Source organism: Stegostoma tigrinum, chromosome 32 (genome assembly GCF_030684315.1).
Source record: "Stegostoma tigrinum isolate sSteTig4 chromosome 32, sSteTig4.hap1, whole genome shotgun sequence".
NCBI classification, from domain to species: domain Eukaryota; kingdom Metazoa; phylum Chordata; class Chondrichthyes; order Orectolobiformes; family Stegostomatidae; genus Stegostoma; species Stegostoma tigrinum.
The window spans coordinates 17,624,275-17,696,363 of record NC_081385.1 but is presented as its reverse complement, the minus strand read 5'-3'; the positions used below and the strand labels follow the sequence as shown (position 1 = coordinate 17,696,363).

Genomic DNA, 72,089 nt, shown 5'->3' with positions numbered 1-72,089 from the left:
CCTGTTTTTTCAATTGGCAGTCTCTAATCTGACCTATCCCAAACATCTGGTGTTAAAAACTGCACCTGGGGCATACCCAATCAGAAGTGGGGTGTGGGATTAAATAAATTGTGATTCCCATTTTGAGGATGAAAATCTAGGCTTTACACTTAATAACTGTGGTGAGTTTGGATAACTGCACAGGCAATGTTTCATGAAAGGTTTTTTTTAATGAGTGTTTTCATTTGAAATTTGGTTGCGACAATTTATTATCTTCATTGATGTGCAACCACTGGGAATTGGGTAATTTTCCTCAATGGAAAATCCAAAGTCTACAATGCCATTAATTGTCAATATGAACCACCCTCAAGTTGACCAGCTTTTCTTTTAACTGTTACTGACTGGAGTTTCATCCATATAATCCCAATTAATTACTGAAAATTGTTGATTGATCAAACCGAGTGATATTATTGCCAGACTATTAATGCAGAAACTCAGTTAATGTTCTGTGATTCGAGGTTCAAATCCTGCCATGGCACTTGGTGGAGTTTGAATTGGAAAAAAATATCTGGAATTAATAACTTACTGATGACCATGAAGCCAATGTTGATTGTCAGAAAAACCTGTCTGGTTCACTGATATCCTTCAGGGAGGGAAACCTGCCGTCCATACCTTGTTGGGCCCGCATGTGACACCGAAGCTACTGCACTGTAATTGGCTCTCAACTGTTCTCTGGGCAATGAGTGCTGGTCTAGCTCAAGGTACCAACATCCTGTGAATGAATAAAACAAAGCACTGAGGTACCAGGAACCAAAGAATATTTCCCCGACACTGAAGGTTCTTGTACATCATAGAACCTTTACAGTGTGCAAGCCGGTTATTCAGCCCAACAAGTCCACACTGTATCTCTGAAAAGCATCTCACTCTGACCCACACCCCCTACCCTATAACGCCACATTTCCCATGGTTAATCCATCTTGCCTGCACATCCCTGAACACTATGGGGAATTTAGCATGGCCATTTCACCTAACCTGCACATCTTTGGACTGTGGGAGGAAACTCATGCACACTCAGGGAGAACATGCAAACTCCACACAGGCAGTCGCCCAGGGGTGGGATTGAACCTAGGTCTCTGGTACTGAGAGGCCGCAGTGCTAACCATTGATCCTCAGTGCCAGCCATCAGGATGATGGCAATCAGAAATATCCCCTGCAGTCCTGGTTATATTATTTACGCTAATTAGGCTGGAAGGAAAGAATAAATCCAATGGAACTCACAGGATTACAAGAGTTGAAAAGTATAAGCCAGTGATCTGAAGCTGCCTCAGATGCTGGCTTGGATGGGGTTCCCAGGGATGGGATTCTAGGAGGTTCATGTGTTAAGGAAGGAGCAGGGAGGTGATGGCTGCTTCACACTGAGAAATACAATGGATCCAGAATGAACACTTCTACCCCAGCCCGACCTGAAATCGAAAGCTGAAGAAAGTTACAACATTAACCTGTTGAAGCTTCTTCTCAGCTCAGCACTTCTTCCTGCTATTTTCACCAGATAGGGAAACCACAATGGAACCTTAATTAGACCCCTGGTTAAAATAGCAGTCGAGATCCATTAACACTCTCTCGTCAGCAAATTTAAAGGAGGTTGTTCATTAGGCTAGAGTTGTGGAAATGATGAGGGACGTCAGTGGTGCAGCCTCCAGACAATTTTAATTGTCCACCCACCCACTGGGTCATGTTAAAACCTCCCCATCGACAATGGTAAAAATAAAATTACAGCCAAAAGGGAAAAATCCCCTGTTGAATAGAGATTATGAAATAAAATGGAAAAACAGAAGAGTATGAATACACTAGTAATATTGGTGAAATAAAAATGTACCTGATAATTCAAGAAACATTAAACAATATTTTAAATGTTCACAGTTGTTTTAAATTTACAAGGTTTTAATAAAAAATTGACTCATGACAATTCAAGGGGTAATAAGGCAAAATGATGTATGTTTTGCATAAAATATACTACTCATTTTTAATAAAGGATCTCATTGCCCTACTATATTGTATTAAAACTCCTGACATCCCTCCCCAGCCTCAGAGACAATATAGCACTGAGTGAAGTTTGTTCCACTCATTACATATTCCAGTCCTGATTGTTTTTCTATATCTCTCAATTTTGTACCACAGCAATTATTCCCATTATTCAAATTTATAGTTGTCTAGTTAGTCCTTAAGGAAGAATGCCATTAAATAAAAGGAAACCATTGCTAAAGGTCAAGTGATAATAAGAACTGCAGATGCTGGAGAATCCGAGATAACAAGGTGTGGAGCTGGATGAACACAGCAGGCCAAGCAGCATCAGAGGAGCAGGAAGGTTGACGTTTCGGGCCTAGACCCTTCTTCAGAAATGGGGGAGGGGAAGAGGTTTCTGAAAAAAACAGAGCGAGAGAGAGGGAGGCGGATCGAAGATGGATAGAAGAGAAGATAGGTGGAGAGGAGACAGACAAGTTAGAGGCGGGGATGGAGTCAGTAAAGCTGAGTGTAGGTGGGGAGGTAGGGAGGAGATAGGTCAGTCCAGGGAAGATGGACAAGTCAAGGGTGCAGGATGAGGTTAGCAGATAGGAAATGGGGGTGCAGCTTGAGGTGGGAGGAGGGCGTAGAAGAGAGGAAGAACAGATTAGGGAGGCGGGGATGAGCTGGGCTGGTTTTGGGATACGGTCGGGGGAGGGGAGATTTTGAAGCTTGTGAAATCCACATTGATACCATTGGGCTGCTGGGTTCCCAAACGGAATATGAGTTGCTATTCCTGTAACCTTCAGGTGGCATCATTGTGGCACTGCAGGAGGCCCAGGATGGACATGTCGTCTGAGGAGTGGGAGAGGGAGTTGAAATGGTTCGCGACAGGGAGGTGCAGTCGTTTGTTGCGAACTGAGCGGAGGTGTTCTGCAAAGCGGCTCCTAAGACTCCGCTTGGTTTCCCTGATGTAGAAGAGGCCACAATGGGTACAGTGGATGGAGTATACCACATTGGCAGATGTGCAGGTGAACATCTGCTTGATGCAGAAAGTCTTCTTGGGGCCTAGGACGGGCGTGAGGGAGGAGGTGAAGGGGCAGGTGTAGCACTTCCTGCAGTTGCAGGGAAAAATGCCGGGTGTGGTGGGGCTGGAGGGGAATGTGGAGTGGACAAGGGAGTCACAGAGAGAGTAATCCCTCCAAAATGCAGACAAGGGTGGGGAGGGAAAAATGTTTTTGGTGGTGTTGTATCCAACGTCCGGATACAACACATCATCCTCCGACTTGCAGATGGCGGAAACGTCGGAGGATGATGTGTTGTATCCGGACGTTGGTGGGGTGCTATGTGAGTACGAGGGGGATTCTGTTTTGGTTGTTATTGTGGGTAGGGGGTATGAGGGATGAGTTGCAGGAAATGTGGGAGACACGGTCGAGGGCGTTCTCGACCACTGCGGCGGGGAAGCTGCCGCCCTTAAAGAACGAGGACTTCTGGGATGTCCGGGAGTGGAATGCCTCATCCTGGAGCAGATGTGGCGGAGGTGAAAGTATTGGGAATAGGGGATGGCATTTTTGCAGGAAGCTGGGTGGGAGGAGGTGTATTCTGGGTAGCTGTGGGAGTTGGTGGACTTCAAATAGATATCGGTTTTTAGGTGATTGCCCAGGATGAAGACAGAGAGGTTCACGAAGGTGAGGGAGGTGTTAGAGATCGTCCAGGTGAACTTAAGGTTGATGTGGAAGGTGTTGGTGAAGTGGATAAACTGTTCGAGCTCCTTGTGGGAGCATGAGGCGGCGCCAATACAGTCATCAATGTAGCGGAGGAAGAGGTGGGGTTAGGGCCAGTGTAGGTACGGAAGAGGCATTGTTCCACATAATCTACAAAGAAGCAGGCATAGTTTGGGGTCATGCGGGAGCCCATGGCCACCCCTGTTGTCTGTAGATTTCACAAGCTTCAAAATCTCCTCTCCCCGACCGTATCCCAAAACCAGCCCAGCTCGTCTCCACCTCCCCAACTTGTCCATCCTCCCACCTATCCCCTCCTCCCACCTCAAGCCACACCCCCATTTCCTACCTACTAACCTCATCCCACCCCCTTGACCTGTCCGTCCATCCTGGACTGACCTATCTCCTCCCTACCTCCTCACCTACACTCAGCTTTACTGGCTCCATCCCCGCCCCTTTAACTTGACTGTCTCCTCTCCACCTATCTTCTCCTCTAACCAATTTGATCCACCGCCCCCTCTCTCCCTATTTATTTCAGAACCATCTTCCCCTCCCCCTCCCTCATTTCTGATGAAGGGTCTAGGCCTGAAACGTCAGCTTTTGTTCTCCTAAGATGCTGTTTGGCCTGCTGTGTTCATCCAGCTCCACACTTTGTTACCTTGGATTCTCCAGCATCTGCAGTTCCCATTATACCTGTGGTTTTATTGGTTTGTTTTGTAAATTGCTTGGGGTTCATTCTGACAGCCTGCTGGAAGAAAGAAGACCCCAGCTTATCCTTTGCCTTTCTGTGAAAACTATTGGCCAAAGTCTTTTTTTCCTCCAAATCATTGCAGAGAGACATTATTTTTCTTTACCACATGTGTGCATATATTTGGTTACTTACAGGGGTAAATATTTATCAGACCATAAGTCATGGGAGCAGAACCAGGTCTTTCAGAGTAAAGTTGTAGATATGAAACAGGAGGTCTGAGTAGAAAGAATTCAGATGCAAAAGGATTTCCTGTATCTACAGTGGGATAAACACCAATTGGTCATCCTTAGTCACTGGTCTTCCTCTCTGGCAGCTGCTAATGCTGCTTTATGTTGTTTCATCTTCTCCTCCCATTCCTAATGCAGCATTTACTCTCTTTAAAAGAACTTTTCAAAGGATTTCCAAAGAAATGTTGTGTGATTTGACATCGATTTTCTGAGTTGTGGAGACTTCAATGAAGTTACAAAAAAGTGGGTGTGGCACTGATCCAGGGATCCCATCTCATTTTCCAAGGGATCCCATTTTTTGTGGATGTAGAGGAATAGAGGCGGGCCGTGACACCCGCAAGTGAGAATCCTAAACTCAGCAGTTCCATTTGAACTGAGTGCTAAGTTTTGAACGTACTCAATTTTCTCGATACAAAAAAAGCATGAGGGTAGTCATAATTGTTTTTAAAGGGTAGATAGGGTCTGCAGAACTGTTAAGCTGTCAATTTATTGAAACATCAAAACGTTTAAAAACAATCGCATACCTGCGTCAATAAATGCAGAGCTGGAAAATCATAGCAGGTCAGACAGCATCCAAGGAACAGGGAAGTCAATGTTTCAGGCTGAAATCCTTTGTCAGGACTATCTGTGACTCGGATAGTTGAAAAGTAATCTTTCTAAAAGTTTCAATAACTGTTTATTGCCGTAACCTTAAGTACTATCTTGATTCCTTTAATCCTTTTAAACTGCTTTCCATAACCTATTACTAGTGCAGCAGGGGAGGTTCTAATTACACAGTTTGATAGGCAGATGACAAAATTATTAAAGGATTAGTTAAATTTGTTGTTAGGTTATGAATACGAGTCTAGTAGTGTTGTTAAGGGTTTCAGGACTTGAGTAAATTTCAGTGTTTTGAATGGGCTTTCTTGGAGGAGAATTTTTTTTATTTTGTGAACACTGTAATAGTTACTCAGAACTTTATTTTATCACCGCTTTCATGTCTGTGGTATATATTGGCATTAAGGGTTTGAGGACAAAAGAGCAGTGAGTGGGGAATCATGAAATATCATCAGTTGTCATAAAATTAGCCTTGGGCTATAATGCTAGCATAGCATAGGTTTTCATGAGGGATATGGAGAGCAGTTGTGGCGGACTAGTTGTTTTTCATTCACAGGATAAGGGCATAACTGGCTGAACTAGCATTTATTAGCCATCCCCAATTGCCCAGACAACAGTTAAGAGTGAAACACATTGCTGTGGGTCTGGAGTCCCACATAGACCAGACCAGTTCAGGGGTGACAGATTTTCTTCTCTAAAGGACATTAATGAACCAGATAGTTTTTCACTCCCCTTCACTAGCAATGATTTCATGGTCATCGTTAGACTCTTAATTCCAGACTTTCATTGAATTCAAATACCATCACCATTTCTTGTGGTGGGATTTGAACCTGGGTCTCCAGAATGTTACCTGGGTCTCTGGGTTAACAGTCCAGCGATAATACCATTAGGCCATCATCTCCCCCTAGTGGGTATGGAATGGCATGTAAGAGCATGGATAGTTGGTAAATTGTGAGAAAATGTTTGGGGTAAATACTATAGGGCCTAATGTGTCACTGAATCCCACATTACCAAGGCGGTTCAGTTAGCTGCCTCACCTCACCACGTAGAGTCATAGAGGCACACAGCACAGAAATAAGAGATAGCAAAGTGTAGAGCTGGATGAACACAAGCACCTTTCTGATAAAGGGTCTAGGCCCGAAACGTCAGCTTTTGTGGTCCTAGGATGCTGCTTGGCCTGCTGTGTTCATCCAGCTCCACACTTTGTTATCTCAGATTCTCCAGCATCTGCAGTTCCCATTATCTCACATACAGCTCAGAAACATACCTTTCAGTAAAACTCATCCATGTTGAGCAAGTTTTCCAAAGTAAATTAGGCCCCTTGCCTGCATTTGGCCCACATCTATTGAAACTTGTCCTATTCATGTACCTTTCCAAACGTCTTTTAAATGTTGCAACTATAGCTGCACTTACCACTTCCTCTGGCAGTTCATTCTGCACATGAATCTCCCTCTGTATGAAAAAGTTGCCCTTCAGATCCCTTTAGATCTTTCTCCTCTCACCTTAAAAGTAGACCCCGTAGTTTTAAACTCTCCCACCCTAGGGAAAAGACCTTTGTTATTCACTTTATCTATATCCCTCATGATTTTATAAACCTCTATAAGGTCACTGCTCAAGTTCATATGCTCCTGTGAAGAAGTCCCAGCCTATCCAACCTATTCTTATAGCTCAAACCCTCCACCCCGACAATATCCTGGTACATCTTTTCTGAGCCCTCCCCATTTTAATAATATACTTCTGATAGCAGGACGACCAGATCTATACACAGTACTCCAAAAATGGCCGCTCCAACATCCTGCACAGCATCAACATGATGTCCCAACTTCTGTACTCAAAGGTCTGAGCAATGAAGGCAAATGAGCTAAACACCTTCCTAACCACCCTGTCTACCTGTGATGCAACTTTCAAAGATCTATGTATCTGATCCCCTAAATCTCTCTGTTTGACAACGCCACACAGGACCCTGTCATTAACTGCCATTGTTTGTTTTACCAAAATGCAATAGCTCACATTTATCCAAAATTAAACTGCATTTGCCACTCCTCAATCCTTTGGCCTAATTGATCAAGATCTCTTTGTAATCTTAGATAACCTTCTTCGCTGTCAACTATACCATCAATTTTAGTGCCATCCTCAACCTTACTCATCATGCCTCCAGTCTCCTCATCCAAATCATTTATGTAAATGACAAACAGAAGTGGACCCAGCACCTATCCCTATGGAACGCTGCTGGTCGCAGGCCTCCAGTCCAAAACACAGCCCTCCACTGCCACCCTCTGTCTCCTATGTCAAGCCAATTTTGTAACCAATTGACAAGATCTCCCTAAATCCCATATGATCTAACAATAATAAATCGCCTACCATGCAGAACCGTCAAGGTCTTTACTAAAAAAATGCTCATTAGAGAACATCAATTGCTCTGCCCTCATCGACCTTTTTTTTCAAAGATCTCAAAAAGTCAGATAAGTTTGTGGGACACGATTTCCCACACACAAAACCAATCTGACTATCCCCAATCAGTCTTTGCCTCTCTCTAATCAGTCTTTGCCTCTCTAAATTCTATCTCTCAGCATCCCCTCCAACAACTTATCCACCACTGATGTCAAACTCACAGGCCCATGGTTTCTTCTTACAGCCTTTTTTTAAAAAGGTGCAATGTTAGCCACCCTTCAGTCTTCTGGGGCCACACATGTGGCTGTGTTTGATACAAACATTTCTGCTCAGGATGCTGCAATTTCTTCTTAAATGTCCCACAACATCCTGGGATACACTTGATTAGGTCCCAGAGATTTATGTAACTTTATATTTTTTTAAGGCCTCCAGCATTTCATCTTCTGTAATGTGGACAGTAGTCAAGGCATTGTTATTTATTTTCCCACGTTCCTTTACCTCAGTTTCTTTATTCACAGCAAAAACTGCTGCAAAATATTCAATAAGTATTTCTCCTATGTCCTGTGCTTCCACGTATAGAAGGTCTCATTGATCTTTAAGGGATCCTTTTCTCTCCCTAGTTGCAATTGTGCTCTTAATGCACTTGTAGAGTCTCTTTGGATTGTCTTTAACTTTATCTGCCAAGGCGATCTCACATCCCCTTTTTGTCCCCCCTGATTTCCCTATTAAGGATGCATCTACACTCCTGATACTGTTCAAGAGATTCACTTGATCCCAATTGTCTGTGCCGAATTTATGACTCTTCCTTATTCTTGTCCAGAGCCTCAATATCTGTGTTATCCATTGTTCCCTACTCTAACCAGCCTTACCCTTCACTCCAACAGGAACATAATGCCTCTGAGCTCTTGGTATCTCACTTTTGAAAGTGGCCCACTTGCCAGTCTACCAGTTTAACAGTTACAAGTTCTTCTAGATCAATAGGCCTGTCTTAATCTAACTATGAATGCTGGGAATAAAAAGCCTACCATTTTGGGCACTTTTTCCCGTGAAGGATACTGCAGGCCAGAAAATTCCCTGGCCCCAGCTAAGTGACTCAAAATCAAAAATCTAGTGTCCCTAAAAGTCTCTCCATGTTCTTCAGTGGTTCTCTCACAACTCCAGCGGGGAATAATCATGAAAGAGTTAACATCACTTGAAGCATTGCTCAGAATCAGAAACTTTGTATTTATTCCCAAGTGTGCCAGTCACTGTTCAAAGAGGATCCTAACTGATGCATGAGCTATTAAAAGACAGTGGATTCTCTTGAATATGTACATTATGCATTTTAGCAGCAGTCCACTCTTTGTCACCTTTTGCAACCAAAGTTTCAAATCCTTTGTCAACATGGATTCTTTGAAGTAATACAGACAAAATCAATAGAATGGATATTACATGCGATGTTTGTTTTCATTGGGGTGTATATATAATTTCTTGGGTGGCTGGCCCATCACTTTCTTGCCAAACCTGAGACAACTCCCATAATAGAAGGTCGATGACGTCTAAACCAACTGCAACAAAATCAGAAATTGCTGGAAAAGATTCAACAGGTCTGCTAGCATCTGTGGAGAGAAAGCAGAGTTAATGTTTCTGGTCCACTGCAACAGAAGCAATTGTAGCTAGGGAAATGTTGGTATATATGCCCAAGATGGAGTAGAAGAAGTGGGAGGCAGTACGTATAGATAGAGATGGAGCTCAGAAAGATAGAACAACAGTTCTGAAGACAGGTCACTCGACCTGAAATTTTAACTCTGATTTCTCTCCACAGATGCTGCCAGACCTATTGAGATTTTACAGCAATTTCTGTCTTGGTTTCTTATTTACAGCATCCACAGTTCTTTCGGTTTTTATGAGACAGAAAAACAGTTGGACAGACATAGGAGCTTATTTGAAGCTCAATTGGCTTCGATTACAACTGAAGATGATGGAGTAGGCAGACAGGCAAGAGCAGGATACCTAATTAAAAAAACAACATATTTAAAATGGCAGGAAGGACGAGAACGCTACCTTCTGGGATAGAGCAGGCTTGGCAGGGGAATGCTGTTTGCTCATCAAAGATAGTACCCACTTCCTTCCTACTTGCCCATATTTTAAAACCAGCCTCACAAAGCCCTGCTCCTGAGAATAGCAGTAGACGATGCAAAGCCCCTACTTACCATACTCCATAATCAATTGGGCATCTTATATCAGCCTGCCTGCAGTCCCAGGACCACCCATGATGGAGTTTTGGACTGCTGAAGCTGCCAGCCTATCAAACTGTTCCTCCCACTGAGGCTTGATAGCTTCACCATCTATCAATTTAGTTATCGTATCCATCTAGCGCATCATTGCTTGCCGCCAACCTCTCTTCAAGGGGGTGTGAATCATCTGGTCCGTTGATCAGCTGCTCAGTGTCTAATATGCTTGATGCAAACATCTCCCTTGTACTAAGCATCTCATCCTTTGTGCGACTTATTAAGATTGTCAATATTAGTAGTTTAAATTACTGAATGACACATGTTACAATTCATATCATAATTTTTCTGACAAGAAACTAATATGTTCTTAAATTGCCTGGAGTCTGTGCTCCAGCTTTGTGCTTATTATGACCACAAACATTTAAATTTTTTTCTCTTTATTGGGGGGCGCTGCACCTGAATGACTGAAAAGGAGTTTGGATGGTTAGCTCATCGGAATGGTGATGTGGAGGGTGTTGTCTAATGCTGACAGATGAAAATTTACGATATTGATGAGGTGAAAAGTTTAAGGGGAACTAAGGAATGACTTTTTCATGCAAAGAGTGGTGAGTATATGGAATGAGCTACCAGAGGAAGGGGTGGAGGCTCTTAAAATTACAACATTTAAAAGGCATCTGGATGGGTACATGAATAGGAAGGGTTTAGAAAGACTAGTTTAATTTAGAATATGTGGTTGGCATGGATGAATTGGACCAAAGGGTCTGTCTCCATGTCGTATGACTCTATGACTTTATTTGCTTTAAACAAAACAGACTTCCATAGGTTCCCACTAAGAAATCCTTCAATTTTTCTTTTACTTTTCACAATTGCCAATCCTCCTCCATCACAAATCTCAGCTCTCCCTACTCAATCAGACCCTAAGTTAGCCTCAAGGGCAGTTTGAGTAAACGACTAAACCTGGCTCCTGCGGTAAAGGAGGATTCAGCAGTGGTGAGGGCTGGGTGACCACTTGCAATAAAGCATCGACTGCTACTCATTGCTAGCTTTTGCTTCAACAGGATTCTGTCCACTACCACACATCATGATCGTCTCCGCCAAAGGCTTCTCGTGCAGATTTATAAAAATTCCATTCCATTCCTTTCTCAGCTTCAGATATGCCCATTGTAAAAGGTTTAGAGCTAAATAATAAGTGATTAGAGGTAAGTGCACAACTGTGACACCTACCATGAGTATGTTTTAAAGATGGATTCTTGGTAAGCAAGGGGAGAAAGGGTTTTCGGAATAGATAGGAATGTGGCATTAAGGTTAAAATCAGAGTGATCATGATTTTATTAAGTTGCGAAGTAGGTTCAGGGGGTCAAATTGTCAACTCTTGATCCTTGTTGTATGTTTGGAACCATAATATGTAAGTCAGATGTGCTGTCTGTCCATTAACTGTCTTACATCTCAAAGTATTTCTAACTGCTTTCACTAATCAAAAGCATGCACAAAGTAGACTTACCTTTCACCAGCTTTATTTCAAAGTTTTCCTTTGCATTAAGTTAAAATAACAAATACAATGTCGTCTGATTGCCTGCTTAAATGCTCACCCAAAGTGAATGTCACAAAATCTGTCCTTGAATAAAGTGTTAAAACGTTATATTCCTTTGAATACTAACAACTAAACTATTAGAACTAAAACTAAAAATTAGATTATGTGGAAAATTGTGAACAATTTAAAATATTTAATTAAGTACCAATAACAACATTATCTTCACATGATTTTAAAACCATACAATAATCAAGCTGTCACTTCCTCGGTAGTATATTGATCATTAGTAGATTTGTAAACATTACCACATATATACAGCTGTTGACAAGTTGCAAGAATTCTTGTGGATAATGTACTTGATTGTCTAAAAAGGGAACCTAAATCACAACTCGGCCCTGTTGCATCATTTCAACGATCGCACTGTTATGTATAATTGTTGCCTGATAGGTTAATGTAAAGCAAAGAGAACTAGCACTACAATTTGATCATTAGTTATTTGTGAAATTACTAATTACTTAGTTTTAAACTTTATTTATTCCTTGATGTGACATGGGCATTGTTGATAAGTTCAGCTATGATCACTCATCATTGATGACCTCAAAAAAGTAAGAGATATAAATGATATGGTTTTGAATATAGGAGGAATAGTTATTAAGTTTGCATGTGACACCAAACACGGTGGTGTAATTGACAGGAATAAAGGTTATCTCAGAGTACAAGAAGACCTTGATCAAGTGGGCCGATGGACTGAGGAGTGGCAGTTGGAAATTAATTGAGATAAATGTGGAGTGTTGCATTTTGATAAGCGAAATCAGTGCAGGACCTATATACTTAATAGTAGTGCCCTGGGAAATGTTGTTGAAAAAGAGACCTGGGGGTGCAGGTTCATAGTTCCTTGAAGGTGGGATCACAGGTAGGCAGGGTGGTGAAGAAGGAGTTTGGTATATTTACCTTTATTGGTCAGTGCATTGTGTATAGGAATTGGGAGGTCATGTTGCGGCTTTAGAGGACATTGGTAGAGAGAGATAATGGGAACTGCAGATGCTGGAGAATCCGAGATAACAAAGTGTGGAGCTGGATGAACACAGCAGGCCAAGCAGCATCTTAGGAGCACAAAAGCTGACGTTTCGGGCCTAGACCCTTCATCAGAATGCCTAACCTGAAGAAGTTACCCTCCTCCCTCCGGACAAATCTCAGCGGATCTCTCTCCCTATTTGTTTCAGAATCGTCTCCCCCTCCACCTTTCCTGATGAAGGGTCTAGGCCCGAAACGTCAGCTTTTGCGCTTCTAAGATGCTACTTGGCCTGCTGTGTTCGTCCAGCTCCACACTTTGTTATCTCGGATTCTCTAGCATCTGCAGTTCCCATTATCTCTGATACAATTTTAACCTCACTGTGAAGCCTCTTCCAGGGATGCCTAACCTGAAGAAGTTACCCTCCTCCCTCCGGACAAACCTCAGGGGATCTCTCTCTTCGATCTGCCTCCCCCTCTCTCCCTATTTATTTCAGAACCCTCTCCCCCTTTTCTGATGAAGTGTCTAGGCCCGAAACATCAGCTTTTGTGCTCCTAAGATGCTGCTTGGCCTGCTGTGTTCATCCAGCTCCACATTTTGTTATCTAGGACATTGGGAGACAACTTTTGGAATACTGCATTCAATTCCGGTCTCCATGCTATAGGAAAGATATTGTTAAACTTGAGAAGGTTTAGAAAAGAATCACAAGGATGTTGCCAGGGTTGGAGGGTTTGAACCACAGGGAGAGACTGAATAGGCAGGGGCAATTTCCCTGGACCATCAAAGCTTTATGCGAGAACTTATAGAGGTTTATAAAGCCATGAGAGGCATGGATAAGTTGAATTGCCAAAGCCTTTTACCCAGTCCAAAGCTAGGGGCGAGAGGGGAAAAGTTTAAAAGGGACTTAAGGAGCAACTTTTTATGTAGAGGATGGTGCATGTCTGGAATGAGCTGCTGGAGGCAGTGGTGAAGGCGGGTACAATTACAACATTGAAATGGCCTCAGGTGGATTTATGAATAGGGAGGGTTTAGAGACATAAGGGCCAAATGCCAGTAAATGGGATTAGATTAATTTAGAACATCTGGTCAGTATGGATGAGTTGGACTGAAGGGTTTGTTTCCATGCTGTACATCTCTATGACTCTATCTTCTTGAGCCATTGCAGTTTGTGAGATGTCGGAACACCAACAGTGCTGTCTAGGAGTGAGTTCCATGGTTTTGACCTAGCAATAGTAAGAGACTGATAATAGAATCATAATTAGGATGGTGTATGAGACGATTTTGCAAATGATATTGTTTCCACTGACCTGCTGCACCTCTTCTTCTTGGAGGTAAATGTGCAATTCATAAAGTTCTGGAGAGTTGCAATGTAGCTTGAAGATGGTACACAGCATAGCAAGAGTGAACTGATGGTGGATAGAGTGATTGCATTTTTCTACTAAACTACAAATTAAGTGACAAGAATTTCTCAACCAGGTTATATTGCCATTATATATTTTATGAAGTTACATATAACAGATGCTCAATCATTTTCTAGTCAAACCAAATCAAGTACATATGAAATGCAATGAAAAATCTGGAGTTCCTGGGCATATTTTTTATAATGAAGAATAATTTTGTGTACACAGCAACAATTTTTCTTTCCTATCACCCTTTTTAAACAGGGGATAGCAAAGTTAAGTATCTGTAAAATGCTTTACATATGTGCTTTCTCTGGAAGGTGATGAACAGCAACATAAATGATTACTGCTCCAATGAAAACGATTCCGAACGCAGATGCTGTTATATTTAATCTTTTGGCAGTTCTAGAGGCACCTCTGGCTTCTTCCACGTTTCCACGATCAAGAGCTCCATTAGCCTGAAAGCACAGTTAAACAAATTTTAATGACAGATGATACGTCATTTAAATGCATATCTTCTATGTGCCTGTGCCAAGATTTAATTACCTTCACGATCATAAGTAAATCAGTAAATGTGATGTTAATTCATTATTCCGATTAGACTGTACATTGTGGGCCAAATGAATGTTGATTCATATGTTACTTTGTTCAATTTTTACCTAATCTTCCCTACAGGTCATGATGATGCTGTGGCATTTCTTTGAGTGCTAATAGGCTTCTATAGTTTGTTGTAAAGACTTTTCTTCCAAGTTAACTTAATTGAGTGATTGCAGACATGTTATTTTGAGACACAACACAACAGAGGCTGTGCACTATGCGTGAATACAACTTTCCAGTAAGACTCATGATTGGGAAAATTAGGTGTGAAATTGTTGCCCCCTTGATCCCGATCCCATAACTGAGTCCAAGATTTCCAAAATCAATTGCAAAGGTAGAGTGGCATGTTGGCTTGGTAGTTAGCACTGCTGTCTTACAGTGCCAAAGGGCTGGGTTCAATTCCAGCCTTGGGTGACTCTGAGCATGGCATTTGCACATTCTCGCCATGTCTGGTCTGGTTTCCAATCACAGTTCAAAGGTATAAATGGTTAGGTGGATTAACCATGTTAAATTGCAGTGTTAAAGAGTGTGCAGGCTAGGTGGATTAGCCATGGGAAATGCAGGATTGTGGGATCGGGAGGTAGGATGCTCTTTGAATGACCTGCTTCCTCACTGTAGGGTTTCTACGGCCCCCACCATTTTTGTGCTGAGATCAGCTAATTCATCACAAGCAAGGAATTTGTCAGTATCAGGCTAGATAGGATGGCTACAAATATATCGGTGGTGCTGATGACAGTTTCTTTTTAAAGAAAGAGAAATGAATGTTTGGATTTACAAATGTTTGAACAATATATCAACTCAGAATAGACCATGTAAACCCTCAAGTCTGTAACTGAGGTGCTCAGTTCAGTTTCGCTGTTATGATGACATAATGATTGTATGTGAACTTCCTTCTTTATTCAGGGGAGTTATTCATTATGTTTCTAAAAATATTAAAATTGTAGCAATTCATTAGTCGATTAATTTCAGGTGCGTCAAAGTCTTGTAATTAATAATGTGAGAGCCACTGAGATACGTTTAGCAATTCCAAGTTTAACATGGAGAAGAAACCCAATGACTTGAGGTTTCTGTTTGGGGAACTTTAAGAGAAGTGCATTTTTCTCCAAATTTCTACTCAAACTCCTTTCCGCATTGCCAAAATCAAAATCTGCCGTGATTCAATACAGTTGTTGTGGAAGTTCATATTAAATGTGCTCTTAAAATATTCTACCATGTTCATAAAGGTTGGATTTTTTTTATTAATTGGGTTGAAAATAGGTAGTCACAAAAACAGTATTTTCTTTAAAATGTCTGCTGCTTCTAAGTAACATGATTTTAAATAATTGAAGAAGCTACATGGAACTATTTGTTAGTTCTACTATTTTACAGTATTCAATTTCTTCGTAAAATGATTTAAAAAATCCATTTATCTCCTTAATATTGGGGAAATAAACATTTTAAGAACCTCCTTGAGCACCCACAAAATGGCAAAAGTAGTAAAACCCTGGTGATTAATTTAGCCTCGGGAAGTGAACCGTGTCTGAGTGGTTCCTACTCCCGACTTGGAGCTTCCCGAATTATTTTCTAATTTAACCCTATTTTAACACTTGAGTGATAACAAGACCCCAGTTGCCAACAACTTGACCTTTTTGAATCTTGTCTTGGCTTCAATGCTCTTACTGGACAGTGTCTTAGCTAACCCATCTAGCTTGCACAACCCTGGGCACTATGGGCAATTTACCATGCTCAATCCATCTAACTTGCACTTTTCTGGACTGTGGGAGGAAACCAGAGCATCCAGACGAAACCCATGCAGACACGGGAGAATGTGCAACTTCTACTCAGAGTGACCAAAAGCCGGAACCAAACTAAGGTCCCTGGCTAGAAGGTCCATGTGATGCAGAAGGATGCTATTAGAAGTCATTGTTAAGGTCAATTTATGGGTTGAACATTTACATAAAGAACAGAATGAAGGATGCCTTTGGATGCCTCAGGTCGGTTGAGAATAAAAAGAGGATATTCCATTCTCTGGTTTAAAATATAAGCTGCGCACAAAAAATAGCGCTGAATTAATGGGATTTTATTGATGTTGCTTTGTCTCTACTTGAATAGAGTAGAAATGTCCTTAGCCTTGGCACCAGGTAGGTAACAAAACCTTTGGAACTCTCTATCTTTGCTCAGAAAACAGGACTTATTGCCATAACTATGCCATCACCTATTACTACTAAATTTCTCTCTTCTGTGCCCACTTGAGTGGTGCTCTGTACCGCTGTGCTTTAATCAGTTTGCTCTTTCTCCCTGCAGTCTTCCTACAGCAGGTGTAAGAACTTTGTGCTTCTTGGATAAGGACATTGGCTGAGGCTCCTCTAATTGATCCCAATGCCTGCCTCCTTCGCAGTTACATCTTTCTTTTCAGGCCACAGACAAAAAGGAATGTACTGCTGTGCAGGAAGAAGGCTAATGATCATCGGCACTCTCTGCTACCTCACACTCAAATGGCCACCACCTACTCTAACTCTGCCATTGCACACACCTTTCACCGAAGCTCAGGGATTAATCCCTCACTATTGAAGGTGTCCTTTCTAATCCAATGGCTCTCAGCCAAATCATCCCTCCAAACTACTTACTCTTTCTGCAGTTCTGGAATTCTGAAGAAGAGCCATGCTGGACTTGCATCATTAACTCTGCTTCCCTCTCCACAGATTCTGCCACACTTGCTGAACTTCTCAAGTGCTTCTGCTGTGTAAGCTGCTGGCACATGCTGGAGATCGGTCACTGACAATAGTACAGGCTTCCCAATATAACTTCCACCCCCATTTGATTCATAGATTGACTGTTCCGTTCTCCCCATTATCCTAAGCTGCTTGATTCTCACTCTTTGCTCAAAAGTATTGCAAGCCATTGTGGCTAGCATCCATTCACTGTGCACTAAAGATGATTTACGCTAAAAAAAACAATGTTAAATATACGGTGACTGGCAGCCTTCAGCAAGTGAGGGAGCCAACAAAGCAAGTGCACATAAATCATGCATTTTCCTGGAAAGCAGACCTGACCTTTTATGCACTTCTTCTTGAAGCTGGGTTGCATTTGAGAACAGAACTGGTATTTTTTGAGCTATGATGGGCATCAGTGCATTGCTTTTTTAATTCAAAAACCTCAATTTATCACTTCCTGGTTGTCGCTAAGGAGGAGGTACCAGGGTCATAGTAATGTTCCTGGTTAGCCATTCAGAGCTCAGGCTAGTGGTTTGGGGAGCGAGGTGGAATTTAAAGTCAGTTCAGAAATTTAGAATATAAACCTATTCTCAGTCAGTGTGCCCATGACGGCTATCCATGCTTGTGAAAAAAAAAATCCAACTGAATCACTAATGACTTGTAGGAAAGGAAATCCTTATCTTGTCTGTCTCACACAAGATTCCAACCCACAGCAAAGTGGATGACTCTTAACTGTCTTCTGAAATGGCTTAGCAAACAACTCAGTTCAAGCAGCAATTAGGGATGAACAAAAATCACTGATCTTGCATCAGTCTCTGGTTTTCAGAGCCAGTTTGGTGTTCATAAAATCCACCTCACCCACAGATTGCAATGATGCTGAACATACATGCAGCAGGGCAAGCTGTGATAATGTTTGGATTCTGACATCACTGAAAATACTGAAGAAGACAGTATGTTACTGTCTGCTGCCCTGTTCACAACACCTAGCTCATCCTTATCTTTCTATCTGATGTAATGACAAGCAGCAGAAGGTGTGACCATTCCCCCTTGCTTTCCAATGCATGGACTTGCCTTCACCATAACCATTAACTCTACTAATCTATAAATACTTCCAACAGTGGACATATTCTGTCATTGGCCTGTTGTGGGGTGCACTTTCAAAGCAAACACATAAATTTGATATGCACTCCAACCGTTGCTATAATGGAATCATAAAACAGTTGCAGTACAGAAGAAAGTCATTAACTCTGTTAGGCCAGTGCCAGAACTCTGCAAGAGAAACATAATTAGCCCCACTCCCCTCACTTTAAATCCAGGATGTTTTATAACTTTTTCTTTTACAGAAATTTTTCTTATTAAAGTCAATAGACGCTTTATGAAGACAACTTGTAATTTTGGAACATCTCTCCAATTAAAATGCTGTGGTATAAGTAAAAATGAATTCATAAAGTTTAAATATGCTTAGGTTTTAGTCTTTTTAAATTCACAATAATAGCACAAATTTTATAAAGTTTATGCACTGAGCAACTAACCTTACGGGAATAAACCACTGCAGCTAGTCCAAATGGAAGACAACAGAAGATTGTACTGAAAATGGACCAGCCTAAGTAGGTTGCCACTGCTTCATTTGAGTGTTTTTGAGAGTTCTTCATCACCTGGGGCCAGTCGAATTGTGTGGTGTTCTTAGTACTTTTCTCGATGCACTAAGTAAGTTCTATAGTAATGCTGTTTTGGCAACTAATTCTTCAGTAAATATTCAAATGATTCCACTTCCTATTATTGTGGGTGGTCCCTGAAATAACAATACAAACAAATAAGATTTGCGATTGTTTGGTCCCCCAAAGGAAAGGTCACAACTTGTAACATTCAAAGCACAGGTATCTCATTCTCATACTGATTGAATTATATTTGTGTTGTAAAGACCAGTAAAGCATGCTTTTCTCATAGTCATAGAGTCATACAGTGCAGAAACAGACATTTTAGTTTAACCAGTCTATGTCGACTGTGTTTCCAAACCAAAGTAGTCCCACTTGCATGCGTTTGGTCCATTTTCCTCCCAACCTTTCATATTCATGTACTTATCCAATTTTTTTTTAAACATTGTATACTCATACTGGCCACTTTCCCTAATAGCTCATTCCATGTACGAATCACTTCCTGCATAAAAACGCTGCCCCTCATGACCCTTTTTAACCTCTGTTCTCTCACCTCAAAATATGCCCCCTAGTTTTGAACTCATCCATCCTAGGGAAAAGACCCTTGTTATTTACCTTATCTAAGCACCTCATGATATTATGAGCCTCAATAAGGCCATCCCTCCTCTGCCTATGCTCCAGTGTAAAAACTCCGAGCCTATTCAGTCTATCTTTATAGCTCAAACTATTGATAATTAATTCCTAAATTACATCTCCAAGATTTAGTAGCATCAATAACTTGAGATCCATATAGATTAATGGGAAATTCATCTAAATTTATGCGGCCTCGAAATTACAATGCATTTTTGTGCCCCAGGAGATAAAACCTGAAGCTAAGCCAAACGTTGACTTTTATTTCGAATATATTGATTATTAAATATATGACCCTGCGCTCTTATTAATACTGCCTTGAAAAAAGTGATGCTGAAGTAGTTTGTATTAATGATGCTCATGGTACGACTTTGCTTGAGTCAGCCATGTATAGCTCTTGAGGGTGGCTAAGGGGTAATATGGGAAAATTGGAAGCCTGGTCAAGCGGGAACCATTTCCAATCATGCCTGTCACTGGAGCGTAGATGGTACAATTCAGGAAGCTGGTCAGCTACCGACCTTTAGAGCCCTTGAAATGATGCATGTGTTGGGAGGCCTATAAGGAGGGGAGAGCCAAGTCTGAAAAGAAGTACTTCCACATCAAGCAGATGTTCATTTGCACATCTGCCAATGTAGTATACTGCATCCTCTGTACCCATTGTGGCTTCCTCTACATCAGGGAAACAAGTGGAGGCTTGGGACCGCTTTGCAGAACACCTATGCTCGGTTCGCAATAAACAACTGCACCTCCCAGTCGCGAACCATTTCAACTCCCCTTCCCATTCCTTAGACAATATGTCCATCCTGGGCCTCCTGTAGTGCCACAACAATGCCACCCAAATGTTGCAGGAACAGCAACTCATATTCCGCTTGGGAACCCTGCAGTTCAATGGCATCAATGTGGATTTCACAAGCTTTAAAATCTCCCCTCCCCTGACTGTATTCCAAAGCCAGCCCAGCTCGTCCCCGCCTCCCTAACCTGTTCTTCCTCTCTCCTACCCCCTCCTCCCACCTCAAGCTGCACCCCCACCTCCTACCTACTAACCTCATCCTGCCCCCTTGACCTGTCTGACCTATCCCCTCCCCACCTACACTCACCTCTACTGGCTCCATCCCTGCCTCTTTAACTTGTCTGCCTTCTTTCCATCTATCTTCTCTTCTATCCATCTTTGATCCGCCACCCCCTCTCCCTATTTATTTTAGAACCCTCTCAGCCTCCCCCTTTTCTGGTGAAGGGTCTAGGCCTGAAACATCAGCTTTTGTGCTCCTAAGATGCTGCTTGGCCTGCTGTGTTAATTAGCAAAAAATGAATCTCTTTCTGAAAAACAGACTGTAAGGACATAAAGACTTTCGCCTTCCCTGGATATTATTTTGAACCATCCTAATTATTGTTTTACTTGTCAAAATCTGTGGTAATTTGTTTCTGTAATTTACATTACTCCTTTTTTTTAGACCCCACCTCCATAATAGATTGGTCTAAATCATTTTATCAGAGAATGGGTGTTCAATGTTCTAAGATTAAGATCCTGTCTAGAGCCAAGTACATTACTTTTTGGACTTGGTGGGCGTTGTTTGCATCTTTTTGCATAATGACTCCATGACAAAAGAAATCAGAGGGTTATTGTGCTGTTGTACTTCAGTGAAATGAGGCTCATGGGTAAACAGTGGCACAAACTAGATAGAAAATACATTATTTGTCATTTTTAATATGAAATTTCACTTTCAAAAATGAGTATTAACAAGAACTGTGAGAAAGCTAACCTTTGCCTGTCAGTTTTATTATCCTCAGCAGCATTTCCGAGAAACAGAGACAAGAACCAAGTTCAGGCATTGGAGCGATATCTCCCTTCATTCTGACACTTTGTATTAAATCTTTCATGTGCATTTTTTCTTTCTATTTCCTGACCTTTTTCATTTCCCACAATTGTGGTTTTAAGTGCTTTCAAATTACCTCAAGAAAGGCCTTGTCCAGATATTTTCAGGAGGTTCAGAGAACTCATATCAGAGGAAGCTAACCTATCTGCTTGGAATAGCAACTAGGGAGAAACAGAATTTGCACATTCTAAATTTTTGCTGGCTATTTTCTAATAAGCTATTGATCCAAAATTAATTCTCAAAACCTCAAAATATCTTCCATTATTCTATCAGCTACCGATTTTAGTAAAAAGACTAAACAATTGGTGGGGTTATGTTAAACTCCCACATATACAGCTATTCGATTAATTGGTTTCTAAATATTTAATACCATTTATGTAGTTTCCATTATAATTGCCAATATAAAGGTTTAATCATAATGATATCAATTGTTTTACTTTGGGTAGAATAGATTGATTTGAATATTAAATCCAACCCAAATTCCCTTCATCACTACAATTGTTTTACTTAATGACATCAATATTAAACTACATTAACTAATTATTTCCCTCTGTCCAGACAAATTTCTTTCTCAGCAAATGGAGTTCTTAACAAGAAATGTCAGCTGATTTGTTGAAGCAATGGAGGAAGTGATTTTGTGTTTATAATTTTCAAAGGAAATTTGGTATGTGGATTGATTATACTTTTAAGCCTTAGTTGTATTATAATGTAGTCTTCCCGTTCTTGCTGATATTTAGATTAAACCCATCCTAAATAGAAGTTGAAACATTTCCATTTCTAGACTTCGAGTGTGAACCTGTCCAATTATATCATAATTTGCCTTTGATTAGACTTTCACAGTTTTCTGTCAAGTCCTGAATGAACAAAGTTTTTTTGTTGGTTACTTTCACTAAGGCAGCAGCAGCCACATCCCATGAGTGAATTTTAAAAAATACTTGTAATCAATTCTAAGCTATAAGAACTGCATAGAACAAAAGAGGAATTTTGTTTTGTTACTATAGGCCTTAACAATTTCTTTCCATTAAATTTAATCATCAAAGGAAAACATAACCCTTCTAATCTCTGATTTTTATTAATTTCAAACTATTTGCTGTCTCTCTTTATTACAAAACAATTCCTAATAATCTGGCTTTGTTTCTCACTGTTATGCTGATTTCTATTTTATACTCATCAATCTGCCCACCTTCATCATGCCTTTACAGATGTGTTCCTTCAACTGCTTAAACTGTCACTTGCTTGCCTCCTTTATTCCTCACATTCTAGAATTTGGCAATTTCGAACTTCAGTGCTCTATTCCATTAACTATTTATGTCAGCAACTGAGCTTTTGCACTATGTTATGTCATCTCAATGCAAATTAACTGTCAGTGTGAACAGTTCTCCAACTTAGTTATCTTCCTAGCTGTCAGTACAAACTGGCATTAGAGGTTTAAACTCACCAGCCTACCTGACATGAGTTGATGGCATACATTTCAGTGGGGAATTTCTTTCCCAGTTATATTAATCTCTAGTTAACTGCATAATAACATAGTCCTAGTAAAAGGTGTCAACGGTGGCGCAGTGGGTATTGTAATGATACAATGGCTTTAAGAGGTGTGGTCCTGAATGAACAATACATTTTATTTCATGCCTGCTAGTTTATTAATCAAATTGCATCCAGAACACAACCTTTAACATAAGAAAAATTTAGGGTCCAGACTATCTTGTTAATGTTTTGAGGGGGTTTGGTCTGGTTGATAATGATATCACCCTTACACAGTAAGTGGACATTTCCCCTCCTCTCCTCTCCCTGGTGTAGCATGAGTAATATGTGGAAGTTGGGAAATACCACAAAAATTAAAAATTCAGCATTTCAACAATGAGAAAATTTGTTTTTTCTCAATTTTTCTCTCAATCCTTAAAAATGGCAACTTCAGAAACTCACCATTTAACAATGACTACTGTACCTTACTGCCAAGCACTTATATCTCATTTAAGCCTCAACTTGCTTTACTTAGATGACATTTCCAACTTTACTTTTCCATTTTGTAAGAAATGCAATTTCCTACCTGCAAATCTGAGTGGGTGGCTGGAGGCTGCAGATCACAATGCTAATACCAATCATTATGCAACTGATTATCCACACTAACATTTTAGCATGCTCCATGGACAAAATGCTTCTGGATCTTTCAGTCATGCAAGTCAGCATCAGCAAAACACCAGCTTCACCATGTCATCGATCTTGTTCTTGGACAAGCTGACATCTACAGCCCTTTATCACTTTACTTTGGAGCTCACTGTCATTTATGACTTGCATGCATTTACCAGGTTGCTTTGCAGACACACACACACACACACAAAAACCTCCACAGGATGTGGATGTGTCCTATGATTCCTAACTGACCTTCTCAGTGCTCATTCACTTTACTCGGAGACTGCCAGTCCCTCTATACTTCACATTCCTCTCTTAGTGCACACTCTTTGACATTAGCACTGACTTTTCAGTTGTCAATCTCTATATGAGTCATATTGCTTTCTTCATGCACAGAGGCTTTGGTGTTCAGTTGCAGAATGCCAACCTCTGTGATTTGCATTGAGGGCCGCCACCTTGTCATGGTTAGGATCATTAAAAACTCAGGAGGATGAATACATCGCTGTGTGGCATTGTGCCATGTCAACATTGCACACACAGCATGTGCCAGCAGTTTATTTGCCATTCTGGGTCTATCTACAGCACATGGACTGCAGCGGTTCAAGACGGCAGCTGACCATCACCTTCTCAAGGTGACGAAGCAAACTATAAATGCTGGTCAAACCAGTGACACCCACATCTTATGAGTGAATATCTTTTTTTCAATAAGTTGACCGTTGATCAAACAAATTGCCATGTGTACAAGTCAAAGGTGGGGGTTAGGGCACGGTGTTTAGTGAAGTGAAGAACAGAATTAGGGAGTATTGCCACAATCAGAAAAAGGGCTCATCTGATTCCAAACCGGGGATTGCAAATGGTCAGTCAGGCTCTTGGTTCTCACAGTGTCCAGAGATCCCTGCCCTTGCAGCCCCAGAAATTGGGCTGCGGTCAATGCTACAACCCAATTGCAATTAGTGTCGGGAATACAGGTACATCAGTTGAGGGGCTGGTCCATGGTCAGTCAAGGCTGTCTTACTAAGGCTGGTTGGAAGGTGAACCATGGTCAGTCTGACTTGAATTGAATTAGCTTTATTGTGACATGCACTGAAATGAGTACAGTGAAAAGTTTACAGGCGCTGCATTATAGTGTGATCTTTGGTACACTTACTTAAAATGAAATTCTTAGGAAACAAAAAAAGACAAAATTATAGAAATAAATAGTCCAGTATTATTGGCAATAGGAGTAAACTTGAAAAATAAGAAATTAAAAGTTGACAAAAATCAGTCTTTCTGACCCAGTCCGTGTTGGCACCTAGCCTCAAGAGACACCTCCACCATCTTCCTGCTCCCTGAACTGGATCCCACAACAGAATTGCCCCAATTTAGTGCCATCTGTTCACCACTGAACCTACACTTGCTCCAGAACTAAGAGTCTGCTACCAGGCCAGGCCGCTGCCAGGCCGCGAGTCCCACTTTGGCTGCAGATGTTGACTTGCTGGCGCCACCATCTGGAAGAGTTGGCGGCTGCTGTTGCTGCTATCCCCAATAGCTGGAGGAGCTTAGCTGGCACTTGCACTGGCCCCGAACACCGGGAGAATGGTCTCATTGCCACTGGCCTCCTATTACCAGGAGAACATTCTCACTGCCACTGCCACCGCCTCTGTTTGCCGGGGGAAGCCACGCCAGCCATTCTGCATGCAGCTTGCTCTTGATGCCTTGCCATGCTACTGGCCAACCCGCCACAGAAAAGAAAAGAAAGACCAAGAGAAAAGGAAAACAAAGTGAAAGAAAAGAGCAGAAGCAAAAGTAAAACAAAGAAGGAAAGCAGATGGGAGCGAATGGGCCTTGGGCATGAGCCCACATGGAGCCCTGTTACTCTGCTACCATCTTTCACTGTCTGCAGTCTGCAAATTTGGTCAATAATGGTTCAGTGACTTATAATAGGGCAGTCCATGGAGATATGTGGAAATCTGGGACTGAGCTTCATTATATTGGGGTGCTAACAGTGATAGAGGGCAATTGGAGATAGTGTGATGCACCCACATAGTGAACAAAGGGAATTGGAGCTCTGGATGTGGATTTCAAACATGTCACAGTAATTCAGGCCTGGATATGCAGAGAGCACAATGCCAACAAGGAGGTGGGAATTTCCAGAACTATAGGTTTGGTAAGTCAATTGAACATTTTAATGGTTATATAAAGGGGCTTATTGAAATGGGAGAGCCTAAGTGGTCAAAAGGACGAAAGAGACAGAAACACAAAACAGTTTATAAAAGATCAGAATAAGTTCATGCTTCACAAGGGGTGTCTACAAAATCACTCTCACTGAAGTGAAGTTGGAACCTTGCAATTTGAATTGCAAGTTAACTACACAACAGCTAAACAACATGGCTATCAACACATGCAAAATGGACAGAATAAATTGCTGTTTATTTTCTTTGGCGGTTGGACTACAACTTATGGAATTTGAGGTCGTGGTCTATATTGGAGACATCACAGGCTCTTGCATCCTGTGAGGTCCACTGAAACAATAAAGCCACCAATCCAGCTTCAAGTTGAATACCAATGGCAATTCTTTCATTGTCCAAGAGAATTATGTCCTCAGAAAATTTTAACCATTATATTTTGTACACTGATTGCCTTCTTATCATGTCAGCTACGCAACATAAATGAGAATAAAACACTTATAAGTGGCATTTGAGAGAGATAATAGGAACTGCAGATGCTGGAGAATCCGAGATAACAAGGTGTAGAGCTGGATGAACACAGCTGGCCAAGCAGCATCAGAGGAGCAGGAAGGCTGATGTTTTGGGCCTTCTGATGAAGGGTCTAGGCCTGAAACATCAGCCTTCCTGCTCCTATGATGCTGCTTGGCCTGCTGTGTTCATCCCACTCTATACCTTGTTCCCTCTAAGCGGTGATTGAAATGCCCATCTCACATTCTGAAGCTACCACTGGAGGACTACACTTTGCAGCTGCTACATTCTGACCCTGAACTGTAAGTATGCAAGGACAAGATCTGTAATGTGGAAGAAAGTCTTTTCTTAGGATTTGTGTGCTATGTCATGGCCTACTGGCAGAAATCTAATCCCAATGTAGTGTAAAAACATTGCTTGAACAATTTGAGAAGGGCACATAACTCAGAATCTTTAGGGAGGCATAACACTGACCTCTTTGGGAAGCCTCCATACTACAATGTGTGAGGGAATAACATGCAATATCGTTAAGATGGATGGGAGGGCCCATGGCCTCCTTTGATAAAATTGTATGATATTTCAGACATTCCCATAGATTATCTACTCATGTCATCTTACATGGAGTTGCATTGTCTGGCCTCCTTGAGGCCTTGGTCCAACTGCAAAGACAGTACAGAAAGGAACATCAATATCTACTTAATTTACAAGTTCATACGAACAGCAACATCCTGCTATTGAAACACAGTCTTCAGAAGGAGAACCAGCCCAGATGAAGATCCACCAAGGAGGAGGAGGAGGTTGAAGAGACTGTGCATCTACAGGCCTCACTCACTTTTCAAATGTCAGGGCATTGATTGAGGATGTCATGGACCATTATCACTGAATTTTGATACTTTGCTATTGCAGGACTGGGTGACCATCACATCTAATGGCTGTCAAGGTCACAGCTGCTTTGAACTTCTTTGCCAACCTTTCATTTCAAGGAGTAACTGGGAACTTACACGCCATCTCTCAACCCTCAACCCAGAAGTGCATCCAGGATGTGACTGATGCCATTTTTGTCAGAGCACAATTCACTGTATCCTTCCCCCATGAAGAAGCGAGTGAAGTACCCTGGGCTGAGGGATTCTCCATTATTGTTGGCTTCCCCAGGTGTAGGCCATTATCAAATGTATCCATGTTGCTTTGCGTGTACCCTATCACCAACCTGCAGGATTTACGTGACTATTAATGCCAAATTCTGGCAGTCTGTGCTTGACATCTCGGTAGCAGTGATGTCTCTTACACTAGAGATCTGGTAGGTCTTTACATCTCTCCAAAGTCCTCAGGACAATCAAGACTAACTGCTAGGAGGCCAAGGCTACTCTCCAATCATAGCTTTTGGCACTTTCATGAAGTAGGTAGGCAATAACTTCATGATATTAGCATTGGACCTTTAATCCAAAGATCCAGGAAAAGCTTCTTGGATCGGTGTTTGAATTCCACCATAACATTTGATGGATTTTGAATTCAGTTAAAAAAAATCTGGAATGAAAAATTTAATGATGGCCATGAAAATGTTGTCAATTGTCAAAAAAACCCCTGTCTGGTTCACTAATGTCCTTTAGGGAAACAAAGTTTACACTTTTCATCCTTACTCATTTTTATCCTGCCTGTAACTTCAGACCTACAGCAACGTGGTTATCTCTTAACTGTCCTCTGGGCAATCAGAGATGGACATTTAAATGCTATTCTGGCCATTCACACCCACATTCCACAAATGAACTTCTTAAAAAATTCAGAAATGGTGCAGAATACTACGCTGTTCATGCTTCAACCAGGTCATTGTGAGACTGAACATGAACCTCCTTAAGATGAGATTTTGATGCCTGGGCCACTCTGGTGAAGTCAGAAGTCACACAACACCAGATGCAGTAAGCGAAGGAGCTGCACTCTGAAATTGTGATTTCAAATAAACCTGTCAGACTACAACCTTGTGTCATGTGAATTCTGACTTTGTTCTCCCCAGTCCAATACCAGCACTTCCACATCACTTTGGTGAAGCCTTGCAAAATAATCCAGAAAGGGTGTAACTGTACCAGTGTGGCATGCAGTGCCCTTTGCAACTGGACTTAACAATGCTGGAGAACTGGGGAATACCAACAACCCTCCTGAGGATGAGAATCAGGACATTGGCCAGGAAGTCCACCCAAGAGATCATGACTGAAAAATGTATTATCAATCTCAAGTTGCTGAAGAGAACCTAATGGATGCCTTCTTCCAGGATGAAAAAGCTGAGTTTGAATTTTGTTTAACTGTTTTGCGTTCTGTTAGTGATTTGGCAAGTAGCCTTTCCTTAGTGAAAGGGACGACTGGTCCATCATTAAAAACCGAAAGAACTGTGGATGCTGTAAATTAGGAACAAAAACAAAGTTGCTGGAAAAACTCAGCAGGTCTGGCCTCATCTGTGAAGGAATAAGCAGAGTTAATGTTTTGGGTCCAGTGACCCTTCCTCAATGGTCCATTGTTATTTTTGCAGTCCTTAAACTCTTGTGTTGCTGAATCAATGTCTCGTTATCCATGTGACTGTGTACTTGATATCTTTTGGTGATTCCTTGAAAGTCTTTGAAAGTGCTTCAAGAATCTACACATTATCTGTCCTACTAACTTTTAGGTAAAACATAGCCGCCAGTAAGACAATGCATTAACATCATAAAGCGTGAGGTTAGACAGTTCTTCAGGCTTCTGTAAGGATGTCATATCATTGTGTCAGAGTAATGTGCCACTGAACATAGAACATAAAACAATACAGCACAGAACAGGCCCTTTGGCTCTCGATGTTGCACCGGCCTGTGAACTAATCTAAGGCCCTCCCCCTGCACCATCCCATCATTAAGTCTCTCATGACAGCCAGCAGGCTGAGAGGGGTTCTCACACACTCCTTTTGTTCCTTCTTTCACTGGTAACCCTTCACGATTTCAGCATGTTTGTAGAATGTTAAGTTACTCTGAAGTGCTTGATCTTCTTCAAGTATTGTGTTGAACCTGCAAGAGGCAATATTTATGCTTTTTTTTTCAGCGTAACAATGCACTATGAGGGAAGGTGGATGTGTGAGCTGTCCATTTTACACATCCCAGCCCTGAACAGTAGTGATCCTCTTTGGAAAACTAACTGTTGGAATGACCTTGTGTCTGCAGAGTTGTGTAGCATCATCTCTAATTCCATACTCTCACTCACAAAATGGATGTAAATGTGGAATAACATGTGCAGGTCGGACCCTGGCACCATCCCTGCACATGGCACTTAGCCTTCGTGTTGTTCATATTGAAGTGTAGTGCCTTGGCTACACCCTCAATGTGGTGTTCAAGGATCACTGATATCTGAAGATATCGACAGTGAAGGAGTGAGGTGGGAAATGCTTGCCAATTACTTTCATCCTTGGGAGATTTGAAGACACTGCTCAGTTCTCATTTGGATAAAAAACTTAATCAGGTCTGACTATGAAAATTATAGGAGATATTTTAACAGAGCAAATGAACGTATATTACAAAAACGAAAGGGCATTTACAATAATGCTTCAACTGTGCCATCTGTTTGCCCTCAGTGCGTTTTTCTGTTTCTCTGCCTCCAAAAGCATCTAACATTGTCTAACATCTTCAAGTGGGCTGGAGGGACCTTGTTCTGTACCTGGCCCTATTGGTTAGGAAGACTAAGGTAGTTATTGGGTTTAAAGGTGGAAGGCTTGCTCAGGATATTCTGCCCAGATGCAAGTTCACACTCCTAGGCTTTAACTCCTGCAGGCTTTAGGAGTCTCAGAACGAAAAGTTGGAGGAGTTGGGCATCTCTGGATTATCCTGAGAAGAAGTTTCTGGGGCTCCTGTTTGAAGCTTCATTTCCCTTTGGATACCTGCTGGCATCCATCCCTTCTCTCTGAGCAGAAGGGGCACTTGGGATGAGGTTGGGGTCTGTCATTCATTCTCACCCTGTTATTGATGCTGAGAATTTTGGATAGAGTTACGGAATGCTGGACTGTGCACATGTCTGGCAAAAACAATGTGCGCTGGGCACAGGTTTCCATGGCAGTTGCCAACCTGTCTGTGGAAACAAGCAGAGATAAGCATGCCAGAGCCAGTACGGGACTGGTAGTGTTGACAGGCATCTGTCTTTGATCCAGCTTAATGAGCACCTCTGACAAACCTGCCTGATGTTCCTGTACCTGACTGTGTATTTTGACAAAGTTAGATTTATAGCCAAGAGGATTGACTTCTGCCTGGAGAGCAGGTGACTGGTCTCCAGCTGTCCTCAGTGTTTCAAAGACTTGGAACATTTCTTTCTCAGCCTTCTGCAGAGACGCGGCAATGATGTGTTCACAAGATTGTGTTCCTAAGTCTGATTTGGATAAGTACCCATCGAGGTGGAAATCTCAGTTGCATCATCCCCAAAGGATTAATTAAATGTGACTTGTGTAGAAAACAAACATTTTTGTGGCTTTCTGAGACTAAGCAAAAGCAATATTTGCAGATGCAGAAATTAAAATAAAAACAGAAAATGTTTGAAATACTCAGCAGTTCTGGCAGAATCTATGGGAAAAGAGTTAAAGTTTCAGGTCTGTTGGCCTCCAGATGCCTTTTAAATGTTGTAATTATACCAAACTACACCACTTCCTCTGGTAGTTCATTCCATACACGAACTATCCTCATCGTGAAAGGGTTGGCCCTTAGGTCCCTTCTAAATCTTTCTCCTCTCACCTTAAATGTATGGCCTCTAGTTTTGGACTCTCCTATCCTGGGAAAAGACCTCGGCTATTCACCTATCCATGCCCCTCATGATTTTATAAACCTCTATAAGGTCACCCCTCAGCCTCTGACACTCCAGGGAAAATACTCCCAGTCTATTCTACCTCTCCCCATAGCTCAAGCCCTCCAACCCTGGCAACATCTTTGTAAGTCTTCCATGATGATGTTTTGTACTGAAATCAGAGCTGAGAAAAATAATAAAAGGGATCAGGACGCCTGGAACTTGAGTAAACAGGGCCAGGACCTCTATGGCGTCTTAATGAAACAGAAGCAAGATTTTGGAAATTAACAACAAATGATTGAAAAGGGAGTGAAATTTTAGGGATGTGAAATCATCACCAAATCAGGTACAGGAAGAAAAATGAAGAGAAGGAGAGAAAAAAACAGGAAAAGATCCAGAAAGGGACATTAAAGCAAAGATTAAAAATATAACAATCAAAATGTTAAAGAATGAGGCTCTATGTGTCAACCACTTAATCATTAATCACAGAGAAGGTATTTGGCATAATTCACAGTCATCCCACTGTTCAACGGAAATGTAATTGTACAAAACATAAACATGTTTGCACCCATTATGTAAATATAGGTGGCAAGTCTGAAGATTTGAATATAAAGAAGCAAATTTAGTTTGTCTGTGAAGTTCTTGCATGGTCATGCATGTATGTAGCAGTGCTCCTGAGAAAGGTAGAATATAGTAAAACTAGATTACTTTAGAGTAAGGAGTTATGGTTGTTCCAAACCAGAAGTGTTGCGAAAGTAACCAGAAGGGGTTACTTGAAGATGAGTACATTTGATCTCAGGTGTATGACAGGTCTCAGAAGACACTACCAGTATCTTTCATGTCAAAGTTAAAATCGCAATTACCTTAATTCAGTTACTGTGATATGAGTCGATTTCAAGGATTGGTGTTGGATTTTCTTGGAATTGGTAAAGGATGTTCTGGCATTAATGAGGTTATACTTTTATTTTGGCTTAAAATATTTTTGAATAAGTGTCATTAATAAAAACATTGGCTTATTCTATTTATCTTCAATTCTTTTGAATTTTGAAAGGACAGGAATGTAGGAAATGGTGGAAGAATGCCTGTGCTAATTATGAATGACATTAGAACAATGGAGAAGGATGGCATAAATTTAGCAAACCATGCAACGGAAGTAGTCTGGCTACAGACGAGGAACGATAAAGACAAGAGGTCATCTGTGCTAGTTTGTGTCATTTGGTAAAGACCCTGAATAATAACCATACCTTAGAACTGGATAGGAAGAAATAATGGGAGATTGTCAACAGGGTGCAGCAATTATCAAGTGGGATTTTAACCTATATATAGATTGGAGAAATCAGATCTGAAAAAAAAGACGAGAAATTCATTGAAATTTCTCAGGACAATTCTTCAACCGGCACGTTATGGTCCCAAACAGCAAGCAGGCTACACCAGTTCTGGTTTTGACCAATGAGATAGGATCAATTACTGACCTCACAGTGAAAGGCCTCTGGGTAGTCGTGGCCTTAATCTGATTGAAGTTTACATACAGTTTAAGGGAGAGAAGAGTAGATCCAAGGCTTAATATTATGAATTTAAACAACGGCAATTTTGAGGTCATAAAAGCAAAGCTAATGAAAGTAACCAGCAATTTAGGGTAAGGGATAGAGATACAGAGACAAACATTTAAAGGGATATTGTAGAAACCAAAGATTAGATGCATTCCAAAATAGAAAAAAAATTCTAAGGGATGGACCTGTCATCCATGATGAACTAAACGAGTTAAAGAAAATATCAAACTCAATGAAAAAACAAATAGTTTTATAAATATAGTAGGTCCGAAGACTGGATAGAATATTAAAAATACAAGTTACTAAATGATTCAAAAGCGGGGAAAAATTACAGTGCGAAAGAAAGTTAATCAAAAATATAAAACAAATAGGAAAAGTTTCTATATTTAAAAATGTATGAATTGACAATGAAAGTATTTGTCCTATAGAAAATGAGTCTGCAGAATTAAAATGGATGATAAAGAGATGGCAAAAAAATTGAAATAATATTTTGAGTCAGTCTTCATTAGAGAGAATGCAAGTAGCTTATTGGAAATAGTTGAAAATCAGGAATTGAAAAGGAGAGAGGAAGTCGAGAAAGTTGCAATTACTAGGGAAGTCGTACTGAGTAAACTGTTGGAATGTGGATTAATGACTCCCGGGTTCTGATTGGTTTCAGCCTTGGGATTTAAAATAAAACTAGTGAGATTGTTGATACGTTGGTTTCAAGTTTCCAAAATTCATTAGAATTGGGGAAGGTTCCTTTAATTTGGAAAATAGCCAATGTAGCTCTTTTAGTTAAAAATGATGGGATGCAGAAAGCAGAAAACTGGAGGTGGTTTAATATCTGTCATAGAGAAAATGTTCGAAGCTGTTATTAAAAACATTATAACAGAGCAGCTGGATAAGTTCAAGGTAATCAAGCAGAGCTAACTTAGCTTTGTCAAAGTAATTAGCTGAAGGCAAATGATTTTTGGGATAATTATTTTTGTAGCAGCATATAATGGCTTACAGTCTGCCAGCAAAATGCACACCTTAATGTTATGGTCTCCATCTCATTGGTGACCTTGCCAAAAGCTGCTCACAAGGATTTGACAGCCTGTGAAGGATCAAGTTCCCCTATTCTGAGATATTTCAATCTGCTATCATGGGCTATGCAGCATCCAGCAGTAGAAATGCCATCAAGCAGACTGAAGAACTAATCATTTTGAAGAACTCATGCAGATATCAAAGCAGAAAGTAAAAGCACTCATAAATAAAAAATAGAAAAGGAATGGAAAATAGAAATTTTTGCCCGAAATGTCAAACATTCCTGCTCCTCTGATGCTGCTTGGCCTGCTGTGTTCATCCAGCTTCACAACATGTTATCTCTTTTGTCAAAGGGAAATCATGTTTAGCTAATTTATTACAGTTCTTTGAAGACATAACATGTGCAGAAGATAAAGGGGAGCCAGTGGACACATTGCACTTAGATTTTCAGAAGGCATTTGATAAAGTGCCACATCAAAGATTATTGTGAAAAATACAAACTGATGGTGTTGTGGGTAACATATTGGCATGGATGGAAGATTGGTTGGCTTATAGGAAGCAGAGAGGAAGAATAACTGAATCTTCCAGCCTGGCAGGATGTCATGTACAGTGTGCCACAGAGGTTACTGTTGGGACATCAACTCTTTGCAATTTATATAAATCATGTTGATGAAGGGATCAAAGGTATGGTAGCTAATTTTGCTGGTAACACAAAGATAGGTAAGATAACAAAGATAATGTCACCATACTGCCTGAAAACCATAGGGCTGCTCACTCATTTGGTTGTATTTTAAACAGATGCATGTTAAAAGGATGTTCCTCTTGTGAAACACTTTAGAAAAATGTGTCATTGTTGAAAAATAAGAAATTGCCCATTTAAGACAGAAATTTTAATCTAGCCTGAGATGAGGGCAGAGGTTGGGAAAGAAAGTCCCTTATGGTAATTTCAGCCAGTAGGTAAGAAAGTGAGCTGTAACGAGGATATAAGAAGCATATACAGAAATTATGATAGGTTAAATGAGTGGGCAAAGATTTGGCAAATGTAATACAATGTGAGACAGTGTGAATGTATTCATTTTGGTCTGAAAAATTTCAATAAAGCAGACAATCTAAATGGTGAGAGGTTACAGAGCAATGAAATAGAGAGATCTCAGTATCCTCATGCATGATTTATAGTATGGTAGATGTTTTTAATCAGGAAAGCCAAGAGAATGTTATGTTTTGTTGTGCGGGGAATTAAATACAAGAGTAAGAAGATTATGCTTCGGTTATAAAGGGCATTGGTGGAATTGCATCTGGAGCACTGTGCACAGTACTAGTCATCATACTTAACAAAAGATGTTAATGCATTCAAAGCTGTTCAGATAAGATTTATTAGATTAATTCCTGGAATTAGCAGATTGCCAAATAAGGAAAGGCTCAACAGACTAAGCCTGTCTTGTCTGGAGTTTAGAAGTGTGAGAGGTAACGCCTGAAACATTTAAAATCCTAGCAGCATCGAGCCAGATGCATGTTAAAAGGATGTTCCTCTTGTGAGCCGCTTTAGAAAAATGAGTCATTGTTTAAAAATAAGGGATTGCACATATAAGACAGAGATGAGGAAACTTTTTTCCCCTCAGAGAGCTGACAGTCTTTGGAATTCCTATCCTCAAAAGGCAGTAGATGCAGAATCTTTAAATATTTTTAAGGCAGAGTTAGACATGTTCTTGATTCCCATGGGGATGGAAGATTACTGAGTACATGCACAAATGTAGAGTTCAGATTAAAATCAGATCTGCAATGATCTTATTGAATGGCAAAACAGGCTCGAAGGCCCGCATGACCTATTCTTGCTCCTTGTTCGTATTTTGTAATTATGGGCAGACAGCCTTTCCAGCCCTAAAGTGCCTACTTTATAAATGTAGAGTTAAAAAATGTTGATATTTCAGTTTCTACCTTGATCCCATGTATGTGCCCCAATATTGATTTCATTTTTAAAAAGTGTTTAAAATGGGAATTATGAGTGATTGTACTTTCTGCTTTGATGTCTGCGTAAGTTCTTCAAAATGATTAGTTCTTCAGTCTGCTTGATGGCATTTCTACTGCTGGATGCTGCATAGCCCATGATAGCAGATTGAAATATCTCAGAATAGGGGAACTTGATCCTTCACAGGCTGCCAAATCTTTGTGAGCAGCTTTTGGCAAGGTCACCAATGAGATGGAGACCATAACATTAAGGTGTGCATTTTGCTGGCAGACTGTAAGCCATTATACGCTGCTACAAAAATAATTATCCCAAAAATCATTTGCCTTCAGCTAATTACTTCACAATCTTACTAATATCTGTGGCTTCTTCTGGCTTCTCACGATTGAAAACCCAATTAGTCTCAAAGCTAGTTAAATAACTTTAATGCAGGATCACAAATAATTATCCAAAACAACATACATCAAAGAAACATCTGTTCAAAGCATAGTTTTAATGTTAATTAACTGTACAATAAATAGGCGGATTCATATAATGACAATTAATTAAATCAATTATTCATGCTGTAATTACCCAATCACTTGATAGTCAGCCAAAAATCTTGAGAGTCAAAGTCTATGTAGCATGTTACTCTGTCAACAATCTACAAATTATATCACAACTAGCTTGATAAAAATCAGCAACACATCTTCAGAAATCACTGTTTAATAACAATATTCCAACAAGCATATTAAACATTATAAGGATCAGCTTTCTCTCTCTTTCTATTAGAAAAAAAATCAGAGTAGTTTCATGGGATTGCAAACATTGGACAGCGAAGGCCTTTGTCTCTGACTAGCGTAATTTCCTTAGCACAGGCACTTAACATTAACAAAATGTTACTAACTCCTATAAGAAGGGGTGACCTTATATCTTATAAACTAAGTATCTGATGGTTAAACAGGACATCCCAGGAGGTGATGAGCTACAAGATAACAAAGTGTGGAGCTGGATGAACACAGCAGGCCAAGCAGCATCTCAGGAGCACAAAAGCTGACGTTTCGGGCCTAGACCCTTCGCTCCTCTCTGATGAAGGGTCTAGGCCCGAAACGTCAGCTTTTGTGCTCCTGAGATGCTGCTTGCCCTGCTGTGTTCATCCAGCTCCACACTTTGTTATCTTTGATTCTCCAGCATCTGCAGTTCCCATTATCAGTGATGAGCTACATGATGGTTAAACAGGTTTCCTATGAAAATTGGCAGGATGTCCTTGAATGTCTGTTCCTTACCAATGGATCATTGAATAATTCATTAGCATAGATCTCTACATATAGGCTATTTACAAAGATCTCTCAAGAAGTAAAAAAGGCTTCAGACAGAAGAAAGCTCCTTGCGGAAGACCAGTGCTGTGCTGCCTTCAGTATAGAACTTTGAAAAAGAAATAGAAAACACAGAATAAGGATAAGTTGGTCTTTTTTGGGGTTGACAAACTGTAATTAGTGGTGTATTAAAGGGATCAGTACTAGGTTCTCAAATACTTACAATCTATATCAATGGCTAGGTTCAGATGGGCAAATGTGTGGTAGTTAAATTTGCTGATGGCACCAAGATAAGTAAGAAAATAAGTTGGCAAGGGGAGTTAGAGTCCGCAAAGGGATAATGAACAGGTTGAAGAAATTGCATCAAACTTTGACAGCTGGATTATAATGTGGGTAAATGTGAACTTGTCCATTTTGGCAGGTAGAATCGAAAAGCACTTTTCTATTTAAAAGGAGAGAGATTCAGAACTTTATGGTATAGAAGGATCTGGGCGTCCTGCTACATGAATCATATAAAGTTAGTAAGCATGTAGAGCAAGCGACTGGAAAGGCAAATGGAATGTTGTTGTTTACTCCAAAAGGTCCTTCCTAAGAAGCCATGGTGAGTTGTTGCAATGCATCTTATATATAGTGTACACTGTGCTTCAGGGAAGATCTTAGATGACATGCCAATTTAATGAGTTGCTTTGTCCTGTTGAATTTATTTTGAATTTTGGAGCTGCCGCCATCCAAGCAAGAGGAGAATATTCCACCACACATCCAATAGTTACTGGTTTGACGGATTTTGCAAGTTAGATTGGGTTATAAGACCATAAGATACAGGAGCACAATTAGACCATTCAGCCCATTGTGTCTTCTCCAGCATTGGACCATGGATGATGTGTTTCTCAACACAATTATCACACTTTTTCCCAGTAACCCTTGTTCCTTTTACTGATCAAGAACCTATTGATCTCTATCTTAAAGACACCCAATGACTTGACCTCCACAGCCTTTTGTGGCAATGAGTTCAACAGATTCACCATCCTCCTCACCTTAATTCAAAAAGGTACCCCCTTCACTCTGACACTGTGCCCTCAGGTCTTACTGTCACCTACAAGTGAAAATAACATTTCTATGTCCAGGCTATCCAAGCCTCTCAGTATTACACATGTTTCAAAGAGGTCTACCTCATCTTCTAAACCTCATTTGTGTTCAAATTCAGAGTCCTCAACAACTATGTGCCATCATCATATCTGGTGCCTTTGTCAATGCTACTAGATTGTCAATCTGGTTTTATTCTTATTAGCAGGCAGGTCATCTTTTCACAGAATCCCTAGTGTGGAAACAGGCCCTTTGGCCCAACAAATCCACACTGACTCTCAAAGCATCCCACCCAGACCCGCTTCCCTATTACCCATCTAATCTACACATCCCTGAACACTACGGGCAATCTACCGTGGCCAATCCACCTACCCTGCACACCTTTGAACTGTGGGAGGAAGCTGGAGCACCTGGAGGAAACCCACGCAGACACGGGGAGAATATGCAACTCTACACAGACAGTTGCCTGAGGGCGGAATTGAACCCAGGTCCCTGGCACTGTGAGGCAGCAGTGCTAACCACTGAACCACGGTGCCACCCCTGTGAGAGTGCAATAGATTATTAGATGGACATAGTATGGATTCATAACATGTAAGTGAAAAGAGCATACAGATGCAAAATAAATGTGGCTACACTTGGCTGTAGAAAACAGGATCTCTTTTGTTGTATTTCAGGCAGGAGAAATCTTGAAAGAATTGCTACTTGATGGCAGGGGTCAGTGCTACTCTTATCATGCATAGACTGCTGCTAAGTTTGTTCATTTGTTGAGTAGGACAATTTCAGAACAATTCCTCATTTAAGAAACTAGCAGCTCTTTAAGAATTGCTGACTCAACTATTTTGAAGATTTGCCTGTTTATATTTTGTATGCAGTAAAGGTGTGGATATCCCATTTTTAAGTATATTTGAGACTGAAATAATAGATTTTACATCTATCAAGAAACCAGAGGATATGGGAAGCATGCAGGAAAGTAGAGATAAAGTAAATATTCTGCCATGATTACATTGAATGACTGAGGATGTCCAAGGGCGCGAATAATCTCCTCCTACGCCATTTGTTTTTGATTATGCCGTTAGATTTTCATACACCAGAAACATTTAAAAAGAGAATTTGATAGCTATGTAAAGTGAAAAAAAGTTTAGGGCTATTCAGGAAAAGGTGGCAGAATGGGATTTTTCATTTTTTAAAAAAATCTTTCAGGAAATTAGGGCTTTGTTAACGATCTCTAATTACCCTTGAGAAGCTGGTCGTGAGCTACCTTCATGAACTGCTGCTGTTCATTTAATGTAGGTACACCCAAAATACTGTTATGGAGAGAGTTTCAGGATTTTCACCTACTGACAGAGAGGTAATGATGATATAGTTCCAAGTCAGATGGTGAGTGGATTGGAAAGGAACTTGCAAGTGATGGTATTTCAATGTAGCTGCTGCCTTTGTCCTTATAGATAGCAGTGTAATGTGGTGTCTAAGGAGCCTTGATGAATTTCTGCAGTGCATCTTGAGGATGGTGCACTATGCTACTACTGAACCTCACTTTTGTTGGGACTGAATGTTTGTAGATGTGGTGCAATTAAACAGGCTGCTTTGTCATAGATGGCGTAAAATTTCTTCAGCGTGCTTGGTGTTGTACTCATTTAGGCGAATCGCAAATACTCCATACCACACCTTGTAGATGGTGGACAGGCCTTGTGGAGTCAAGGGGCCAATTCCTTGCTGCATGATTCCAAGTCACTAAACTGCTCATGTAACCATAAGATTTATATGGCTATACCAGTTCAGTTTCTGGTTAATGGTAATATGCAGAATGTTGATATTGAGGGAATCAGCAATGGCGATGCCATTAAATATCAAGGGGCAATGATTAGGTTCTCTTTTTTTGTTGGAGATAGTCATTGTCTGGCATTGTGTGATACAAATGTTATTTAGAACACAGAACATAGAACTATACAGTGCAGAACAGGCCCTTCGGCCCTCAATGTTGTGCCGACCTGTGAACTAATCTAAGCTCCTCCCTCTACACAATCCCATCATTATCCATATGCTTATCCAAGGACTGTTTAAATGCCCCTAATGTGGCTGAGTTAACTACATTGGCAGGCAGGGCGTTCTAGGCCCTTACCACTCTCTGAGTAAAGAACCTGCCTCTGACATCTGTCTTAAATCTATCACCCCTCAATTTGTAGCTATGCCCCCTTGTATAAGCTGAAGTCATCATCCTCGGTAAAAGACTCTCACTGTCCACCCTAACTAATCCTCTGATCATCTTGTATGTCTCTATTAAATCCCCTTTTAGCCTCCTTCTCTCCAATGAAAACAGACCCAAGTCCCTCAGCCTTTCTTCATAGGGCCTGTGCTCCAGACCAGGCAACATCCCAGTAAATCTCCTCTGCACCTTTTCCAATGCTTCCACATCTTTCCTGTAATGGGGCGACCAGAACTGCACACAATATTCCAAGTTGTTACTGATGTCATGTGTCAGCTTAATCCCATATACTGAGCAGGTTTTACTGCATTTGGATATTGACTGCTTCTGTACTAAAGGATGACAAATATTGTTGAATCTTGTGCAATCATCAGTGTACATCTCCATTGGAGTGAAAGTCACTGATGAAGGAGCTGAAGGTGGTATAGGATACTGACCTGAGGAATTCCCAAAGAGATGTTCTGGAGTTCAGATGACTGACCCTCCAACAACCACTACCACCATCCTTTATGCCAGGTACAATTCCAACCAGTGGAGTGTTCTCCTCTGATCCGCAATTACTCTAGGTTTACAAGAGCTCCTTGATGCTACACTTGGTTAAATGTGGTCTTGATGTCACTCCGACCTTACCTTTAGAGATCAGTTTTTTTTTGTCCTTATTTAAGCCAAGGCTGTAATGAATTCAACAGCTAAGCGGCACCGGCAAAACCAAAAATGAGCATCAGTGAGCATACTGTTGCTCGGCTTTAGTTCATTCTGATGATCTAGAGTAGACTATTGAGCAATAACCAGATGGGTTATATTTTTTCTAATTTTGTGTACAGGGCATCCCACCACATTGGTAGATGCTGGTGTTGTTATATTGAAGCAGTTTTACAGGTGAAGGATTTGGCAGGGGGAAGGGGCTGTTTGAGCTGCATATGATTTTAAAGGCGAGAGAGCTTCTACCTCCACCAGCAAGAAAGCCCATCAGATCAAGTGCCAATTAGGATACTAAGTGCTGACTTGTGACCCATCAGGTCCAATGGCCATGAGGCCCTGCCCCACCTGAAGCTGCTAGCCAATCAGAGATGAAGCATAGGCCATCAGCCATTCTATGCAGTGACAACATATCCAGATCCCAGGCTGCTGGATAAACAGCAATGAAAATCAGCAAAAACGTTTTTTTCTTGTTTGGAGGAATTGTCGGATGGGTGACATGGGAAATGTGGGGTCAAAGACAATGGGGAGAAAAGTGGGGTGACTTTAGTGACTAACGCCCCTCGCCCATCTTCAATTAATTTCCCTCAGACTGGGGTCAAATAGATGCAGGCCGCTTTGTTTCCGTATCTGGGAAGGCTGCCAGTTTTCAAGCATGCCTGGAGATAATTTCATGAATTGTGTTTCATTCATAAAATCTACCTAATTTTCATTGTGTTGGTTTTGCTAAGTCAGAAGAAACTTCGTGGGTGAGTGTTCTTGCCTGTAAATAGTACACTGTTCCCTAAACAGAAGCACATTGCCTCCAAAAATGAACTACAATATTTAATTGACTTCATTTTCTGTTTACATCTATTTTGCCAATTGAGAGGATTAGGCAGTCCCGTCCTCTGCATGAAATAGCCCTTTTACTGTTTTAAATATGCATATTTAAAATAACTAAGACTTTGCAAAAGCTAAATGAAGGTTACTTATGGATGGCTGTTTCTCTATAAATTTTGCCAATTTTCCTTTAGGGTCTGCTCACTGTTCAAAACTCCCACCCTAAATCTTGGTGCAATTCCAACATTAAGCACTCTACCAGGTATGAGGCTGACATGAAAATTAATTTGCGCTGGCCTCAGGCTAACAACCTTGCTTGAAATTAGATTTGTTTCTTTTTTTTCCAAATTGCAGGAAACCAGCTCTTGCATTTCTACTGCAGGAGTACTATTTCACAAACATGTGGTAATTAAAGTCTTCCAATTGTGTATAAAACCCTGGCTGAAATTGGAAAGTCAGTGTTTGGAAAACTGAACACTAATTTATCAAGACGTTTGTATGAAAGAGATATTACATACATTAAAAAAAGATGCATTTTCCTACAATTATCACACATGAACATTTGATATATTCCTACTGAAGATGAAATATATTTTCCAATACTTATGTTGCAATTACACATATCTAGATTTTGCACTTTAATTATTTGCAAATACACATTACAAAGAGTTTTTTAAAAATATATTAGACATAGACTACTATAGTTAATTACTCCATGCCAGTAAAATACACTGTTTCTCAAATATAAGTTGCCAATGTCATTAGAGAGAATTGCCAAATGCAGTTTCAAAACGAAATATTCACAAGAAAGGAAAACCATGGGATGAGTTGCTTTATGCTTCCTGATCACAAACAGTGTGTATCTGTTTCTGAGTAGGGAAATTCAATGCAAGGACAAGGAAAACAACATTGATTTGGGACTGGATGATGCAACATCGAAATGGCCTTCAACAAGCAGAAAACTTTTCTCTGCCCATTGAATACATAGATCCTGCATGGAATTAATTTATGCTCGTAGCAGCATCAAATAGGTAATATTAATCACCTTAAATTATGCATCTCATCTAAGGTCATCGAACAATAAGTGTGAAAATTATCTCATTCATGCCAGAGAACTGTGTTATGTTGTTAGTCAGAGGAGTGCCTAATTATTCTAAAGTTGACCCTAGAGTATTTGACGCTGACAATGAAATCTTAAATGAGGAAAGGGTTCCATTAATTAACACCAATGTCATTCAGTTTGATAAGCACAAAATTCACAGAATAAATTCTGAAGAAATATAGGTTAAATAGCCTTTTCTAAAAATAAACAATTATAATCTGAAAACTTTATAAATTAGGATCTTCATGTTTAATGTTTGCATTTCTTCTTCACCAAGATTGTTACTTAGAAAATGATAATTAGCAGTGATCAAAGATTATAATTTAGTGAATCAAACATTGCAAGAACTAATACAGAAAAGACATTAGAAGCGATACAATGTGCATTCACTTGGAGGGTATCCTAGAAATGAAAGAATATATTAAGTGATAAAATGAAAAAACAAGCCAAACTCACTATCGCACAGAGAATAAAGAGGACCAGATAGAACTCTCAAACTCTTTAACAAATTTAAGCAGGAAAACATTGGATAGCAAGTGCCCATAAACTCATGATGATCATCAGAAGCACAACAGGTGAAATTTGGAAGTTTATTTTTTCAATTAAGAGTTGTAAGACACAGAATATATCACCACATATAATTATTGAAGCCAATCAGTGCATTTAATGAACTAAAACAAATAAAGAAAAAGTCTGTTGTGTGGTATGGGCAGATATCAGGGATATAGGTGGGAAAAAAAGCCCAGAAATTTCTGGAGAAACTCAGCGGGTCTGGCAGCATCTGTGAAGTGAAAACAGTATTAACATTTCAAGTCTAGTGACCCTTCTTCAGAACTGAAGGCTTACTGGACTTGAAACATTAACTCTGTTTTTTCTTCATGAATGCTACCAGATCTGTTCAGCTTCTCCAGAAATTTCTGTCTTTGTTCATTTCAGATCTCCAGCATCCGCAGTTCATATTTTTAATAACAGGAATTTAGGATTGCGGTCAGCAGCTCTGAGAAAATGGCAATGCAGAAGCGTGACAGCTTTAAATTATCACCTGCACCAGAATTTCGCTGAAATAATGCCAATAAGACCTCATTATTTATAAATGACTTCTGAAGCTGCTAAATCAAACACTGGTTTGACATCATTTCACAGTATTCTGTAATTCAAACTTATGTGAATGTTATTTGCTATTACTTAACTTTTGAATAAGTAGTATTTGTGACTGTAGACATCAAATATCAGCTTGTTCAACGTGCTGAGTGTATGATAATGTTAATTCAAGAGGATTTAATGAACTTCCATGAGAGCTGATGTGCAAGTGATTGCCTTGAAATTTTGTTCAAGCATTTTACTGACTGTTTTTCAGATGGAACATAGGCAACCAAGTCTCAAATTCAGCTGTAACTGCAAGGATTGACAGAAGCAAACAGCATCCACAACCCACATTTTCCACATATGAAAAGGAGAGTACAATCGTTGGTCTAAGCTCCCTTTGTAAAACTAGGCTGACTGCTGGCTCCATCTGAAACAATAAGACGTGATCTACAGTAGCCTAACCAATTAACCTATTCGGCCCTCTGCAAGCTGCTGCACAAGGTGTATTGTGTGAAAAGAAAATTGGCTTAAATGTGAAATAGTCAGCTGCAGGCATCACTTCTGCTCTACTTTCAGATGGCAGGCCTCTACTAAGTATCACGTACCATCCCCCTGAATGCTACTGATTGCTTCCCCCCTTTCCTAGGGCATATCTGAGGGCCATTGTTGATATTTCAGTGCCCCAAAATTCAAATATTATTTGCATATTGACTGAGTGGTTCACATGTTTCTGCAGCTCATTGATCACATATGTGAGGTCCAAGATCCAATAATGGACAGGTCTTTCCAAGAAATGTTCTTTGTGCTAAAATGTACTGGCATGAACCAATTTCTAGGCCTTTATGACCAATATACGCGTGAAGCTATTACTATAATGATGATTACAATTCCAACTATTGTTGACAGAAGGTTTAATAATCTAGCAAGGTGGGAATAACGCTTTGCGCTGTCTATGTTATCACTTCTAGATGCAATGTCGACCTGAAAGAATAAAGAAGACATTCAAACAAGCAGTACAAAATCAAAAGTATTAAAGTCAAATTTGAAAATTATTCCCCAGTTTCCCAATTCGCATTTTTAATTTAAAATCACTGTCAACTTTAGCAATATCATTCATTAAACCATTCAAGAAATATATATATATTTAATCTAATGAACTGAGTAAGTGTTCTGCCTGAAACAAGTTAAGAAACCCCATTGTAGTTTAGAATGAAAGTGTGCCCACAGCAAAACTCACTCAGTAACTGAACATCAAATACCACTAAAATAAGGCTACAGGATGGCTTACGGATACAATAGAAAAGGCACACTGTTGAAGATGGAGTCACTATTCTGAGAAAATAGTATATTCTTAGGCATGAGTAGAGGGGATTTACTTTGCATCTAATTAATGATCAATTCCTAATTATATGATATAAATTGTGGATGTTCAAAATGAAAAATATATGATTGACATCCACCAAATTTATAAACTCAAATTCAATTCTTAACAAATGTTCTGCTAAGATTCATGTAGAGACTAACAACTTTCCAAGAAAAAGCTTCACGACCCAATTAATTGAAAGGAATCACAAGAAGTAAAGTTCCAACAAACTAAAATCAACGAGGCAAAAATTGCAAAAAAACACTGATACTCTAAACTATAGAAAAAAATTTCTTATTTGTTTCTTAACATGACTGCCCCATACTTGGTTTCAAATGTAGCCTTTGCAGAAAACAGTCCAAAGTTATTTCCAGCTTCCAATAGGTTTGCTTCTTCCCATTTCACGGAGGCACAATATCAAACATCTATTTTCTCAATCTTCTGAGAAACCCTAAACCAAGTTCCAGTGGACAGTCCCACTTGAGTTCCTTCTCCCAGTCTCACTAAGCAAATCTTTCAGTGTCCTTAAATTTCCATTGATTCTATCACTTCAAACAAAAAACATTCTTGCACTCGCATTCTGTCTGATTAGTAAAATAACTATTCTTTTCACCTGCTGTTCAGAATATCATTTCTTTCTCTCTCTCTCGCTGTTCAGGGATTTTTAAATTAAACAGCTTGTGAATCTGTAAGGCGAACCACAGTAAAACCAGCAGCTCTGTATTTTGTACAGGTATTTGTTGGTGTTCATTTGAACTAGACCTAGGCATCACTGTGCCATAGTAACCAAGGCACACTTGCCTTTCCTTGGGCAGTACAAATAGCAGGTTACATGGTTCTTTTTCAATCATACTTTAAAGAGTTAGTCCAAGACATTAATGCATTCTAATGTCTAGTTGCAACGGAATTCAAAAGTAATCATAAAAATGTACATGATTTCACAAACCTGTGCTTTCTTAAAACACGTGAGCATCACTATATTACCTTCAGATTGAAGCTATTCAAATCTCTACTTGTTGGTCACTCATCCTTCACCAACAATGAAATTCAGCCAATCTAAAGCTCTATCGCACATATCCTAATTGGTGCTAAGTCTGTTAACATATCAACGCTGTGCTCACGGCCTCGTGGATATTCTCATTTAGTAACTGGACAGGATGGGTTCCAAACTCTACACAAAGCTCTGTGCTATTCTTACACTGATAGCCACCAGCTCAAATAGTGATAGTACATTTTTTAGAGGATGGCTTGTGGTGAGATTCACACATGGCGGAACACAGTGGCAGCGGTACGAGTGAGAGAAATTGTTTCTTTGTCATTGGTGTCTTCTTGCTCTTATAACACTTTGAATTCCACCACCACTAGACTACTTTGAATTCTTAAGTATCTGTGAGGAATACAATACAAGGCTGGGGTTGTGGTGAACAGAAACAGAGAAAGCGAGTTGTTCATTCTTAAACTTTGCAAATAATAAGAGATTACAGGATGGAGGTCCTCTAGTGTATGAAAACTTAGAATTTTGGTAAATGAATGGTTGCTATACAGTGCAGTGAGCACTGTCACAAGCCTGTGATGTAGTTGGTGGGATTTGAAGATATAGTCACTGACCTTGACATTTATGTGATACTCATTGATCATGACAGCTCAGTTGGTTTCTAAGAGTTTGTCCAGAGTGCCTCTCAGCTCCTTGATGATTGATGACATCTCTCCTTCTCCGCACTTTCTCAACTAACATCTCCAGTGCAGCATTGGAACATTTTAAAAGATTACTCTTTCTAAAGTTGTACCATTCTGGGTCTTGACCAGGTAAATCTCTCATTTACAATAATATTCTTTATTGGAAAACGCTGCACTACTTTGAGAAATGGGGGCTGAGCTAACGTTTATGAGCTTGAACTACTTCTAGCTTTTTGTGATTTTGCATTTGTTGCTACACTGTGAACAACACAACTGCATGTTTAAGACTGGTTGCATGCTGCTGTTATTTAAATGAGTAGATACCACAAAATTTTCCGTACTGCCTGAATCAGTAGCACTGAGTAGACTGAAACCATACATCATGATTCCCACACGCTTTTTAGATTCTACTCAAATTTCACAGCCAGAGTTTTTGATGAATTAGGCTGCATCTTTTCTGCATTTGCCAAGTTGAGGAAACAGACTGTCATTGGCGACAACTTATGTTTCAAGGCGGTAAATGTAATGCAGTCCAATGATATTTTCATATACGGTTTTGAGAAACAATAGAAATGAATAAATGAGATGACCCACTAAGTCAATTCAGTTTATTGTAAACTACTTGTACTGCATTTGCTAAACTACGGTTGCTGTCAATAGAAGTTTAATGTGTTCAAATTTAAAATATATTAACTAACCTTGCAGGAAAATATCAGTGCTAATAACCCAAGCGGACAGAAACAGCATAGCAGATTAAAAACTGACCAGCTCAAATAAGATTCCACCCGTTCTGAATCAGATAATTGTATAGTTGCCATCTTAAAGTGGCTTTTGCTGGGTTAATTTCCTTCTCTTCTGTGGAGTTTCACGTAGTTTTTCACAATGTCAAAATAGAAGCTAACGGTAGTGCTAATCAGTTGTGGTTATGTTCTAACACCTGTTTTGCAAATGAATTCATAAAGAAGAAACGTGCAGAATAAAATTCCAATTTACTCTCTAAGTCGCACTTCTATAATTCTTATTAAGTTACACACCAATATTGTATAAAACTACTTTAAAAGTTTGCATTCTTCACTCAATGTGCATTAAACCAAGTAATATTCTAATTGATATCTAGTGTTAAACAGGATACTTTTCATGAAATTAGATCAAACTTATGTTACTCCATCTAAATATTTCAAGAATATGTAAAATCACTAAATCTACTGATCTAATGTCAATGAAGATAAAATAAATTTGAACTCCCAATTATTAACTAAAGGGATGAGGACACACAATTTCACATTTTAAAAATGTACTATATGAGAGTTAAAAAAAGTCCTACTAACAGTATATCATAAAGGCTTATAATTGAAATCCAAAAAAATTCAATGTAATACTCCCCAATTCAATGCTCATTTCCACCCGAGTTGCAAAATACTTTGCAAATCTTGAAGATTGCTTCACATCTCGAGATTAAATCAACATGTGCTAGGGCTCTCAGCAATTCATTTTGCTTTTCCTTAGTGTTTCTCTCTTCTCTGGGGTATAGGATTTCTTGGGGTCCTTCCACAAAAGCCCACATTCTGATTTTCCTTCATACACATGACTCTGGACTCCCAAAACAAGCATGGACCTCAGTGAATTATTACTTAGTGTCTCCAAATCCGAAATGTTCCTCATTTCTATAGGCAATCTGTTGGTGCTCCCCACTATTTTACAGTTCCTGCAGATTCTATCTCTGTCTATCTCAAAACTGCACCAAGATGAATGCAACTAACCCTTTCTGTGTTTAATCATAGAGAGAAAACACAAATCCAAATAAAACCTCTTTGCAATCTATCTTCATGGCAGTGTGACACACCGAGGATATCCCAGAAGAAACTGAAACTAATTATCTCCAATTTCAATCATTCCTTAACATAACCCTCTGACTGAGATAACTGTGAACTTTCTGTCTCTATTGAGGCACAGACAGCTGTCATCTTTTATTTATTATTTTTGCATGTCCAAATCTGAGCTGACAAACAAACACAAACCAGCTTTTGATTTGCAATTACTTCCGGTCTGTTTACCAGCTTTCCAAACCTGCTATTTTTATTTATCTAACATTAATTACACTGGAGTTGTGGTTTAATGCTTGATGTGTGTATGCATGTATATATTCTATTTAGTTTAAAATTTAGATTTTTAATGAGTGGCATGTGGGTTTTGTTCTATGTCTTTGAGACTGTGTAATAATGCTACGATTTTTTTAAAAACCAGTATGTGAAAGGGGGACTGGGTGATAATGGGAACTTGCTACCATCAGAAAAGTATTATGATGTGACAGCAAACACTGAGGAACATTATTTCAGAGATAATAGGAACTGAAGATGCTGGAGAATCTGAGATAACAAGGTGTAAAGCTAGATGAACACAGCAGGCCAAGCAACATCAGAGGAGCAGGAGGAGGGGAACGGGATTCTGAAATAAATAGGGAGAAACGGGGAGGTGCTTTTCCATGTAATCGCAGGAAGTGCTACACCTGTCCCTACAACTTCCCCCTTACCCCCATCCCAGGCCCCAAGAAGACCTTGCACATCAAGCAAATGTTCACCTGCACATCTGCTAATGTGGTATACTGTATCCGCTGTTCCAGATGTGGCCTCCTCTACATTGGGGAAACCAAGCGGAGGCTTGGGGACTGCTTTGTGGAACACCTACACTTGGTTTGCAACAAACAATTGCACGTCCCAATCACGAACCATTTCAACTCCGCCTCCCACTCTCTAGACATGTCCATCCTGGACATCCTGCAGTGCCACAACAATTCCACCCAAAGGTTGCAGGAACCTCATATTTCGCTTGGAAACCCTGCAGCCCAATGGTATCAGTGCAGACTTCACAAGCTTCAAAATCTCCCCTCCCCCCAGCACATCCCAAAACCAGCTTGTCCCCACCTCCCGAACCAGTCCTTCCTCCCACCTATCCCCCCTCAGCTCAAGCCCCACCCCCAACTCCTACCTACTAGCCTCATCCTGCCCCCTTGACTTGTCCGTCCTCCTTGGACTGACCTATTCCCCTCCCTAACTCCCCACCTACACTCACCTTTACTGGCTCCACCCCACCCTCTTTGATCTGTCCGTCTCCTCTCCACCTATCTTCTCCTTTATCCATCTTCTATGTGCTTCCCCACTCTCCCTAATTATTTCAGAATCCCCCTCCCTTCCCCTATTTCTGAAGAAGGGTCTAGGCCTGAAATGTCCACTTTCCTGCTGTGTTCATCCAGCTCCACACCTAAGTAGCTGAGGAACATTAGTTTGCTTTTAGGAAAAATGCATAGCTTTGAAAACTTTTGATTTCAGTTCACAGAAATCCTGTTTGAAGTTAGAAGTGTGAAACAGTTTCTCCTGAACTAGGCAGATAATTTGGAACAGTTAGGAAATAGTTTTAGTTAGGAATAATGAGGAAATGATATTACTTTGCAAGTTCTAGACCTGGAGTACTTTATTGGAACCCTTAAGAGGTTATCTTAAGCTTAAAAAAGTCAAACTTAGTTGCATGACTAATCAAGAAAAAGGTACCAAACTCTCTCCAAAAAAATCAGGAATTGAATGAACTAGCTAAATCAAATCTGCAGATGTGATAGAGAAGGGGTTCCATCTGGTGTTTGAGGTAGAAGGAATTGTATTGTTACTGCATGTTTGAAAATCTTTCAAATTGTGTTATATATAAATAGCTATGGTTTATTATATTTATGTTCTTTCATTTTGCATAACAAACTTCTGTAGTGTTGTAAAAACCAAATCTGTAGGACTGCATGCTTATGTTTCAGCGAAAGGCTACCATGTTAAATAGAATCTAAATAAAATATGCTCTATCAAGCTAGATTTCAGTTTGGAACTAACTTGTCCAGGAATAACAACAGCTGGTATCATAACATATGGAATTTGTAATCTGATGATGAAGTACTTCAAGATCTTATTAACAATCATATCCCTCTGTCATGCAGAGTGCATTTGGCTCATTTGCCAGAATGAAATCATTAAAATTCCCACATCAAGGCAAACACTCTCATCAGGGAGCTGAGTTCTTCTATTTAAGTATATTAGGATGGATGGAATAAATAATTTGACAGCTAGGAGCCCTAGATATTTTTGTACAGAGCCACTGAACTTTTCTGCTGAACTTTACCTGGCCACATAGCATTTTATTCACCTATTCAAGATTAGCCATCATTGTTAATTTCACAATTTATAGGCCAAAGTAGGTAGTTGTATCCATCATCAGCTTTGACATGCCATAATGATCTTTATCGACAAATGTCAACCACTTTTTTTTAAAATTTCAAATTCACTGCATTCTGCCAGATCATAAGAGACTTCACAGTACTTTTGTTTCCGATGACATTTTTTGATATGCTTGTGGCTATTCTAAACGTAAGTGATATTTTCAATGTCATTACTAATTTGTTTGTGAGGGCTGAATTTGATGGGGGTTGAAGACCAGCATTGTATCTACAAGAAGAAAAAAGGGGAGCATAAAATTATACAATTGGTGATCCAGTTATCTTTCTGAGCAATCGTTTGATTGTACAAACAGAAAATGCAAGTAAAGGAATTGCATGAATCATTTGTTTCTCTGAATTCATTTTCAGATGTAGGAATCACTGGCAGTTGCACATTTCAGGAAGCTCTTGATAAATGACAGTTCTGAGCATTCTTGAGATTCTGCACTGTTTTTGGTCAAGATTCTCCCATCTTAAACTGCTCTGAGGTTTGAAGTAATTTGTCCTAGCTGCCGCAATTACCTCTTAAATGACAGAAGAAAACCACTTTAGAAAGGTGATGGGTAAACTAGCCAACTCCGCTACCTTTTCTGATCAGCCCTGAGATGATTACAGCTATAGGCCTGCTAGCTTCTATATTTGGACTGAAATTTATCCTCAGCTACTCTAGCAGAGACTTAAGAAGCAGAATTTAGTGACCACCCCACCCCTGGCCATTTAATTGGGTGGGAGAGTGCTCTGTCTTGTGAATAGCTTCCAACCCCATCATTAATTGAGGCCCTTAATTAATGCTCATTTTAAGGCCTTATCTCACTGGCAATGGTATTTACCAAGCACAAAATGATGCAGTTGCCACACTGAAAGCCTGAAAAGGACTTCAAATGCTTGATCAAGCATCCTGGCATTGAAAAGGAGGCATCTACCACTCCTGTAATTTGTCTTGACACCGTCCCCCATCATCCAACCAAACCATCCCATAAGCCTCTATTTTGCCCTCACTCACCTATGCCCTGGTTCCTCACTGATTATTGTTCTTTGAGGGTGTATTAGTCACCAGCCTGTCTCTGATGGCACTGGTGACAATGAAGATTTGCTGGCCTCTGATTGGTTTGGGAAGGAGTGAAGATTTAAGAACATATTTCATCATTCTCAACAAAAATATATTCCTTTGAAGAAGAAAAACTACAAGAAAGGCACACCAATTGTAATCAAGGGGGAAAAATATCAGTTGAAGCAGAAGTTTAGTATATCTTGGGAATAATGGTATTTGAAGCAAGTAATGTAATTTAGGAAAATAATCCAATATATTAAGGCCACATGGGATCAGACATGTTAGCAGAACAAACAGGGCACAAACCGAGGACAGAAGTTTACAACTAATTGTCATGTCCCAGAAACACGAAAGAATTACACAAAATAGTTAAACATTAATAATCTTGTGTGAATGAGGCTAGGCCCAGAGCAAATCATTCCTTTTCCATGAGAAGAAGTCCAGACGTGCCTCCCTGAGACATGAACTCAAGGACTGGGGATGAAACAGATGGTGTGGTTCAGTAAGTAAATATTCGGCTTCCCATCAGTCAAGACTAAAGTAGTAGCATTTGACCAGTTGATTACCTTCTTCCACTTTCACTGCATTTTCCTGCATGTTAATTTACTCTTTAAATATCACAGATGGAATTTGACCATAATTGGATAAAGGTAATTATATGCATTGTAGGTAAATAGTACGTTTAAGTAATGTAATATCCATGTAAAAAAGACCACAAAATCGAAGTTTTGGAACAAACCAGGAGATGATAGAGGCTTTGAAGATAATGTATTATATATCAATCTTTAGAGTGAAAGATAGCTCCAAAAAAGCAAAATAAAACATGGAGTTCTGAAGAAGGGTCACCGAACCCGAAACGTTAACTCTTTTTTTCTTCTCCACAAATGCTGCCAGACCTGCTGAACTTTTCCAGCAACTTTGTTTTTGTTCCTGATTTACAGTATCCGCAGTTCTTTCGGTTCCTAAAATATGGTAGGCATAGTTCAGGGAGGAGGCAATTTAAAACAATCACTATCTCGAGAAAAGCTCATGGAAATAGTAAGAGAACAAGACTGGCAAATTCGCTAGACCGGATGATTTGCACCCTAGGGTCATAAAAGAAGTGGCTGCAGAGATAGATGATGGATTAGTTGTAATCTGCCAAAATCCTCTGGATTCTGAAAAGATTGCAGTGGATTAGAAAAATGCAAGGCACTCAATTCAAGAAAGGAGGAAAACAGAAAGGGTGAAACTCTCAGATAACACGGTGTGAAGCTGGATGAACACAGCAGACCAAGCAGCATCAGAGGAATAGGGATGTTTGACATTTCAAGTCGACACCCTTCTTCAGAAAAAGGGTGAAACTGTCAGTCAGTTAGGTGAACTTGGATGGTGCTACAATTGGCTGGATATTAAAAGAAACAGAATTGAAGATTAGAGAGATACTAGCAGGATATTTAGAAAATTATCTAAATGGTCAGTCAACATGGTTTTTGTGAAAACGAAATTGTGTTTCACAAATTTATTTCAGTTCTTTGAGGATGCAAGACGTATTGGAAACAGATGAAGGGATTGTCATATAATTAAGGTTGGGCCTATTCCTTTACAATTTAGAAGAATAATGATATCATCAAAACATGTAAAGTTCCAAAGGCATTTCACAGGGTTGATGCTGAGAGGGTGTATCACTTCATTGGGGAGGCCAGAACAAGAGGGTACAATTTGAAAATAAGCTGTGCCATTTAAGATGAAGATTGGAGTCTCTTCCTCAATAGCAGTTAGCGCTGGATCATAGAATAAGTTCAATTTCGACAGATTTTTTAAATGACAACTTAGTCAAGGGATATTGAGTGAGGAAATCCATGCAAGAAAGTTGGGGCCACAATCAATTGAACCACAATCTGACAGTATGGTAGAGCAGATTTAAGGAGAAGGCCCATTCCAGCTCCAACATCTTATATTCTTATGTAACCGAGACCGCATGTCTTTATCAACACAAAGTTGCTGGAAAAGCTCAGCAGGTCTGGCAGCATCTGTGAAGAAAAAGATACAGAGTTAATATTTCTGAGGAAGGGTCACCAGACCTGAAATGTTAGGTCTATTCTTTCTTTCACAGATGATGCCAGACCTGATGAGCTTTTCCAGCAACTTTGATTTTGTTCCTGATTTACAGCATCCACAGTTCTTTCAGATGTCCTTATATCTTCCTCTATGTTAGGAGCTGCCATTGGGCACACAATTAGCAGTGTGAATAAGAGATGCAGTCAAGAATTTCCTGACACAAAACACTGAAGGTCACAGTTTCACGTTGCCCAGAGATTGCAGGTAAAGATGTTGGCTCCTTGAACTTGGCATTCAAATCACCACATGATGGCACAGTGGTTTAGTCATTAGCAGTGCTGCCTCACAGAACTAGGGACCTGGGTTCGATTCTACCTTTCGACAACTGTCTGTGTGGATCTTGCTCATTTTCCCTGTTTCCACATGGGTTTCCTCCCACCGTCCAAAGATGTACAGGCTAGGTGGGTGATCCATATGAAATACAAGGTGATGGCATGGGTTTGGAGGGTCAATGCAGACCCGATGGGCCAAATGGCCTCCTTCCACACTGTAGGAATTGTATTAGAGATAATGGGAATCGCAGATGCTGCAGAATCCAAGATAATAAAGTGTGAAGCTGGATGAACACAGGAGGCCAAGCAGCCCCTCTGATGAAGGGTCTAGGCCTGAAACGTCAGCTTTTATGCTCCTGAGATGCTGCTTGGCCTGCTGTGTTCATCCAGCTACACACTTTGTTATCCTATGTAGGAATTGTATGATTATTTCTTTGGCACTGGACTGATATGTCAAGGTCTCTCCCGCCCACCTGCCCCATAAATGATCAGCAAAGGGAAAGGGGCCCAATAAGAAGCATCGAAGGTGGCACATTGGCAAAGGGCCTAAACGTTTAGAACAAGACAGCTTCATTGTCAGACACATTCTCCTCACCTTTGTTCACCACATCTCCCAGGCCCGCCACCCGACCCAAAGGCGCACGTTCAACGCGGCGGGCCAGGCAACGTCCGACCCAATGCGCGCGTGTAATACGCTTGGTTGGACACGTCACTCAACCTCAGACAGGCGCACAATGCAACTAGCCGGGCCCGGCTCTCTATCCAAAGCGCACGCGTGAAGTGAGGGGCCGCGTCCTACAAAGACGCACACGTTTTACGTCAGGTCGGACACCGGCACTCGGACCAGAGGCATGCAAGGTCCCAGAGCACGTGGACCCCTGTGAATGCAATATTAATCGTTCGGAAAGGAGCAAAATGTGCATGTTTCTTAATCCATATGGTGTTTTTCTTCCTCACCATCCCCTGCTGGAAATCTGAGCTGAATGCAGGAAATCGCACCAAATGCATGGGGTACGGCACAAAAATAGAAATTGCTGGAGAAACTCAGTTGATCTGACAGCAATTTTGGAGAGGGAAAGGAGAGTTAACGTTTCAGGACCACTGACCCTTCTTCAGAACTGAACGTGGAGATGGATTGCAGAGAATGATGGGCTCCATGCCTCTCATTAGCAAATATGACTTCTGTTAGACTGATCTTAACCCATTCCTTTGTCTGACCATGATAATAAAGTGTGAAGCTGGATGAACACAGCAGGCCAAGCAGCATCTCAGGAGCACAAGAGCTGACGTTTTGGGCCTAGGCCCTTCATCAGAGAGGGGATTGGGGATGGGGTTCTGAAATAAATAGGGAGAGAGGGGGAGGTGGACCAAAGATGGAGAGAAAAGAAGATAGGTGGAGAGGAGGTAGGGAGGAGATAGGTCAGTCCAGGGAAGACGGACAGGTCAAGGAGGTGGGATGAGGTAGTAGGTAGGAAATGGAGGTGCGGCTTGAGGTGGGAGAAAGGGATGGGTGAGAGGTAGAACAGGTTAGGAAAGCGGAGACAAGCTGACCATATGCTGTTCTCGATCTCTGAGCTCCAACCCACCTCTGAACCCCACCTCCTGCCAAGTATGTACCATCCCTCCTGACTTTTCACTCTCCAATGCTGAACGTTTTGTATTCAAGCATCTTAGTTTTATCCCCCTGCACCCCCACCTTGTACCTGACGCATAGGAAAATGGTCATGGTTGTTGGAGATCAGTCATCTCACCTCCTAGATATCTCTGCAGGAGTTCCTTGGGGTAGTGTCCTAGGCCCAACCATCTTCGGTTGCTTCATCAATGACTTCCCTCCATCGTAAGGTCAGAAATGGGGATATTAACTGATTTTCGCACAATGTTCAGCACTATTTGCAACTCTTTGGATACAAAAGCAGTCCATGTTCAAATGCAACAATATCTAGACAAGATCCAAACAAAATCCAAAATGGCAAGAAAGATTCATGTAACACAAATACTAGGCTATGACCATCACCAATAAGATACAATGTACCCACCACCTCTTGAAATTCAATGGTGTTACCACTACTGAATTGCCCAGTATTAACAGCCTGGGGGTTATCATGGACCAGAAACTCGGCTAGACTTACCAAATAAACACATTGGCAAAAAGAGCAGGTCAGAGGTCAGGAATACAGCAGCAAGTAACTCACCTCCTGACTCCCCTAGGCCTGTCCACTATCTACAAGGCACAAGTCATGAATGTTATGGAATACTCCCCACTCACATCTGGATGGGTCCAGCTGCAGCAACATTCAAGAAGCTTGACACCATTCCTGGACAGAGCAGCCCCCTTGACTTGGCACTACATCCACAAGCACCCACTCTCTGCACTTCTGATGCTCAGTAGCAGCAATGTGTACTATCTGTAAGATGCACGGCAAAAGTTCATTGAAGATCGTCAGACAGCACCTTCCAAACCCATGGCCGCTTCCACCTAGAAGGAATAAGTGGCAGATATATGGGAACCCCACCACCTTCAAGTTCCCCTCCAAGCCATTCACCATGAATTGGAAATATATTGCCTTTTCTTCAGTGTCACTGGGTCAAAATGCTGGAATTCCCTCAATAATGGTATTGTGGGTCAATCCGCAACAGATGGTCAACAACAGTACAAGTTCACCACCACCTTCCCAAGGGTAACCAAGGATGGACAGTAAATGCTGACCAGCCAGTGACACCCACATCCTACAGATAAATAAATGAAAACAATTAGGCATGATATGACATTGAACTCTTCTTCCATCACATCTGTCTCAGTGGCTATTTCTTTGAATAGGACCATCCCACAGACACACGGACCCAAGTCCAGTATTGTCCCTTCACCTGGGCCCTTCCCTCTGGCCTTTTACCTAGACTTGACCTGTTCAATTAGAACTGTCAAAGTGAAATTGGCCACCTTAAATTCTCTGCCCTTCCTTACCCATTTGAACTTATCTCCCTGAAATGATTGCAGCCTGACTATGTAATCAAGCCTGCTGACAAGGACTGTGGTTTTGTCTGGCATACTGACCTCTAAATTGAGGTGGCCAAACACTAGCTCTCAGACGCCTGCTCCCATTATCTGGACCACGACCCTACCATTGAAAACCATGCCTTTGTGCACACAATGATCACTAATCACATGTCATCTGGAGCATCCACCACTCCACCCGCGCCCCCCCCAGCTAATTGCCTCCTAGCTCATAGTCATCCAACTCCACCTAAGCCATTTCTGCCCTTTTCCCAAAATCCACAAACAGGACTACCTGGGCAGACCCGTTGCTCCTGTCCCACTGACCTCATCTGTTCCTACCTTGATTTGACTTTTTCTCCCCTTGGCCGGTCCTTTTCCACTTATATTGAGATTCTTTTGACACTTTACATCAGTTTCAGAATTTCTAGCTTGCAGGCTGTAGCCATTACCTCTTCTCCATGGACGTGCAATCCCGTTGCATGTCCATCCCCCTTCGGGATAGTTTTGGGGTTCTCTGTTTCTTCCTTGAAAAAAGGCCTGAACCAACCTCATCCTCCATCAACGTCCTTCACTTGGCTGAGCTCACCCTCACTCTGAACAACTCCTTCAACTCCTCTTACTTCCTTCAGGTCAGAGGAGTGACCATGGGTACCTGCATGGGCTCCAGTTATGCCTGTTTCTCTGTGGGGCATATGGAACATGCTTTGTTTCAGTCCTTCTGTGTTCTCCACCCACAACACTTCCTCCATTACATCAATTACATCATCAGCGCTGCTTCCCACTCTCATCTGGAACTGGAAAAAAAATCAATTTAACTTTCAATTTCTACCCCGCTCTCAACTTCATCTGTCCATCTCTGACTCTTCCCCTCCCTTCCTGACATCTCTGTTTCCATTTTAGGGATAGAGTGGCCACCAATATCTACTACAAATCCACTGACTCCCAAAGTTATGTAGACGATATGTCGTCATACCATGTTTACTGTAAAGACTCTATTGCAATCTTCCAGTTTCATTGTCTCAATCGGATCAGAATACGCCAACTTCTACCAGAAGGCTTCCTAATGTCCACCTTCTTCCTCAACTGAGGATTCCTCACCATGGTGGTTGACAAAGCCCTCAGTTGTGTCTGACCTATTTCCCACACTTTGGCGGTCACCCTTTTCCCTCCAGCAATGAGAGGGTCCCCTGGTTCTTGCCTACCAACATCCACATCCAAAGGATCATTAGTTGCTATTTCTGCCAGGTCTAGTGGGATGTTACCACCAGATGCACATTCCCTTCCCTTCCTTGTCAGCATTTTGCAGGGACTGTTACCTTTTGGTCCACTACTTGTCCACTCCCAAGGCCTCCCCACACCCCCATGACTCCTTTTGATGCAATCATAGAAGTTGTAACACCCTACTATTTACTTCCTCCCTCCTCACTGTCCAAGACCCCAGACTCATTTGCAGATGGAGCAGCAATTTGTCTGCACTTCACTCAATCTAGTCTACCTTATTTGCTGCTCACCATGTCATCTGTACAACATTGAAGAGTCAAAACACAGACTGGGCGATGGCTTCCCATAACACCTATGTTCTCTCTAAAATCACCCTGAGTTTCCAGTTGCCTTCCACTTCAACACACCACTGTGTGCCCTCGCCAGTTTTTTTGTCTCAGTCTTGCTGTAGTGTCCCACGTGAAGTTCAGTGCATGCGTTTCCCGCATATGAATCCTGCAACCTTCTGGACTCAATATTGAGTTAAATAATTTTAGGGCCAGAGTACTATCTCCCATGTCCTCAACCCAAAACCCTCACACCAGACCTTGTTATCACATGGGCTGCTTCCACAATCAACCCATTTTCAGCTACTAAGATCCCCAGCAGCAGCTATTGATTCTCCCAGGCTGACTTTTAGCCATTCTTTGTCTGCCCAGCTATTTTTCTGACTCTCTGGGCTCCATCTCCACCAATTGTTTGCTCTTCCCCAGTCCTCCGACCCATCCTCAGTATAAATGCCAACGTTTCCCCAGCTAGAGCCGGTTCTGAAGATGAATCACTTGACCCAAAGCATTAACTCTGCTTTCTTGCCATAGATGCTACCAGAAATGCTGAATTTTTCCAGCAATTTCTGTTTTTGATTCTGATTTCCAACAGCTGCAGTTCTTTGGACTTTTCTCCACTCTTTCCCAGAGCCACAGTATTTCTTCAAGAGTGAAATATTGGCTTTGTTATAAATCTGAAATATGTATTTAGCTGCCAGAAGTGAAGTCAGCATTTTTCTTCGGAATACATTTCTACAAGATAAAATAATGCTGATTCTGGAATCCTGAAACAGTTACAGAAATGACAGCAAGTGCATAGGCCAGTGAGCATTTTTTTAAACTATAGTATTTCCACAAAATCTACATTATGCAGATGCTAGGAATCTGAAATAAAAATCAGATCTACTCAACTGCTCAGGAAACACTTGTTGGAAGCAGAGTTCACAGTTGTTGACCTTTCTTCAGTAGTTTCTCTTGCCATGGAAAGTAATTCAGAATTTTGATTGTGGATATTGTTACCAGTAGCTGAATGTCTGGTTAGATTGTTCCAGCCACATTAAGTAATTGCTCAGCTCCTTTATTATAAGACTTACCAAGCAGTGATACTGGATCATAGATCTTCCTGAGTTCCCAGAATCACAGATGTCAGTTTTTAGTTAATTCGATTCACTCTGCTTGATATCAAGAAATGGATAGCAAAAGCTATCAGATCTGATAATATTTTGGAAATGGTGATAATTTGTAATCCAGACTAACTGCATCCCCAGCCCTGGGCAAGCTTTGCCAGTATAATTATAACACTGGGAGATAGCTGGCAATAGAACATAGAACAGTACAGCACGGGAATGTGCCCTTCAGCCTGTGATGTTGTGCTGAACATGACACAAACTTAAATTAATCCCTTCTGTCTGCCGTTGCTCTGTATCCCTCCATTCCTTTATATTCATGTGCTTATCTAACGCCCCCTCCTTAAATGCCCCTGCTCTACCTGCTTCCACCAACACCCCAGCAATGTGTTCCAGACACCTATCCATCGTCTGTGTAAAACAACTTGACCCTCACATCTCCTTTGGACTTCCCCCCTCCTCACCTTTAAATGCATGCCCACTAGAATTAGACATTTCAATCTGAGAAAAAAGATTCTGATTGTCAACCCTGTCTGTGCATTTCATATTTTCATAGACTTCTATCAAGTCTCCCCTCAGCCTGTGCTGCTCCAGAGGAAACAACTCTGGTTTTTCTGTCTTGTGCTTATAGCTCGTACCCTCTAAACCAAGCAGTGCACTGGTAAACATCTTCTGCACCCTCTCTAAAGCCTCGACACCCTTCAACTAATGTTGTAACCGAATTGAATACAATACTCTAAGTGTGGCCTAACCAAAGTCTTATAAAGCTGCAATGCAAATCCTGACTCTTGTACTCAATGCCCTGACCAGTAAAGGCAAGCGTGCCATAACACCATTTCAGGGTCCTGACACAAACTGTATATTTTTCCTTAACATATGATCTTTCAAACTGCAGTACCTCACACTTGCCCAGATTAAACTCCATTTTACCACTTCTGCGTCCATATCTGCAACTGATCTATATCCAGCTGTATCCTATGACAACATCTACACTATTCACAACTCCACTGATCTTTGTGTTGTCTGCAAGATCACGAACTAACCCAACCATGTTTTCATCCAAGTCATTTCTATAAGTCAGAAGAGCAAAGGTCCCAGTATGGATCCCTGTGGAACACCACTAGTTATGGACCTCCAACCAGAAAAATTCTTCTCTACCACTACTGTCTGGCAGTTCTGAATCCAAGCAGCAAATTCTGTGGATCATTGAAAATTGTTTAGGCATTCCCCTGCCCATGAAAAATAGGTCGAATTGAATATGTTTAATTTCCCCCCTCACAGCCATACACTTAATTATCAGCAAATTGAGTAATGTGCCATCGACACCATCAAGTAATACTTATTCAGTATTAACCTATTCATATGCTCGGTTTGAAACCTGCTAGTGGTGCATTCAAACTTTGACTAAAGAGTGGAACTCAAGACAAGAGCTGAGAGTGACATCTTTGACATCAAGTCAGCGTTGTCTCTGGGTGAGTCAAGGAACCCCAAAAAGGTGAAATCAATGGGAATGATGTGGAAAATTCTCCGGTGCTTGAAGTTCTACGTAGTGCAAATGATGATGGTTGCAATTGTGGGAGATTCGTTACTTCAGACTCAGGGTTTTACTGTAAGAGTTTCTCAGGATAGGATCTTGGTCTTAATGATCTGCACCTTCAACAATGATCTGCCCTTCATCATAGGGTCAAAAGTAGGAAAGGTTGCATATGATGGCACAATGTTCAGCCCCTTTTGTGATTCAGGTATGAAACAGTCCATGTCATTTGCAGCACTGACACTTAGGCTGATAAGTAGCTATTAAACCACAAGTGCTAGGCAATGACCACCCCAACAAGCGAGAATCCAATAATCTTCCCTTGACATCTTATGACATTACCATTCCAATTACCCATTATCAACATTCTGGGGATTAGCACAGGAACTGAACAGGAAGTCAAGATAATTTTTTTTGCAGTTACACGATACCTGACAAAGAACTGTTACAGTTATATTGGTGCTCTGACAAAAGTTTTCTGGTATGTTTGTGTAAAACGTTTCTAGTGCCTGATCCATAAATGCAAATGTAACAAGCATAACATTCAGAATGAATGGATGAAAGTAAGTTGAGTGGTATGTTAATAGCATCTTCGGTTCATTCAGTAAATTCCATTTCATCAAATAACAATTACAGATATCGTATATGTCAAACATGTTAGTGTGCAAATGTTCAGTAACATTCTGTAAAATGAAAACATACTAGCAACTATTTTTAAATATGTTACTTGTATTTTACATTATTCCATGAATCAGGTTTATCTAATAAAATAAGATATAGATATTTTTAAAGATGTTAGGGTTGAAAATAGTTATTGCTGCAGAGCTTCTAACTGCCTGCAGTGCATTGGAATGTTTTATGTAGTAGAGAAAGGAGTTAATGCCAGGGAGAGAGGAATGGTGGAGCAAAGGAAGATATGTTCAATGACACAATGAGAACCCACCTTGGCCTTCAAGAGACTTCTTGCAAGCCCTGCTTTTGGCTGATTGAGGAAAAATATATTTGAGCATCGGGATCTCAAACTGAGACTTTGGTCAAGCATTACTAGTCAGGATCACCACATCTCCATATGCCTCAGAGACCTGGACAACGTACAGGAGGCAGCTAAAGTTCTGAGGCAGACACATCTAACCTCCCCAACCTTGAGGTGCCAATCTCTCAGACCCAATTTGACTGGACAAATCATGTTGCTTCCAAGCCTAACACCAGACTCCTGAAGCAACTGTTCTACCTAGTGGGAAACCACCAGGAGGACAGCAGAAATTCTTTAGAGATATGCTCAAAACTTCCCTGAAGAGTTCAGGCATAGCTCAACTCATCAGAGATCCTGACTTATAATCACACAAACTGGAAAAGACCCATTCAGGAAATCACCAAATATAATAGGAGTGTTCAGAAGTGGACTTATAAGAGGAAATGCACAAATCTCTAAATAACTTGTTTATTCAACTCTTAAAGCACTATCTGCTCCACATGTGACAGTGTCTGCTGGTCACACACTGAACATATCAGCTATCTCAGAATCCGGTGAAGCAAAGTGGAGGCAAACCATCTTTCATCTTCAGAGACTGCCAAAGGAGAATGAGTTTTTACAGAAGCAGTGAGTGCTCCTGACCACATGAGGGTACATTGTATGAATCAGACATGGGTCTACGGTATAGGTGCCTGACATCTTTATGTTAGACAGCTCTGTTCTTTCTGATGCAAAGCTTTGTCACTTGGGTTATACTGGTATTCTGTACAAGTTTTAAAAATTGCACAAATGCGATTTTTCTTTTGCTGCTGGTACAACTTTCCCGAAAAAGAGAAGCTGGGCAGCTGTTTATCTGGAGAGACACCATCCCCATAGTAAGGAGTTAAAATAGTCTTTAAGGTGTGTCAAGTTAGATGACTTCTTGACTAGTTACTTCAAAAACTAGACCCACATTGAAGACATGTCTGCCTCAGGACTGAAATATCACACTATAGATTATCCACAGTCAAAGAACTGAAAATGAGCTGGCATGTAAAAAAGTGTAAAGATGTGAAAATGACTGAGACAAAAATATGATTCTGTGCACTAAGCATTGATGAAGAAATTGTCTTCAAACCTGTCCAAGGTTTGTTGAATTCTGTTTTACTAGAATTGAGCTTGACAACTCTTAAGAAATAAGAAGACATAAAGCACAGCACTGCTAAATGAATTTGTCAGGTATTTTCTCTTGCTGTCTGTTCTGCAGAGCTTCATTAATATTCATACATGCTGAGGAATAGCTTTTACGTGCCAAATGATAAAATGCTTAAATTCAAGGCTGCCATCCTGTGGCGGAAGTCAGAAGTCACGCGACACCAGGTTATGATGAGGGTCTAGGCCCAAAACGTCAACTTTTGTGCTACTAAGATGCTGCTTGGCCTGCTGTGTTCATCCAGCCCCACACTTTGTTATCTTGGATTCTCCAGCATCTGCAGTTAAGGTGTGTCATTATCCCAGGTTATAGTCAAACAGGTTTATTTGGAATCACACAAGCTTTTGGAGCGCAGCCCCTTTGACAGGTTCAGTGAGCGAGCAGGGCACACATTTAGAGGTTTTGTGGGCTGAGAGATCAAGGGCAGCAAGATCAAAAGATCATACAACTGGCTTGAATGGAGTGTCAGATGATAAATCTCTGCAGGTGACCAAGAGTGTTAGATAGTGTGTAAAATGTTTATAAAGTCAATGCCAGTGCTCTGCTGTAATGACAATCAGGCAGAGCAATAGGAACATACAAAAGGTGATATCTCAGGTCAGACACTGAATTGTAGGTATGAGGTCTTATTCAGAATCTGTCTCAGGGTTTTAACCTGGAATCAGGCTGGTTTTATTCCGAAAGCTAGAATTTATAAGATGCAATGGGACCCTGTGTGAGAACCTCTATGGCTATGTTGATGACATCTTAAAACCCATTTTAGAAGGAACTCCGAGCTTCTGTCACACACTACAGATTTCTTATAGAAACCCAGCTCCTACGGACCGGTCGAACCAGTCACATTTTTCGTCAAAATTGTCGTTTCGGCATTCTACACCATCAGCCCCGGCAACAATGTCATTGCTCCAACAGACTCAGTGCTCAACATCAACAACTGCCAATTTCCAGATGCTATCATTCGACTCATCTGCACGGTGGCTCAGTGGTTAGCACTGCAGCCTCTCATCACCAGGGACCCGGGTTCGAATCTCGCCTCGGGTAACTGTCAGTGCGGAGTTTGCACATTCTCCACGTGTCTGCGTGGGTTTCCTCTGGGTGCTCTGGTTTCCTCCCGCAGTCCAAAGATGTGCAGGTTAGGCGGATTGGCCATGGTAAATTGCCCATAGTGTTCAGGGGTGTGTGGGTTAAAGGGGGATGGTTCTGGGTGGAATGCTCCAAGGGGCAGTGTGGACTTGTTGGGCAGAAGGGTCTGTTTCCACACTGTAGGGAATCTAATCCTTGATCACAATGTCTTCATCTTTGACAACCAGATCTTCATCCAGACACAAGGAACAGCCATGCGGACCAAATTTGCACCCCAATATGCCAACATTTTCATGCACAAGTTCGAGCAAGCCTTCTTTGCTGTTCAGGACCTCTGACCAATGCTTTTCTTCCTTTGGACTCAGAGTGAAGCATCACTGAAACAACTACCTAGTGATATCAACAAGTTTCATCCCATCATTAGACTTACCGTGGATTCGTCTTCAGAATCAGTCTCATTCTTGGACACACGTATCTCTGTACAGAATGGACACTTCAGTACCTCACTCTACTGCAAGCCCACAGATAACCTCACAGTGCTGCACTTCTCTGAGAGTTTGTGTGTGTGTGAGAGAGAGAGAGAAAGAAAGTGTGTGTGTGTGTGTGTGTGTGTGTGAGTTTATAAACATTTTACACACTGTCTACAGTTCTTGATCACCTAAGAGACTTATCATCTGACAATCCCTTCATAGCAGTCGTATGATCTTTTGATCTGTCTGTCTTTGATCTCTCTGCCCATAAAATCTGTGTTTGTGTGCCTGCTCTTTCACTGCACCTCACGAAGCTTGTTGAATTCCAAATAAACCTGTTGGCCTGTAACCTGGTGTCATGTGACTTCTGACTTTGTCCACCTCAGGCCAACACAGGTATCTCTTCATCATGGCTATCATGTGGCAGAGTGACATCTACTGATTTTGACCTGAATAGAGAACAGATGCAACTGTTTGTCACTTACCATTGTTGTCTCATGTAGCCAGTTAAGATGGATTTTGTCAACTCAGCATTACACAAGGAAGCAAGCAATCTGCATGCCAGTCAGTCTTTTGGTTGGTTTGAATAGAAATCACCTAATGAAACAAAATCATTAATTTGTTCTATGGAACAAATCAAAATGAAATTAAAAACTACCACTTGAATAAAATGAATGAACATTCAGATTAAATAACAGATCACCTGACTTTGACACTGTTTCATGTTTTTATTAAATAATTAAATGATTCAATTTGCTTTTATATTTATGGAATAATGGTGTGATTGTTTTAGAGTCATAGGGTTACACAGTATGGAAACAGACCCTTTGGTACAACTTGTCCATGCTGACCAGATATCTAAATTAATCTATTCTCATTTGCCAGCATTTAGCCCATATCCCTCTAAACTCTTCCTATTCACGTGCACAGCCTTTTAAATGTTGTAATTGTACCCACCGCCACCACTTCCTCTGGCAGCTCATTCCACACACGCACCAAACAATTGCCCTAAGGTCCATTTTAAATATTTCACCTCTCACCTTGAACCTATGCCCTCTAGTTCTGGACTTCGCACACAAGGGAAAATACCTTAGCTATTCACCCTATCCATGCCCCTCATGATTTTATAAACCTGTACAAAGTCACCCATCAGCCTCCAATCTCCAGGGAAAATAACCTTGGTCAATTCAGCCTCTCCTTATAGCTCAAACAATCCAACCCTGGTGACAACCTTGTAAATCCTCTCTGAACTCTTCCAAGTTTCACAACAGCCTTCCTATAGCAGTGAGAGTGGAATTAAACACAGTATTCCAAAAGTGGCCTAACTTAGACTCCTGTATTTCAGCAACATGGCCTCCCAACTCCTAGACTTATTCATTTTTAACCAAGATAGTAAAGATGAAAACAAGACAGTGGTTTATTACAAAGAAGGATGAGGAGAATTGTCTTGATTTATTTGAAAGTTATATTTATTTTGAAAATGATATGAATACATGATAGCATTTTATTTGAGTTTCCATTCTTCCCTTTGGTGTAAAGTCTTGATGTTGAGACAAGTGAACTAATTATTTTTAATGACTATCACAATTTCATAATTGCAAGGTAGAATGACTGGTGGTGAGAATCTCTTTTTTTGATATGGATTATATTTCAATGATAAATATAGCTGCACCTTGCCGGAACAATTAGTAGCATTTTCTGCTCGAACTGGGCCTAGTCAAGCAATTAAATTTTAGTTGTTTATCAACTTGGCTCCAACTTGCCTCAAATATGGAGTACAGCGGAGAATGTCACTTTAAGTGGGCAAATGAGGTAAACAGGATTTATGAAAGCACAGTGTGAGACTTGATCTGATAAAATAAAAGACTCCATAGTTGACTGTAAAATCCTATGTTAAAGCTTGGCTAGCTTTAAGCTAGTTCCTGATGGCTGTTCTCTCATTGTGCCAAAATGCAAATGAATTTATCAATGATCCCATTAAAACTGCGAATATCAGTCAGAGACACCAAAATATGAACCCCTTGTCCCTGGATGTTGGATTCTGATAATTGCCAACGCTTTAGCATCTTTATAGTACCTTGCTGACCCACTTGTAAAGCACTGAGGGGGTAAAAATGTACATTTTGGGGTGCAGCAGAAATTAGTGTTAAAATCTGGATGCATCATAGCTTGGGATGGCAAGAGCTCTGTCCAAGACCATAGGGAACTACACAGGGTTGTGAACACAGCCCAGTCCATGATGCAAGCCACCCTTCCAACCATTGACTCCATCTACACTTATCGTTGCCTCAGAAAGGCAGCCAACATCATAAATGGCCCCTCCCACCCTGTTTATAATCTCTTCCAATGTCTTCTGTCAGGCAGAAGATACAAAATCTTGTATACATGTATCAACAAGTTCAAGAACAGCTTCTTACTCATGGTTATTAGAGTTCAGAATAGACCTCTCAAATTACAAATCTAATGCTGAAGATGTTTTCTGTGCTTCTTTGCAGCTGTTACTTTGTATTCCTCACTCCGTTCAATCATCCTATGATCTTTACATGAAATGATCTGCCTGTATTGCATGCAAAACAAAATGTTTTACCGTACCTAAACATATGTGGCAATAAATCAAACCCAAATTGGCAATACTGTGCACCAAGGGCCAGACATCCAACTCAGAGATTGGATTAGGCTGCATATCAGGACATGTCAGTTGTCCTCTTAATGGTCTCACACTTAGCAGTTGACTGCATGTTTACATGTTTTAACATCCCTGCTTTGTCTTGTCTTGTAGTTGTATAATCAGAAAGCTTGCTATGCTGGTCAGCAGTCCTCAATCGATGGTGCAGACATTTCAATGTACAGCCTCATTCTATGTCAACCTCACACCTGCATCATGTGCTGGAAGCTTACGTGGCAAACAAAATGCATGTTTAACAAGCAGGCAGACACGTCTCAAAGTCATAGTGAGTATGTCTCACCAAACTGCATGGTGGTGGTGGGGGGGTGGGGGGGGGAGGGGGTGTGGCACGAGCTATCAGGGGAAGACTACAATACCAGTCCAGTGGATTGAAGGTGTTTGAAGGAGGTGTTATTGGTCAAAAAATGTGTACCTGTGAATTGCAGGGAGTAGATCATTGTATCATTGTTAGCCCTATGATTCAATAACATACAGTCTGAGATGGATTGGTAGGGGGTTGGGAGCAGAGAGGGAGAGGCTGACACAGTCAGGGAGATGTACAGGCAGCATTCAAGAGTCTGGGAACCTCTTGTCCAGGTCTATCTGGTTAGGCCTCTGAAAAGAGTCAGCCATTATCAGCCTTTTGCCAACAAAATCCAAGGAGAAAGAAGAGTGGAAAGGCCATGGGAGGTTGGTGGGGTGGGGTAGAGGGCCTTGCTGTGAAGCAGGCTTGGGAACCTATTGGCATCAAGGATGGCAGGCAAGGGGAATGACAGTTGTGAAGCGGTTGACAGGGCACTTGAGGGTACTGAAACCATGTGATAGCATCACTCTGCATCATAAACAATTGTCCAACACTGACTGAACTACTGACCTCCCAATTCATTAAGCATGTGCTACTTGATAAAGCATTTTGGGAATGGAAAGTATACTGGTGATCTTCACACCATGTGTATGGTGTGAAACAAAAAGAGGGAGTGCTATGTGATGTGTCTTTGTGGAGGAAATCTCATGGATACACTTGGTCATAAAATTCAGAATATATGTGGATAAAAAGTTGAAAAAAAACAAACCACCTTTGTAAGTTCTCTTTAGCTTGTGGTGTAGGAACAAATCTAATACTATTTAATGACTGGATTATTCTGAAGAAATTGATTTGGCTCAACAATTTTACTATTGATAACAAAACCATGGTTGGAATCTTTCTAGCCCCTGAATGACATGGTCGATGATGAGAAATTTGGGACAATCACTTGAGATGGCTCGTGAGGAAATTCTTGACATCAAGAACAAGGACTCTCATTTTCCAACCAAGCACTGAATGGTGAGATGAGATGCTTACTAATGAGAGGCAGGAACCTATTTACAACCATATGCATGGACTGACAGCACATTCGTCCCTGATGTAACTTCATTAATGTGCAGTTTCTAATTCTTCCAACCCTAGGATGGAAACTAGAAGGTGACAATTCATGACATGGAAGTTGGAGCAGGTATTGAGTGACTCTAATTTGCTACTTGCTCCTCCACACCCCTATCTTGGAAACAAGGCACCAACATCTCAGACCATACTCCATGGTTAGCATTGCACTCTTCCTCCCATCCATGAACCTCAGTATCCAACACATACCAGCCTCGCTGCACCCTCATGTCACATCTCTGATCCACCAACACTATTTTGCTGAACTTCAGTGCTGTTCTTTGGAATAAGCCTTCATTGGAATGTGCAATTTCCAGGCACTTTGTGTGCAGGGACAGGCATCCATCTCCTTGATCAGCCCAGGGTGCATCTTAGAAATTCTTGCTTGCTGTCTTAGAGTTCTGGCAATTTATGTTTGCTTAGATGCTAATAGCAATCCTGTCTTGACAAGCTTTTTAGCACAGACATAAAGCTAAACAGTTTGTCATGTTTGTCAGCAATCAAGGGGTTGGACTTACTGTGCTATGATAATCTCTACCCACACCATGTACCAGCTGTGAATGCAGCAAACATGCTGTATGTGCTGAAAACAAATGGCTACATCTCAAATTCTAAGAGTAGAGCTCAGCCAAATCATGGAGATAGCCCTCAGCTAGAAGGTTTCCCTGTGCATTAATTTGAGGCGTTTTCCAGTAAGATTCTTTGGTCATGGTTGGTCATTCACTTGATGTGGCCTGGAGCAGGGAGTCTGTACCTCTGCAGTCAAGGGTGTGGGTCCAGTGCAACCAGTGTGGAGGTCACAGGCAATCATTCAGGGAGGTGCACAGAGATCAGTCAGGGTCCTGGTCAGTCATTGTTCTGTGTTGTCTGTCCCAGTCAAGGGGGTGGTTTCAGTGGGGTAGAGTGGTTATCAGGGGCTATTGCTGCTGGAGGGAAGCTGGGGAATTCATTGTGGGAATTGGACGCAGCATATTGGCATGCAGAGGTGATAATTGTGAAGGTGGGAAACACAAGTATGAGGGGGAGAATACAGCCCATGGATGGTCTAATGTAGGATGGGGTGTTTCGTTCAAAGTCAGCAACACCATGATTTCGATGGGCTTTCAGTGAACTCCATGTAGACTCAACATTCCTGGGAATGGTGGAAAAAATTATGGAGATGAAGAGTTATATGGGTCAGAGAAGTCCAAAGCCTGTGGAGATAATGGGTATGGTTCCCACAAAGAAATGTGGACATTTAGGATTCATCAAGGGTAAGAGGCTAGTTTGATACTCACCATGAGAAACAAAACCACTGTTTCCTTCCACCATGCTGCAAATAACAAGTGCCAAATGGAGCTGAGAATGGCCACTATCACACCCAATGGGTAGCATTTCATTCTGTGGGGAGGGGTCGCCATTTTAAGCGGTGTGAGGTCCCTCAAAGGGCGGAAGCGTTACACAGACAACCATGTTATACATCAATGGTGTCATCTTTAAAAAGACTATTATTCACCCAGACAAACACTTCTGGAGCTGCCCTGCACTGTTCCTCACATTTACCCCAACATAGGAGAGAATTGAAAATTGACACTCTGCTGGCAAGCACCTGGAGGTCCTACTGGATGAAATGGTGCAGAGCCGGGATGTCCTCATTACCCACAACCAACAGGAGAGGATATAGCTCTTGATTATGTGAGCCTGGTCAGTGCAGTCTCAGCCAACTCCAGAAATACACAGCAATGTAATGAAATTACCTTCATTTCACCATCATGAGTGCCACCGTCTTCTCTCCGACATCTCCACACTCAATCTGTCTCTGCAATTGTAGCCACCTCCCACCAAGGCCTGTGATCTACCACTTTCACTGTTGCCTGCAACATCATCCCCCACATCTACCCCAACCCCTAGCACCACTAATCCTGAATGGCCTCTGCATAACCCGCACACTTGCTTGGGACACCTCTGTACCCGCAACAGAGTAGCAGCTGTGCCAGCCAATTTCATCTCCCTTATTACCTGCCACTGTCTTGCTCAGGAGAAAATCCTGCTGCCACCAGGGCAGGAAGAATCAAGGAAGTTAGTGGATTTCCCAACATTTGGATTTTTGCAACTTTTGAGGAGGGGATCCTGACTGCAGCCACCTTGAGGGGATGATTGACCGTGTCCAAGTCCCTAGACTGGCATTGGAAGCTGACCGACTGTGACAGGAGCCCCTGACTGAAAGCTACATCCTCTGACTTAAGTGAAGCCGACAGTAACCATGACAACTTTCTTGGTGTTGTATCTCTATTCAACGACATAGCAATACAACAATATAGGGAGCCTGGTGTCTCTGGCTGAGGGGACAAGCTACAAAAAGGCGTGGCAAGGAAAAGGTGCTGAGAACATCCAGGTAGGCTTCAAGTCAGAGAGCACTAAGAGAGCAAACACAGTGATATAGGCTATCCCAATTCACAAGCTGCACTTGTGACACTGAGCACACCGTTCTTGTTGCAGCATTACAGTAGTATTTCCCATTGTGCGTTGAGGTGTATCACTGTAGTACAGAATCATTCTTTGTGTAGATTGAGATGTGCCATCAGCTTTATTAGAGACTGGCCCATATTAGGGGCTAATGTGTGTGGACATGAGATGCATGCGGCTGGTGTCCATAGGGCCATGCCATGGGATGTTAGTGCCTGGTGTCCAACCTGGAAGCTCTTGAGAACAAGTAGTGAGGTAAAACTAAGGGTGCTTGCTCTGATAT

The 72,089-nt window shown here is 41.0% G+C and overlaps 1 long non-coding RNA gene across 1 annotated transcript; it reads right to left on the bottom strand.

Annotated features, from left to right (window-relative positions):
• Positions 1 to 13,904: 13,904 nt before the first annotated feature.
• On the bottom strand, positions 13,905 to 55,092 carry LOC125466834 (uncharacterized). The gene is made up of 3 exons (XR_007250512.1): positions 54,972 to 55,092; positions 18,646 to 18,905; positions 13,905 to 14,281 (listed from the first exon to the last, which is right to left on the bottom strand). It is a non-coding gene; the product is annotated as an uncharacterized LOC125466834 (long non-coding RNA).
• Positions 55,093 to 72,089: the final 16,997 nt, after the last annotated feature.